The following is a 71,257-nucleotide window of genomic DNA, read 5'->3' as shown; positions in this document are numbered from 1 at the left end:
TGATACTGCTGAGTCACATGTAGGGGATGGAGCTGTCACTATAGCCTCTCTCTCCCCACATCCAGCATTGGCAGCTGAACAATGGAGAGGCTGGCCCATCGGATGCCTGATGCACTGAACTACAGAGCAGGACTCCAGCCAAGATGCCCTTTTAAGTGCCTGACCTGTGATCTACAGAGTAGGACTCCAGCCAGGGGGGCCCTTCTATGTGCAGAACAACAGAGAAGGACCCCAGGCAAGGGAACCTTCTAAGGGCCTGAACAGGCAGAGCTACAGAGAAAGACTGGCCAAGAGGCCTTCTGATAGCCAGCCTCAAGGGGGCTTGAAAAAAGACTCTGATCGGGCCGTAACTCCTGCAGTGGAGGCAGTCTGCATCCCTGCACGCTTGGCGTGGCCAAGCAGTTGCACCACCTTCACACTCAACTCTCACCAAGGCAGAGCTGCCACAGGCAGAAAAATCCTTGCATCTGTGCATGCAGGGTCACTTCGGTGGTCTCCAACTCTTTGTGACCCCGTGGACTGTGGCCTGCCAGGCTTCTCTGTCAGGGAGAGGGGTTCTCCAGGCAAGAATACTGGAGAATATTGGCCAATACTGGTTGCCATACCCTTCTGGAGCATTATATTTCCTGCTGCCCTAGCCTCCAACTCCTCTGAGTACCTGGTGCTGCCAGAGCCCCTGTGACCCAGGCAGCTGCACCACCTCCACACCTGGCCCTCACAGGGGCAAACCCAAGCCCTCCAGGGCAGCCGGAGCAAACCCCAGTGGACGACCCACAGTTGAAACCCAGAGGCAGTTAGGCTAGGGATGAAGACCTTAGCCACCCCTGGCTGGGGTTCTACTCTGTAGATCGCGGGTCAGGCACTTAAAGGGGCATCTTGGGTGGAGTCCTGCTCTGTAGTTCAGTCTGTACAAGCTGCAGATTAAATCCACATGGTCAACTAGGCAGACTCTGTGTCCATGCAATATATAAAAGGTCATTGAGAGCTCCCACAAAGAAAACACACTAGTTCTGATAGCTGTGGACATTGGAGGCAAGAACACACAGGAGTAGGACCAGATCAGAATCTGAGCTGCGTCCCCAGGTCCAGAGACCAGCAGAGTGTTGGAGGGCATCCTAGGGAGGTGAGGGGGACTGTGACTCCCAGCGAGGGAAAGGACTCTGACAGAAGTGACTCATGAAGAACATTTATTATTCTTGTGTTTTGACTTGTCCTGTAGATTCTTTTGGATTTCCCCCCCCCTTTTCCCCCTCTGTTGTAGTTGTCTATTTTATTGGCACTATGAAATCTAATTAAGCTTTTGAGCTTTTTTGTTTTTTCTTCAGTCACATTTTTTACTGTTGTTATAAACATCTGCCTCTATGTTGGGCTTTTGCAGTTCTGTGGAGTTATTTATGCTTTTCTTTTTCCTGTTTTCTTTCTTTCCCAAAAATTATTAGAAGGAAAGAAATCAGGAAGATCTCAGCAGAAACAAATGAAAAAGAAATGAAAGAAACAGTAGTAAAGATTAATAAAAGTAAAAGTTGGTTCTTTGAGAAGATAAACAAAATTGACAAGCCTTTAGCCAGACTCATCAAGAAAAAAAGAAGAATCAAAATCAAATCAACAAAATTAGAAATGAAAAAGGAGAGGTTACAACAGACAATGCATATATACAAAGGATTATAAGAGACTATTATGAACAACTATATGGCAATAAAATGGATAACCTGGAAGAAATGGACAGATTCTTAGAAAAGTTCAATCTTCCAAGACTGAACCAGGAAGAAATATAAATTATGAACAACTCAGTTACAAGCACTGAAATTGAAGCTGTGATAAAAAAAATCTCCCAAAAAACAAAAGCCCAGGACCAGATGGCCTCACAGGAGAATTCTATCAAACATTTAGAGAAGAGCTAATGCCTATCCTTTTTTCAAAAAATTGTAGAGGAAGGAACACTTCCAAACTCATTCTATGAGACCACCATCACCCTGATACCAAAACCAGACAGAGATAACACACAAAAAAGAAAACTACAGGCCAATATCACTGATGAACATAGATGCAAAAGTTCTCAACAAACTTTTAGCAAACAGGATTCAGCAACACATCAAAAAGCTCATACACCATGATCAAGTTGGGTTTATTATTTCAGGAATGCAAGGGTTCTCCAATATATGCAAATCAATAAATGTAATACAGTATATTAACAAATTGAAAGATAAAAATCATATGATAATTTCAATTATCAGATTGAAAAATGATGCAGAAAAAGCCTTTGACAAAATTCAGCACTCGTTTATGATTAAACTCTTCAAAAAATGGGCATAGAAGGAACCTACCTCAACATAGTAAAGACCATATATGGTAAGCCTACAGCAAACATTATTCTCAATGGTGAAAAACTGAAAGTATTCCCCCTAAGATCAGGAACAAAACAAGGGTGTCTACTTTCACCACTATAATTCAACATAGTTCTGGAAGTTCTAGCTACAATAATCAGAGAAGAAAAAGAAATAAAAGGAATCTGGATCAGAAAAGAAGAAGTAAAGCTCTCATTGTTTGCAGATGACATAATACTGTGCATAGAAAACCCCAAGGACAGTATCAGAAAATTACTAGAGCTAATCAGTGAATTTAGCAAAGTTGCAGGCTACAAAATCAATACACAGAAAGCACTTGCATTTCTATATACTAACAATGAAAAATCAGAAAAAGAAAGTAAGGAGTCAATCCCATTCACCATTGCAACAAAAAGAATTAAATATCCAGGAATAAACTTACATAAAGAGAGAAAAGAACTGTACACAGAAAATTATAAGACACTAATGAAAGAAATCAAAGGTGACCTAAACAGATGGAGAGATATTCCATATTTCTGGATAGGAAGAATCAATATTGTGAAAATGACTATACTACCAAAGGCAATCTACAGGTTCAATGTGATCCCTATCAAATTACCAATGGCATTTTATACAGAACTAGAACAAAAAAAATCACAATTCATATTGAAACACAAAAGACCCTGAATAGCCAAAGTAGTCTTGAGAAAGAAGAATGGAGCTGGAGGAATCAACCTTCCTGACTTCAGATTATACTACAAAGCTACAGTCATCAAGGCAGTATGGTACTGGCACAAAAACAAGAATATAGACCAATGGAACAATATAGAAAGCCCAGAAATAAACCCATGCACCTCTGGGTACCTTATTTTTGACAAAGGAGGCAAGAATATACAATGGGGCAAAGACAGCTTCTTCAATAAATGATGCTGGGAAAACTGGACAGCTACATGTAAAAGAATGAAATTAGAAGGCTTCTTAACACCATACACCAAGATAAACTCAAAATGGATTAAAGACCTAAAGGTAAGACCAGAAACCATAAAACTGTTTAAGTAAAACAGGCAGAACACTCGATGACATAAATCAAAGCAAGATCCTCTATGACCCACATCCTAGAGTCATGGAAATAAAAACCAAAGTAAACAAGTGGGACCTGATTAAATTTAAAAGCTTTTGAACAGCAAAGGAAACTATAAGCAAGATGAAAAGACAGCCCTCAGAATGGGAGAAAATGATAGCAAAGGAAACAACTGACAAAGGATTAATTTCCAAAATATACAAGCAGCTCATACAACCCAATGCCAGAAAAATAAGCAACCCAATCAAAAAGTAGGAAAAAGACCCGAACAGACATTTCTCCAAAGAAGACATACAGATGGCTAACAAACACATGAAAAGATGCTCAACATCACTCATTATTAGAGAAATGCAAATCAAAACTACGATGAGATCATCACCTCATACCAGTCAGGATGGCCATTATCAAAAAGTCTACAAACAATAAATGCTAAAGAGGGTGTGGAGAAAAGGGGATGCTCTTGCACTTTTGGTGGGAATGTAAATTGATACAGCCACTATGGAAGACAGTATGGAGATGCCTTAAAAAACTAGGAATAAAACCACCATATGACCCAGCAATCCCACTCCTAGGCATATACCCCTAGGAAACCAAAATTGAAAAAGACACATGTATCCCATTGTTCACTGCTACGTACAACAGCTAGGACATGGAAGCAACTAGATGTCCATCAACAGACAAGTGCATAAAGAAGATGTGGTATACATACACAATGGAGTATTTTTCAACCATAAAAAGAAATGAATTTGAATAGGTTCTGATGAGGTGGATGAACCTAGAGTCTATTATACGGAGTGACATGAGTCAGAAACTGAAAGATAAATATTGTATTCTAACACACATATATATACAGAATCTAGAAAAATGGTACTGAGGAATTTATTTACAGGGTAGTAATGGAGAAACAGACATAGAGAATAGACTTACAGACATGGGGAGAGTGGAGGAGAGGGTGAGACGTATGAAAAGAGTAGCATGGAAACTTACATTACCATGTGTAAGTAGATGATCAAAGGGAATTTACTCTATGGCTCAGGAGTCTCAAACAGGGGCTCTATGTCAACATGGAGAGTTGGGAAGGGGCGGGAGACGTGAGGGAGGTTCAGGGAGGAGGGGATATGTGTATACTCATGGCTGATTCTTATTGAGGTTTGACAGAAAACAAAAAAATTCTGTACAGCAATTATCCTTCAATAAAAAAATAAATTAAAAAAATTCAAAGCTATGACTAATATGTAAAAGGTTCTAGTGGAACAACATACAAAAACAGATGGGCAATATCAGAAAGGAGATAGACATTTTAAGAAAAAATTCAACAGAGATGCTAGAAATGCAAAATACAGGAAAAGATGAATGCCTTCAGTTTGAGTGTGATACCAGTGGATATAAGGTAGCTGAGGAATTAATCAGTGAATTTGAAGATAAGCTGGAAAAAGTCAGCTAAACTTAAATACAAAGAGAAAGAAGGAATAAAAAAAAGCCCAGACACAGAATATCAGAGTGCGGTGGGACAACATCAAATATTTTAAGACACACGTAGTTGCATTGCCAGGAGAAGAGAGGCAATGGAGTAGAAGAAATATTTGAGGAATTAGTATCAAGAGCAAGAATTTTCCCAAATTAATGACAGATACCAAACCACAGACCCAAGAAGCTCACAGACACCAAACAGGATAAACATCAAAACAACACACAAGAAACAAACAAAAAACACATGAACTTATACGCAGACACGAAAAACCAAAAACAGAGAGTAAATCTCAAAGGTCATCAGAATTAAAGTCATTGTACTTACAGAAGAGCAAGAATAAAAATTAAAACAAACTTCTCATCAGAAACTGTTACCATGAAGTGATATTTTTAAAACCCTTGTAGAAAATGAAAACTCTTCACTAAGGAGGAATATGACACTGGTTAGAAAACAGAATCTACACAGAAATAAAGGCATTAGAAACAGAATAAATGAAAGATAAAATTAATTAGCTTTAATTGTGCTAAAGGATAAAAGAATATTTTTAAAGTAATATGTACAGTTATTTATAGCTTATGAAAAAGTAAATTATATGAGAGTAATAACTGTACAAAAAGATCTTCATGACCTAGATAATCATGACGGTGTGATCACTCACCTAGAGCCAGACATCCTGGAATGTGAAGTCAAGTGGGCCTTAGAAAGCATTGCTATGAACAAAGCTAGTGGAGGTGATGGAATTCCAGTTGAACTATTTCAAATCCTGAAAGATGATGCTGTGAAAGTGCTGCACTCAATATGCCAGCAAATTTGGAAAACTCAGCAGTGGCCACAGGAGTGGAAAAGGTCACTTTTCATTCCAATTCCAAAGAAAGGCAATGCCAAAGAGTGCTCAAACTACTGCACAATTGCACTCATCTCACACTCTAGTAAAGTAATGCTCAAAATTCTCCAAGCCAGGCTTCAGCAATATGTGAACCGTCAACTTCCAGATGTTCAAGCTGGTTTTAGAAAAGGCAGAGGAACCAGAGATCAAATTGCCAACATCCTCTGGATCATGGAAAAAACAAGAGAGTTCCAGAAAAACATCTATTTCTGCTTTACTGACTATGCCAAAGCCTTTGACTGTGTGGATCACAATCAACTGTGGGAAATTCTGAAAGAGATGGGAATACCAGACCACATGACCTGCCTCTTGAGAAATTTGTACACAGGTCAGGAAGCAACAGTTAGAACTGGACATGGAACAACAGACTGGTTCCAAATAGGAAAAGGAGTACGTCAAGGCTGTATATTGTCACCCTGCTTATTTAACTTCTATGCAGAGTACATCATGAGAAACGCTAGACTGGAAGAAACACAAGCTGGAATCAAGATTGCCAGGAGAAAAATCAACAACCTCAGATATGCAGATGACACCACCCTTATGGCAGAAAGTGAAGAGGAACTCAAAAGCCTCTTGATGAAAGTGAAAGTGGAGAGTGAAAAAGTTGGCTTAAAGCTCAACATTCAGAAAACGAAGATCATGGCATTCGGTCCCATCACTTCATGGGAAATAGATGGGGAAACAGTGGAAACAGTGTCAGACTTTATTTTTGGGGGCTCCAAAATCACTGCAGATGGTGATGCAGCCATGAAATTAAAAGACACTTGCTCCTTGGAAGGAAAGTTATGACCAATCTAGATAGCATATTGAAAAGCAGAGACATTACTTTGCCAACAAAGGTCCATCTAGTCAAGGCTATGGTTTTTCCAGTAGTCATGTATGGATGTGAGAGTTGGACTGTGAAGAAAGCTGAGCGCCGAAGAATTGATGCTTTTGAACTGTGGTGTTGGAGAAGACTCTTGAGAGTCCCTTGGACTCTGCAAGGAGATCCAATCAGTCCTTTCTAAAGGAGATCAGTCTTGGTTGTTCGTTGGTAGGACTAATGTTGAAGCTGAAACTCCAATACTTTGGCCACCTCATGCAAAGAGCTGACTCATTGGAGAAGACTCTGATGCTGGGAGGGGTTGGCGGCGGGAGGAGAAGGGGACGACAGAGGATGAGATGGCTGGATGGCATCACTGACTCCATGGACGTGAGTCTCAGTGAACTCTGGGAGTTGGTGATGGACAGGGAGGCCTGGCGTTCTGCGATTCATGGGGTCGCAAAGATTCAGACACGACTGAGCGACTGAACTGAACTGAATAGCACTAAAGATGGGAGGAAAATTGGGAATAAAGATCCTTATACAATATGTGAGGTAATATATTATTGGACAGTGAACTCAGACTACTTTAAATGAACTCTAATGCAACTACTGGGATCCCGTGTGGCACTGGTGGTAAAGAACGTGCCTGCCAGTGCAGGAGACAAGTGAGACAAGGGTTTGATCTCTGCGTGGGAAAGACCCCCTGCAGAGGGAAATGGCAGCCCACTCCAGTGTTCTTGACTGGAGAATCCCGTGGACAGAGGAGCCTGCTATGGTCTATAGTCCAAAGGGTCACAAACAGTCGGACACAACTGGAGTGACTTAGCGTTGCAATGCAATGACTAATCCATTTTTAAAGGGTGTGGATATAGATGTGCTTAGATCAAGAACATGAACTAGAAACATATTAGGTGAGGATTGCTTTCAGCTGAGTTAGGCATGGAGGGAACCAGAGCTGGAAGGAGGTGGAGTCATGGGTAGAGGGATGATCACTTGGGTAAAAACAAGCGTAATGCTTGAAACCTCGTGTCCACAACTGCCGTCTCCCCCCGCTGCTGCTGCTGAGTCGTTCAGTCGTGTCCGACTCTGTGCGACCCCACAGACGGCAGCCCACCAGGCTCCCCCGTCCCTGGGGTTCTCCAGGAAAGAACACTGGAGTGGGGTGCCATTTCCTTCTCCAATGCAAGAAAGTGAAAAGTGAAAAGTGAAAGTGAAGTCGCTCAGTCCTGTCTGACTCTTCACGACCCCATGGTCTACAGCCTAACAGACGCCTCCATCCTTGGGATTTTCCAGGCAAGAGGACTGGAGTGGGGTGCCATTGCCTTCTCCCATTTCCCACTTAGTTTACGCAAAAATGAGCACTTCCTTTTGTTACTAGACAAGTTTTCCATTCATAGAATGATTTTACTGAATAATTTTCTTTATCTTTCAGTTTTGTATCTAGCCCTTTATGTTAAAAACGGCCAAGGGATTACAACAAAAATGAGACATGTTTGACAAAACTTTATTGATAAAAACAAAACCTATATAATGTAACATACTTATTAATAGCAAGATACACTGTTTCTAATACTCTATGTTAGATTGGTACTTTTTACATTTTTGTCTATCTTTCACTTCTAAACTATGAAAAATTACCAAATAGGAACATAGGCAGGCACTCAATTATCTTCTCACTTATACAACATCAAATCCTTTAAATTTACTAATCCTTGGATCACTCATGACCACAGAAACAGAGAGAAGAGAGGAAGGAGAGGGGAAGAGGGAAAAGAAGGACAGTGATTTCTATACCCGCATTTGTCAGTGCTATTGAAATAGTATCTGGAAATAGTTGATTTAATTTTACTATGTTAGAACAGCAATTTATTTTAGAAAAAATACACATCAATTTTCAGATTAAATTCCAACAAAAGTAGGGAACATCTACATATAGACAAGGCATTGACTCTCTTATAACAAAAATCTAAAACTATGGTCATCATGCAAGCCATATCGAAATTCAAGTAACATCACCAAAAGGAAATTTCTCAAGAGAAACCAAACTAAAAGCACTAAAATGTAATCAAGCAACTGTAAATTTTTACATGGAAACCACTTCTCCAGATGGTTAAGACTCTTGAGGACAGCATTTTTGCTCCAGAGGCTAATTTATTGCCTATATGAACTTGAAAATGGTTCTTCTCCAATGAAAGTTAAACTTTCCATTTGGAACTTTGGCCATTAATTATTTTTCCCAAGGAATTCTGGACTTTTTTTTTAATAACAAATGAAGATCATGAGAAAATGCACCCTAAATTTTTTTAAAACATTTGTTTAAACAGTGGGTCTTTCCTTTTCAAAAAAGAAAGCTTTCTTTTTTTCTGGTGAGGTATTTGGAATTTTCTAGTTATTTTAAAATTTAAAGAATGTATATATTTAAGGTCTAATATATGCTATTTTGATACACCTGTACATAGTGAAATGATAGAGTCAGGCAAATTAACATGTCCAACTTCCTCATCTAGTTATCGTTTTTTAATATGTGTGGTAAGAACACCTGAGATCTACGGTCTTAGCAAACTTCAAGTATCCATCACTGTATTATTAACCATAGTCACCGTGGTATGAATTGCATCTCTAGAATCTACGCATCCTACACAACGGAACCTTTGTACTCTTTGACCAGCATCTCCCCGTTCTCCCCACCTCCCCAGCTTATGGCAACTATGATTCTCCCTTCTACTTTCATGAATTTGACTTAAAAAAAAAATCCCATATATGGTATTTGTCCTTATGTCCAGCTTATTTCACTTAAAATAATGCACTTGGGTTCTTATCTCAAAACAGTACGATCAGCTACAATAAAGATAAGAGTGAGACAAAGGGTCACATTGTCCAAATTGGGTTTTTATAACAAAGGAGGACATATGGCCTGGCTGGTAGCAGCTGTGGTGGGAATCGACCTGACCATCAGCTGTCTGTGCAGCAGACTAGAAGCTTCTGTTGGCCAGTCCAACCTGCACACCATCAAGGTTAATATTTGTTAATATTTATAATGACTTTTATTAAATAGCATAGCAGGAATAAACACAGCAAAAGCCAGAGTAAACAGAAGTATAAATTCGGCAAAACACAAAATCTTTAGAAGATTTTAATATAGTTCTCTCATTCAAACCACTAAGTCAAGAAATTAAGGATGAGTAAAATACTAAGAATCTAAATAATATAACTAATTAGATTGATAATACACATAACACAGACATGTATTTATATAAACATATGTTTATTTCCCTGGAGAAGGGCATGGCCACCCAACCAGTATTCTTGCCTGGAAAATTACATGGACAGAGTGGGCTTGACAGGCGACAGTCCATGGAGTCCCAGAGTCAGACATGACTGAAGTGACTGAGCACACACGTGTGTTTATTTATATGAGTAGGTCTCCGTGCATTGCAGAAAGAAAGTTTACATTCTTTTCTATAGTCCATTTTTTATATTATTTCATGGAGATCTCAGATTAAAAAATAAAATGAAAAAATAGCAGAAATTATTTTGTATAACATCAATAGAATCAAACTAGAAATACATAACAAAGGTTAGTCATTGCCAATAATAACAAGGAACAATTTTGCAATTTCATAAACCCTTTCCCAAACAATACTTTGGTCAAGAAAACTTAAGATAGCTCACAGAAGTTTCTCAAAACAAAACTCCTTATAAAATTTTTGGGATTTTGTTTATAACTGTAATCTTGAGAAAATGGACAGCCATTAATAGTTTAGTAATAAATGTGACAAAAAAAAAAAACAAGTGAATTGAGAATTCTATTCAATAAATTAAAAAAAAATTAAATTTGCTAAAAAAGATATTAAAGTATAAGCAAATTAAGAAGTTAACACAGAAAGCAGCACACAATTAGCTAATCATGATACAAAAGGTGTTTCTTTGGTAGAGGAAGGAGAATAGAACAGACTAGAATGGAATATTTATTCAGTTCAGTTCAGTTCAGTTGCTCAGTTGTGTCCTACTCTTGGCGACCCCATGAATTGCAGCATGCCAGGCCTCCCTGTCCATCACCAACTCCCAGAGTTCACTCAGACTCATGTCCATCGAGTCAGTGATGCCATCCAGCCATCTCATCCTCTGTCGTCCCCTTCTCCTCCTGCCCCCAATCCCTCCCAGCATCAGAGTCTTTTCCAATCAGTCAACTCTTCGCATGAGTTGGCCAAAGGACTGGAGTTTCAGCTTTAGCATCATTCCTTCCAAAGAAATCCCAGGGCTGATCTCCTTCAGAATGGACTGGTTGGATCTCCTTGCAGTCCAAGGGACTCTCAAGAGTCTTCTCCAACACCACAGTTCAAAAGCATCAATTCTTCGGCGCTCAGCCTTCTTCACAGTCCAACTCTCACATCCATACATGACCACAGGAAAAACCATAGCCTTGACTAGATGAACCTTTGTTGGCAAAGTAATGTCTCTGCTTTTGAATATGCTATCTAGGTTGGTCATAACTTTCCTTCCAAGGAGCAAGTGTCTTTTAATTTCATGGCTGCATCACCATCTGCAGTGATTTTGGAGCCCCCAAAAATAAAGTCTGACACTGTTTCCACTGTTTCCCCATCTATTTCCCATGAAGTGATGGGACCGGATGCCATGATCTTTGTTTTCTGAATGTTGAGCTTTAAGCCAACTTTTTCACTCTCCACTTTCACTTTCATCAAGAGGCTTTTGAGTTCCTCTTCACTTTCTGCCATAAGGGTGGTATCATCTGCATATCTGAGGTTATTGATATTTCTCCTGGCAATCTTGATTTCAGCTTGTGTTTCTTCCAGTCCAGCATTTCTCATGATGTACTCTGCATAGAAGTTAAATAAGCAGGGTAACAATATACAGCCTTGAAGTACTCCTTTTCCTATTTGGAACCAGTCTGTTGTTCCATGTCCAGTTCTAACTGTTGCTTCCTGGCCTGCATACAGGTTTCTCAAGAGGCAGGTCATGTGGTCTGGTATTCCCATCTCTTTCAGAATTTCCCACAGTTGATTGTGATCCACACAGTCAAAGGCTTTGGCATAGTCAGTAAAGCAGAAATAGATGTTTTTCTGGAACTCTCTTGTTTTTTCCATGATCCAGAGGATGTTGGCAATTTGATCTCTGGTTCCTCTGCCTTGTCTAAAACCAGCTTGAACATCTGGAAGTTCACGGTTCACGTATTGGTGAAGCCTGGCTTGGAGAATTTTGAGCATTACTTTACTAGAGTGTGAGATGAGTGCAATTGTGCAGTAGTTTGAGCACTCTTTGGCATTGCCTTTCTTTGGAATTGGAATGAAAACTGGTCTTTTCCAGTCCTGTGGCCACTGCTGAGTTTTCCAAATTTGCTGGCATATTGAGTGCAGCACTTTCACAGCATCATCTTTCAGGATTTGAAACAGCTCAACTGGAATTCCATCACCTCCACTAGCTTTGTTAGTCTAGTCAAAAAAAGCAAAAATAAACTAATAAAAGAGAAAAAAAAGAAGAAAGGAAAATGTGGGGAAAATAGAGTAAGAGAAAATACAAATATCCAAACTTGAGTATTAAAAAGAAGAAAGAGAATTATGCAAACATATTAATGACTCTGAAAGCCTGACTAAAGTGTCCTCTTTTCTAGGAAAATACAAATGATCAAAATAGACTCAAGAAGAGATAGGAAAGCCTAAAGAGAAAACACAAACAGTTTTCAAAGAACTACACCCTGTAAAACATCTGATCTGAACGTTTTTCTAGATGAGCAGTTTTCAAACACCGAATTTAAGCTGATGCAGAGTTCAGAAATGGCAGATGGGGAAGTCTCTCAGTGCTTGTTTGGAAAGCTAACACCATCCTGACACATAAACTAAAAGACATAGCACAGAAAAAAGAAAAGGACAGAAAACTCTCCCAGATACTGATGCACAAATCCTGTTAAATATTAGCTTAAGGAAGGATGCATAAATGAGAAGTGGGGCCACGTGGCAAGGGCAGTCAATTTGTGAGTACTTTGCTTGGTCACTGGGATCCAAATATGTTTCTGAGGCTGAAAGCTGCATCTTATCTAAAGGGAATGGAAGGTCCCACTCAGAGTCATGCAGCAGGAATGAACATGGAACAGAGCGCTTGGACCCGGGTCCTTCGGTGTGTGGCCAAGCTAGGGATGTTTGTAGAGGACCAGGCTGGAGCAAGATGCAAGTGCCAGGCAGAGACTAGGTGGGTCTGAGTCTGAGAGGTTGCACCTTCTCTGTGAATTGTTCTAGGACTCTGCTGGAAAGTCGCAGTGAGTACTGACACCTGGTCTCAGAGGTTCGGTGAGGAATGAGTGCTGGGCTTCCACTCCAGGACAGAGGTGCAGGAGTGTGGCATGCCCAAGGGGGATTCTGGGAGACAGAACTCTCCTCCAGGTGGAAACAGGGTCTTCTGCAAGACCGGAACCTGGAGCCCAGAGCCAGGGGACGCATAGTTCCTAATCTCAGAGGGCAGGGAGGAACTTTGAGAAGAATTAAAGTGTAAACAGTGAAACCATCAAAGTAGCATCAAAAGACAAAAAGAACTGAGCTGTTTCACAACTTACGAAGCCTCTTTGCAGCTTTTAGCCTGTTGCTTATCAAGGTTTGGGCAATGATCATTCCCAGGCAGGCTGAGAAGTTAGGAAGAATATCTCTCCCCTACTGTGCCCTACCCCACCCCACCCCCCACTATGACGAGTCACAAAATAAGCCACAAGCCAGCCCCAGCCACTCATCCAGGCCAAGCCCTTCCCACTGTTGGGGCTTTCCAGTCTGAAGTCCAGCCCGGCTCAGAACGCTCCAGGGTCTTCTGAACCCCTGAAGCTTATCCCTCTGCCCTTTGCCACATTTAACTCCACGAATTCCACATCCTCCTCGAGGCCCCGGAGAAAGTGATGTGTGTGAATGATGAGGTAAAGCGAGAAGGTTACATGGCAGAGCATGATTGATTCCCTGGGGCTTTATTATAATAACTTTAATCTTCTGGAACTCATCTGGTACGAATTTAGGACCTGTGCGGCATTTCGCTGAAATTCGCCTTTTAATGCAGCCGTTGCTCTGCTGGCCTTGGTGGTTACGGAGTTTGCCATGTTTATGATCTGGCCCCAGGCTCCTTATTAATAGGCCTTGAAAGGAGGGTGTGGAATGCCTTGGCGCCTTTCATTGTGCTTTTCTTGGGGGAAGAAACAAATAGAAATATCTACCTTGAAGCACGCCCGGGCTCTGCCTTCCTTGGAGGAGAAGAGCTCCCAAGGCCGCATTGAGGAGGAGGAACTTCAGGCACCTACCACGTCTCTGAGCTCCTGGTGTTTGCAGATCAACGGGAAGAAGGAGTGGGCTTGCTGAGATCTTTGTAACAGGGAACTCAGGTCCTTCCATTGCTGGGCCCACCAAGATTAATTAAAAAAAAAAAAAGATAACTGTTTGGGGGCTCAATTCCCTCTATTTTGACAGCTCTCCTGGTCAAATCTGCCCACACGGGCCATCAGGAGACTTGGGGTCAGATCCCCAGGCTTACTGACTTAGGACACCTAGTCTCTCTTCCCATCAATCTCTCAGTTCATTTACCAAGCGCTTCCTGGAACAGCCTCGCAGAAGGGTCCTCGGTGCTTTGCATCCACTGGGCATCAGGGTCCCAAGGCTGGGGAAGCAGAGACTGATGACCCCAGTGATTCTGAGGTCTAGTGCACCTTCTGAGCTTCACATTCAGCTCCTGACTGCAGAAAACCACAGGCCAAGGGCTGTGTTAGCGGAATGAGGAATCAGTGTTCCTGTTACCCTCGGAGGCTTTTGTGACTCAACAGAAAGCAAATAAGCAGACGTGCCCTTGTACACTTGAGGGAGCGGTGTTGTGACCAGATGGGAGGGTAAGAACTGTGATATCTTGAGGTGCAACGTGCACACCACGTCACAATTTACAGAGCACTTTTACATAAACTCACTCTGCAGCCAAAGGCTTTGGTCAACCCCATTTGCACGCGTGGATGCTAGCGTGGAGACTCAGCACTGTGGAACTGCTGAAAGTGCCCAGCATTATGAAAGTGACTTTCCCTAGAACCCATGCGAGTGTTGCCTGGTACAGACAGGCAGTGTGGCCCTCCCAGGCTTCAATCAGACAGCCCAGATTTTAGTCCTGGCCACTCACCAGTTCTAGGGTTGGGCAAGCTGTTTATGTCTGCTATGTCTGTATTTTTCCTAGGTTAACAAATGGCAATAAGACTGCCTGTTTGTAGAATTGCTGTGTCAACTAAAAATCTGACATAGGTCTATTTCCCAGGAGCAGGACAACATTTAGTAGATGCTCACTAGACCTAAGTTCACCTCCTCGCTTCTCTCACTACTGTGGTTCCTGAACTGGAGGTATTGCACAGATATTAATAGTAACCAGAAGAGAATGGTCAGTTCATGCATTTGGGGCCACATCTGTTTGAATACTGGTGATGCCCAGGCCCAGCTCTTGGGTCACCTGGTGGCTGGTGTCCTCCACACTCTCCTTGTCTGGCACTATATCTACAGTGAGCTCAGGATGAAGAGTCTGTGTGGACCAAACCCCTCAAAGCACCGCTGTGAACCCCTGCAAGGTCGCTCCTCACCCACTTGGGTCTTGCCAGGCCATAAGAGTCAGAGGAAGGGTTATTATTGCCTCAGACCTCACGTCCTGAGTATCCTAATAGACTTTGAAAAAAAAAAATCCAGCAGTAAGAAATATGGAAGGAAAAAGCCAGCTGTAGGAGTCCAGTGGAATTCCAGGCCCTGCCAAGCCCTGCTTCTAGCTCCTGCTGGCTCTCCATTCTGGGCCTGGCCTCATCTGTACCCCAGCAGCTGGGGAGGAAAGGGAGTGGAGGGGAGTTAGGATGTAAGGACCCTCCACCAGGGTCCAACAGCAGGCACAAGCCCCAGATCTACAGCACCCCTGGCTGAACCTCTGGGGCTGGGCTGCCCAGGCTCTCTGGGGAGTACTCTCAGGCCTCCTCCGCCCTGCTCCTGCCTCTCCCTGCTCAGGGGCCCACAACGCCCCCATCCCCACCCCCGCCCCAAGCCTCAGGACCAAGCTCAGGCGTGAAAGCCTGGAGGGGGCCTGCATCCACTTCTCTGGAGCAAATGCTCATTCTTCACTTTAAATGTGCAAAGAGGGAGAGAACCTGAGATCTAATCTTCCCAGAGGCAGGTCCACCCTTCCTTTCCTCTGCCTATTTATGAGAAATAGTAAATTTCCCCTCCCCAGCCTGAATTTACTCAGTTGGGTTTTAGTCACTTGTGACTGTAAAAATTGGCTGATACAAGAACCCTTGCAGAAGGTTTGTAGACATTCTGTTCTTACAAGCTGGTGGAATTTTTATGTCCCTGCTGTTTCCATTATAAAAGTTTCTTAAAATTACACTTCATCTGAAACCAAGCCAAACCGCTACTCTGAAAGGTGACCCATGAAACTCCAATCAAGCACCCCGAGACTTCAGAGGACTTGTCCACCTGGCTTGTCCAAACAGACCACCCACACCCAAGAGCCTCCTGCATGTGTGGGTTCTTCCCATTGTCTAAGCCCAGCACCTTACCCGGCCAGGTCCCCTTCCAACAGAAAACTCCCCCGAAAGACAGGGCTTGGCAAGGCAAGGGGTGGACTGTAGTCGGCGCTGTGGTGTGTGATGGGCCCCCGCGCCCCCGTTCTGGCCTGAAGCACTTGCTTCTTCCAAATGCCACTGGCTAAAGGCCACCCTGCAGCCACCCCATCAGAAACTGTCCTCTACGGAGGGAAGCAGCTTCACCCACAGGCATGCCTTCCAGAGTGGGAGCGCGAGGGACACTTTTTTTCAGAGTCAGGGCTCTTTACTGGAACCTTTGTAAGGCTATGTTGGTGGATGCATGCTCGGACGTGTCTGACTTTTTGTGACACCACAGACTGTCACCCACCGGGCTCCTCTGTCCATGGGATTCTCCAGGCAAGGATACTGGAGTGGGTGGTCATTTCCCCTTCCAGGGGATCTTCCTGACCCAGGGATTGAGCCCATGTCTCCTGTGTCTTCTGCATTGGCAGGTGGATTCTTTACCATCAAGCCACCTGGGAATCCTTTTAAAGCTACACCACAACTTATGTCTTCCTCTACTCAGTCCTGCTTCCTTCCCTCCCCTTCCACAGGTGTCAACTCTGGGAGCACTCCAGAATAAATCCACTGTGTATTAACATAGCACACAGAGAAAGACATTGACTCTGATCCCAATAGTTCTAGGCTTAAATGTGTTTGGGGACTCCTTTTATCCTCCAGAGCTGTGCAGTAATCCCAGCCATGGTTCCATGAGGCCACTCATGAGGTTCAGGTCATCCTGGGTGTGTCCTGCCAGGGATGGATGGGCTGGACTCCAATGGCCCAGAAGGTTTCTGGAGAGAAAAAGCAATATGAAACCATAGGCGGCAGGGCAGGAGGGCATTCTGGCTCCTGTCAAGCCCCCTGAGGAGGTCTGAGACGGTTGAGGATGGACTGTGGGCAGATGGGAGCTCTGTGGGGTGGAGTGCGGTGCAGTGGATAAACAGGGGCTGCTTCGGCCGGCACAGAAGGAGCACTGCCTTCACCTCGGCAGCTGGAGCTGGCGGGCTCACTCAGTGGACCCCCATGGCTTTAGGTCAGTCCCAGCAGTAGGCCAGTGTCAGCATGTTCTCAAACAGCTGTGTGGGCTGGACGTGAGATAACTGGCTGCAGTCATATGCCCTGGGAGCAGGAGCTTTGTGAGGGCAGGGGCCCCAGTGAAAGGGGAGAGCGTGGCTTTTCCTGCAGATGAAGCCCGTTTGTGCCCAAGGGCTGGAAAGGGTGGGAGAACACTCGAGGTTTTTGTGACCTGGTCACAACCTGCCCTCCCTGTTTAGCCCTGTGATATCCTCTCACATACCTGATACCGCTCTCCCCCCATCACACTCCCTGGTGCCCTCTGCATGCCCCCAGCATCCTCACCCTCTTTTTTGCTTCCCTAACCCTCTCCTTCCACCTGCCTCATCTTTAGTTTTTAGATCTTTTCAATCTTCAGCACTTAGCTCAAAAACCCCCTCCCTCATCCAACTTTTCAAATTTTCCCCACAATGTGCTTCTGCTCTGCTCTCTCCCCTCCTTGTTGTAGCTCAAGACCCCAGGCCCATCTTGATGAGCTACCCTCTTCCTCCTACCCCGAGAGGGTGTGTGCAGCAAACAGGAAGGGATAATCTGGGGTTTGTGGCTGAGTGTGAGTTCAGATCCCTTCTTTCCCATTTACTTGAGACCAACTCCCTGAACCTCAGTTTCCTCATCTGCAATGAGGGAAGAGCAACGACATGTAGGCACCTGGTGAGCCCCAAGGACTCCTCCTCCAGGCAGCAGAGGGCTTACGGCTAGTTTGGGTTGCTCACTCAGCTTCTGCCTGAAAGCCATACCCGTGGGAATCAGCCTCCACCAGGCCCTCCAGTCTCCCCCTACGAAAGGGAGGGAGGAAAAGGAGTCCAGGGGACCCCAGGGGAGGAGTCGCCCTCACCACTGCAGGGCAGGCTGGAAGCCAGGATATCCGCGGGCAGTGCTGGGTACCCAGGAGGGTGAGTCTCGCGACCAGGTGTGACTGTGGGGCTTGGAGGTGTGGCATCGCTGAGACTACTCAGTTTGTTGGTCACTTGGGGAAAGCAACGCAGGGTCATGCAGAGAGTGGGGAGACAGGCCAGGAGGCTGTTGAGTGCCCAGGGACAGGAGTAGAGAGAGGTGCCTTTCCAGATTCTTTCCCCAAATGGATCCCAGGAGGCAGGGGGCTTATTGGGCAGGAACACAGATCTTCGTGGCTGCTGGCTAGCGTTCTCACCATGAACTCACCCTCCCTGAGCCGACCTGCCAGAGGTAGAAAGTGTGGGGCTCACACCCATGCTAAGCTGCAAAGCACCCCAATCTGCAGCTACCTGAGCCAAATGGGTTCTGTCCAAGGTGCCTGGGTGTTGGGTGGAGACTCCGGCTGCCTGCAGCATTGAGTGCATCTCTTCCCTCCTCCGTTGTGATCTGAGTTGAACTTAGCCTTGGCTGAGCAGTTCACAGTGTCCTACAGTGGACACTGCAGGTGGGGCTGGGAAGGTGGACGAGGCCAGGTGAGGGAGACTAAGGATCTTTCCCGGGACACACTGGGTCATGCCACCTACTGGTGCCCCTCCTCACTGGGCACAGACTAAGGGGAGCATGAAGTGGGCAACGGGCCACAGAGAAGCCTGACAGGTAATTCTCCATCCAGTCCAGTTTCTGCCTTTATCTTACCTGCAAACTAAACACATCTACCATCTGGCAACCTGGAGAGGGGAGATGGAGGTCAAATTTTGCACACACAAAGCATTTCCACCTAAATAGACAAGTTTCCCACCCCCATCCCCTTAGTCCAGGGTAATTTTCAGAATCGATCCAGCTGTTCTCAGCCCGGGCCACCTCCTGGCCCCAGAAGTACTCTGGGGTAAGGACACATCTGGGCTGGACACACCTGAATGAGAGGAGGGAAAACGCGGGTCTTAACTCTGTGGGCTGGGTGGAAAACGCCTGCTCTTGTTCAGGGTGGAGGGTGGACAGGTGGGTGGCAGCCCACCCCAGCCTGGCCCTGCACTCACTGCACTTCCCAGGCTCCTGGAACTGGAGGCTTGCTCCAGAGAGGATGACTGGAAAGTCCACATGGACACCCTCTTCCTCCCACCAGGATGCCACTCCCGGGAAGTGCCCTCTCTCCTGGGACCTCAGTACAGCTCTCTTTTCCCACCTTCCTTCTGTCTCCTTCCACCTCCGCCTTCCCTTCCCCAGTGCTGATGGGGAGCTGGTCCTGGGTAAAGAGATCCATTTATCCTCACTCCCATCTGCTATCAGTTCCTAGGCTGCAGCTGGCTGGTTCTCCCAGAAACCATGATTGCCCAAATTCCAGGGGCTGGACCTGGCAGAAAATAAGCTCCCACTTAAGAGCATGTTTAGGGACCAGGATGAAAGCAGCAAGGGGGCAAAGATGAGGGGTGGGAGCTTAAAACCTGTTTTTCCTGCTTTCAGGTCTGACCCAGGCAACAGTCTTGTGCAGACGCCTCCTGAGGAGCCTCCTGTTAGGACTGCGGGGGCGGTGGGGACTATGGACAATGAACTGTTTTCCCAGCATCTGGCTAAGGTCAAATCTGCCAGCAGGCGCACCTTCACCCCTGCATGAGTTACCTGCCTGACAGCACTTCCCAATCATCCTTAAAGGTGTGTAGCTGAGGGCCTGGCACCCGCCGGGACCCTGCATCTCTACGCATCACCTGAGCATCCTCCCCCAAGTCTTTAAATCCTGGATCCATTCTTTGTTAGCAAAATGGGGATGAGAACCCCTGGTTTGGTGGGAGGGGTAAATGCATGTGAGAACTGCCTCATAAAACAAGAGATGGAAACTGGGAAGATGTAAATAAGATTACGTGCTGGCACTCCCTGCATACACAGAATGGAAGCGTGGCACTCTCCCAGCTTCCAGCTCCACCAGAAGGGCAGAGCAGATCCCACCCCCTCTTCCAGCCCCGGTAACTACTGCTCTGTCCTAAGAAGCTGGCTCCTGGGCATGACCTCAGCCATGAGGATTTCAGATCTGCTAGGGCAGGGCTGAGGGGGCGCCTCTTCAGGACCCATTGAGTCCCCCAGGAAGGAGTCAGTTGGGTGTGAAACAGGGGAGCCCATGGCCCACACTGGAGTTCCCAGCCAGCCTGGGCCTCTGAGGCTCTGGAGACCCCACGGCAGGCGCCAGACACAGACCAAAGACTTCATTCCGGTCTTCGAGGTCAGCTATTGTTAGATTTATTCAGCTACATCCTCTTGGCTGTAGGGTGGAGCCTGACTGTGAGGCTCAGACCCTACTGCACACGAGTCAGTGCTCCCTGAAAGGGGCTTTAGTCCGGGTGAAGCAGATCTTCCAAGTCCAAAGCGACCAAAGGCTGAGCACCTCCACACCCAGATGGGAGTGTGATGGGAACACGGGGGCCATCACAGCAGCTCTGGCAGAGTCTGGTCGGCACCGCCAGCTCGGCAGGTGGTGGGAAGTCCCTTTACTCTCTGGGCGTTCGTGGTTACACCTGAAGTCGGAGCCAAGCATGCTTACCCTGCCATGATGCTGTCGATGGCGGTGTGGACCGTCTCTGCGATTGTCAGCATCTGTCCGACTCTGGGTTACACTGCAGTTGTCACCACACAGGACCTGCGGGCTAAGTGCAGCCTCACAAGGCAGCTAGGCACTTGGACCCCACAGTAGGACTCCTGTTCTCATAAGTTTAAGTTTTGCTTTGACTTCAGACTTGAAGATCTGTGTGAAGTCTAGTGGGCTCTTTGTACCAAACCATGAAGTTGGTATACAGCTAAGACTGCCATCCTTGCATGATGGAACGTCAGAAAATCACGGGCCTTCTGAGCACACTGGGACAAAGTACAGCTTTCGGTGCAGTGGACACGCAGAGCTATGGGACCAGGTACAAACCAACGCCATCCAGCTCCGCATTCCCATCCAGGGTGTGCAGAGACGCCCACACCTGGCCAGGACAGTACAGTGGCTTTCCTTGGCGTGTTCTGGGTGGGTGTGACTGAATCCTACTGAGCTACGAAGGCTCACAGTTAGAGCTTCCTGCTCAAAACCTCAACTGCAGTCAACTGGTAGACAGAATTATACCCACACTGACCTGCGGAAGAAGCCGGGGAAGTAAATATTGCCTCGGGTCAGAGCCCCTCCTGGAATCTCAGAACTTTGTTGAAAGCTGCCGAAGCAGGGGTAATACATCACCACCACCCGCCTCTGTTTACAACCGGGTAATGCCTTTTATGACTGCCTCTCTCTATCCTGAATATTTGTTTTATTGCCCCTGTAGGGAGATTTTTCCATTTGGCAAAAATCATCAGATGGTTTCAGTCACGTTAACAACTGCTCATTAAATGCAAAGGAGTAAACAGAGAAATAAAGGTTTGTTTCTTTGCTTTTTTTTTTTTTGTAATTTATGGAAGAAAATCATGATACGGGCAGTAAGGGTGAAGAATACTCAGATGTTGTCCCTCCTTAGCTCCTGCCTGGGTGGGAAGCCAGGAAGCCCTCCCTGCCTTTCAGAGGTTGCTCTTTTGGCGAGGAGAGAGCAAAGGTTTTGATCTCTATCAAGGTGAGGACTTACTGGGTGACCTCTGGGTTTCCGGCCTTTGATGCTTCATTCATCTTCCCCCATGGTCCAGAAAGCAGGAGGTGCATCTTTCTTTTCTTGGTGCAAAAGGCATCTCAGGGCTAGAGTACTACCTGGAGAGAACTAGTGGGGAGTGGTTGAAGGGAAGAGCCAGAAGGAAGGGTGGATGGCTGCTTGAGTAGATGAATGGATGGATGGATGGATAGATGGATGAGGGGAGAAATGGGTGGATGCATTGGCGGGTGGATGATGAACAGATGAGTGGATGAGTGGGTGTATGGAGGAATGGATGGATGGATGGAAGGCTGGATTGCAGATTTATGAAGAAGTGTAACACCTCTTGGTGGCAAGCCGAGGGCTATGAGGCAAAACTTGGGTACTCCACAGAGACAAAGTGCACACCAGGGATCAATCAACTTGGCTGCAAATATAGGAACTTCATTTCTGGAACCTAAGAAGAGAAAGGCTGCTAGAAGCTGGAAGCCAGTGAGGTGTCATGGATGAGACCCAAATTCCCAGTCAAGATCTTGGATCTGGCTTGTCTAAAAACAACACCGCCATCCCTAGTTTACAAAGTTTAATTGGTAAATTATTCCCAAACAACAACAAAAATCTCTTAACGATCCATTTGCTTAATCTCCTCAGTCTGTTTCTGAGCAGTGGCGTGGGTGTTACATACCTTAGAGGTGCTGGCAAGTCTCCCCACCCAAGTCCATCTCCCACTTATCCCATGGACCTGCTGCCCATGCAGCCTGCCTTTGCACTCAGTCTTGAAAGGCTCTCTGGGCAGCCTGCATGTGAGGTCTTGTCCAGCACATCTGTGAAGAAAGACTTCAGACTCTGGCCACGGGGATGTAAGGTGGAGAAAGACGTTCAAGTCCCTCCTCTGAACAGGGAGGGCCGGTGGGTCTGGGATCCTGGCTTCTCTGACTAGGGGCCCAGCTGTGTGGGCAGTAGGCCCGGCTCCTCCTCCATGAACCGCAGCAGCTCTTGACCTCTTTCTTCATCTGCAAATCCCTCTAAATAGGATACTGGCCATGTGATGCTCATTTCTGGGATGACGGCTCCTCCTCCTCCCCCGTACACAGCTCAGGCCACCGAAACACAGAAAGGGTGTCAGTAACTGTGCTTCATGTACATCTTCCCAGACCAGAGGGAGAGGAGGACCGGGGGTGCTGGAGAGAAGAAGCCTGAGGCACGACCAGGACAATTTCTGGAAGGTCCGGGTTGGGGTTAGCATGTCATTAAACTATTCACAGCAAAAAGGAAAACAGAAAAGATCATTCCCATATTGCTTTAATGCACCACTTTCCAGCATAATAAAACTCTGTTGTAATAAAATTCAAGAAATCCCTTCACTGAGAAAGTGGATGATTTCAGAACTTGCCTTCCCAACACTCTTCCCACCCTCTGCCCACACGTCCTCAATTCCCAGGCAGGGAGCCCACCAAGAGGGGCTTCATGGTACTGAGAGGAGTGTAGACTCTGGAGCCAGGTTACCAGACTCAACAAATAAAAATCCTGCACACCTAGTTAAACTTGAATTTCAGATGAACAAGGAATAATTCTTTTTAGTGTAAGTATGTCCCATGCAATATTTGGAACGTATTTATACTAAAAAAGAGAGACATTTATCTGAGATGCAAATTTAATGGGGTGTCCTATATTTTATGTGACAAACCCACCCTTCTATCCTTCACCAAGAACAGCCCCTCCAGAGCCAGGCAGAGTTGATTTGAATCCTGGCTTTGCCAAAGAGTAGCTATGTGATCTTAGTTCCCAAATCTTGGGAATGGAGGTTAACATTGAGCCCGCCTCATAGGGAGATGTGAGGTTGAGGAACTCCTGTGTAAGCATTGTTTATCCCCCGGGGCTCACTCTTCCCATCATCCAGGGATTTATGTAAAGGTTGGGGTATACTCCAGTCCCAGAAACTTCATGGAGCTCCAGATGCTGAGCCCTGTCTGCCCAGAGGCTACTCCTGGACACAGGAAGACGAGGGGAAGCATTAGGATCAGCAGAGCAAATCTGGACTCGACTCCACTGATTTGGGCAATGAGTGCAGGCAGAGTTGTGTTGGCGTGTGTGGGCTGCAGGCATGAAGATGTCCCAGAAAATACCACCCCTGCTTTAGGAGTGTTCATCGAGGCAGTCTTTGGGTCCAGGGCCTTCCACAGGAGATCTGACCTACAGGAGGTGTGCCTTCACGTAGGGTGAGCCCTGCTTCCATGTGGATCCCAAAGCCTGCCAGGACCCAGCACTGAACGAGCCCCCCATACAGGAGCCCTGCTCAGCCTCCCTGGGTCCTTCCCTCTGGGATGGACTGGGGCTCCTGCAACTGGCTCCTGAGGCCAATTTAGGATCCCATCAAGGAAGATAGAGTCAGCCTGACAGATTCTGAGTGTGGGCTTTGGGTATAGGGCTACAAGAGGTTTCCCTAGACACCTGTCATGAAAGTGACCTCCATCCCCACATACGCTGAGGTTTCAGAACCCAGAGATTATGGGTCCAGAGAGCTGTGCCTTTGTCTTTGTTTGGCTCTGCCGGGTTGGCCAAGGCCTTGAACCGCTCTGAACTTTAGCCTCCTGTCTACAGAACTGAGGTATTAGGGTTTCTTCTGCAGGTGTCGTCTTTGTAAGAACCAAATGTGACAGATTCAGAGAAAGCAAACTGAAGTCCTGTGTAAATATCTTCCGAGGGCCTTCTCTGTGCCAAGTGCTTTCTTTCACACCCAGCAAATCCCAAAGCCAACGGGAGGGCTAATATACCCATTCCACAGATGACAGCAGGCTCTGAAGCTTTGTCGTTCTTCCTTGGCTGCTGGTTCGCAGAGTGGGACACACCCTGGTGAACCCCAATGCTAGATGTCAACGATGGGAGAGCGGGGGGCAGGGAGGGTGTAGCACATGCTGTCGTCCTTGGCTGAGCCCCTCAGGCCCACACTCAGAGATGTGTGAAAGGAGACTCATGGCTGAAGAGGGAGGCCTGTGGGTCTCCAGGGCCAGAGTTTGGAATCTCATAGATTGCCAACCCGAGTGAGCACTCCTGGGTGAGCACCTTCTGGGCTCGTCTGGATGGCAAGAGTGAAGACAGCATATCTCCCTTGTATGATTTGGTTTTACCACTTTAAGACCAAACAGTTTGTTTTTAAAAAGGGTGGGAGTATCAAGTAATTTTAAAATGGTCTTTATTTATTTTCAAACTTCAGACCTTTTGTATCACTGATGTTTTGCTCTTTCCCCAACCACCTATACCATTGACTGCTTTGTTAGTTTAAATCTATTTTTTAAAACTTAAGTCATATATTTTAAAATGAAATGTCTTGAGCAATATCTGAAATGCCTGCTTTAAGGCGCTAGTTATACTTTTTTTCTTATCACTTTAAAAAATAAATATATAAATCCATGGTTTCTAAAACAATGTTTTCCGAGTACTACCTAAAGTCACCTTGATGGTTTCACCCTGGGAAACACTGATTGGGTGCCAACCTTCAACCCTGTGCTAAGCCCTCCTCCAAAAACCCCGCCACTGAATTCTGAAGGTATGAACAGCCCAGGCTGGGCAGAGAGCCACAGGGAGGCTCTACACCCACCAGGGGTCCAGAGCCCATGCCTTGGAAATATATCTGTCTGTTAACAGCCAGACCCCTGCCTCCTTCTGACCCTGAACTCCTCTTGACTGAGGTGTCCTTGAGGAGCTGCAGCTCTGAGTGCTGAGTGTGCATGAAGTCTCACAGGGAAGGTGGCATTGCTTTGGGCCTTGATAGGAAACCGAGTTTCCCGGCAGAGAAAGAAGGTGGAGCCTTTTATGCAGAGATAGTGTCACAAGCAAAGGACAGAGAAAGGGTGGTGTGCCCTGCTGCCTTGAATTTGGGAGGCTTCCCTGGGACAGAGCACAGAGCCCAGGTTAAAAGGGTAGACAGTCTGATGTCCCTGGTCCCCAGAGTGTTGACTTGCACAGAGTTTTAAATTTAAATAGCTTGCCAACTTATAGACTGTGGACATGTTACAGATCCTTGGCTTCCCTATCTAAAAGTCTAACTCACTCCCCTTCCTTCTGGTTCACTTTTTCACTCAATGATTTTTCTATCACTTGACAATCCGCTTAGTTACTTACCTGTACTGCCCATTTTCTTTCCCCCACCTCCCAGGGTGTACACTCCAGGAGGACAGGGGTTTGGGTTGTTTGTTTGTGCCTCCTTTACTAATATATTTCAAACACTTATTCGTGTCTGGAACATAACAGGTGCTCAGGAAGAACTGTAATGAATTAATAGAGGCAGTGAAGGGTCAATGATGTCTGTCCACACTGATGTCTGTTCTGGGATAGCGGGAAGCGGCCAAGCAGAAGGCCCTGGTTTCCCACCAGTCCACGTGGATCCCTCCCAGTGACTCCCTTAAACTCTGGGAGCAGCTATCGATTTTGTGACAAAAAGGAAACAAGCAAGAGATTTTCACATTGGCTTTGGCCGGTCTTGCAGGTAAAACGCCACCCGCGCATCTCTCGCTGGGCTGTAGGTTTCACGATGTGCCCCTAAGTCCCCGCCGCCCGAGTAAGACTGAACCTTGTAGCTTTACCAGTTTGCTCAGGGATCTGGGGCTGGCCCCAGACTTAGTCCACCCGGACCCCAGGGGCATGGGGGAGGGGTAGAAGGGGAAATGAGAGACGTCGTCACCAGAGGGCGCCCGAGCTCGGCCGCTGCGCTCTAGCTGGTTCGCAGTCGGCTAGGGCTCGGCAACTTGGAGATTATCCGCTCCAGCTTTCCCGAGAGGAGGCGATGGCCGGCCGGGGAGGACTGTATTATCCATTGGATTGGTAATTCTTTAAGGGCAGAGACCAAGTCGGTGAGAGTCCCGGCTCAACGCCCAGTACCCAGAAGTGAGCTCGGCCGGGAGTGAATGAATGAAAGAATGAACACGGATTCACAAGGCATCAAACTGGGTGCGACAGTAGTTTGGAAAAACAAAAGACAACCATCCCCACGACTGGAATCCTGGAGCTCTCGCTGTTTCTTGCTGATTTCCCCTTTCCTTGGCCCCCAGTTTGAGCAATTGAGCCCAGGGCCGGCAGGCCCCGCCCACTCCCCCAAGGCCAGAGATTCGGGACTCCAGAGACTTGTCCCCACCGAGCAAGCGCCCCTTGGATGGACGCCGGGACAGAATCCACTCCACTGTCAGATTACGAGGGAAAGAACAGACGGAGGTGGCCGGGGAGGCTTGTGATCACTAGAGAGGATCAAAAAGGCACTTTTCTCACCCCCGCGCCTTCCAGACCGCCTGCTTGCACCCCTGTCCACTTCGGGACCTTCTCATGTGTCCAGGTTGGGGCGCAGCAGCCTGCTGGGAGGGCTGGACACCGCCGAGGGACGACCCTATTGGTATAGTCTCTAAACCAAAAAGACCAACTCCAGGAGCACCGTCCTGGGTGTGGGGAGGAGAGGAGAGTTCTCTCATTGTTTCGGGTGGTAAGAACATCCGATGGGAAGAAGGAGAAAATACTGAAGTGTGAACAGTTATTTCTAGTTTACATTTCTTGAGTACTGACTATGTGTCAGACTGAATGCTGAACACTTCGCCATGGTCTCAAGTCAATTCCCATTGTTCCCCTTCGCAGGGTGGGAACTAACCCATTTCTCAGTTGAAGAGCAGGTGCAAAGGGCTGAATAAATGCATGGTTACTAAAAGCCTCCGGGGCGAACTGGCATTATTTCCTTTTGACGGCACATTATTCTATTTTAAAGCTTCAACTTCATACTTGAGTAAACTGAGACTCGGCTAATACATAAGTGATAGCTTTGGCTTGGAATAAGAGAAGCTCTGATGCAAAGACCAGTTTGCTTCCCTTGGTTCCAGTTTACCCGGCCGCAGTGCAGCAAGCCGAGGCCCGTGGTCACTTCCAGGTCCTACACTCCCCAAATAGGACGCTATTAGCCTACTCAGTACGCCACTGGCCTAGCTGGCCCTCACCTCTAGGACCGACCTGTTTGTTTTCCCTTGGTTCTCATTCAGTTCTAGCCTCTGGGACTCAGTCTCTCCATCTGCATAATGGGAACAGTTACCAGCCCTGTCTCCAACCCTCCCTGGGCACTGGCTTCCGACCTGGTGCAGGTCGGATTTCCAAACAGGACCCAGTGCAACTGAGAGGTCAAAAACTGGAGCTCATCGCAGCCCCGGGAGCATCCAGCGCTGGGGCAGGGGTGAGAAGGGAGGGGACAGGGGGAGCGGCCGGCTGGGAGGGACTCCGGTCCAAGCCCCCGGCCACAGCCCGGATTCAGCTCCAGGCCCGCCCCTCGCCGCGCGCCCGCCCCGCCCCGCTCTCGCCTCTAAAGTGCCGGGCGCGCGCCTCCTGCCGCCGCACTTTCACTCTCCGCCGCCGCATCCCCTCCGCGCCCGGCCTCGGTCAGCCCGCCGCCGGCTAGTGCCATGGATGCCAAGGTCTTCGTCGTGCTGGCCCTCGTGCTGACTGCGCTGTGCCTCAGCGACGGTGAGTGCGCCCAGCGACCGGGGCGTGGGCAGGCGCCGGGCGCCGGGCTCGGCAAGGGCCCCGGCTCCTCTGCCCCTGCCCCAGCTGTCCCGAGCGAGCGCACCCCGCGCCGCCTTGCACCCCGGAGGTTGAGGCAGCCCGCTTCGCGGGGCGCACTCCCTCGGCGTACGGTGTTCGAAGTCCCCCGCCCCCCAGGGACCCCGCTCCGAGGCTTCGCACTCCGCGACAGGGCTTGGGTTCCGGGACGCGGGAGCAGCCGCCGACCTCGGGCGGGCTGCAGAGCTTGGTCGCGCAGGATAGTTGGGTGCGAGCGCGCCCCGGGCGCTTTCGGAGTCGGCTAGCGAGGGCGCCGAGGTGTGGAGCTGAACCGGGAGCCGCGGGTCCCCGGCCCTTGACCACCCACCTCCCGGATTAGTGCCTTCCGAGCGCAGCTAAGTTTCCAGAGGCGAGTGGGCTCCGAGGCCCCGCAGCGCAGCGCACCGGCCATGCGATCTGCGGTTCGTGTTTGGAGAGAGCGCTTTGCAAAGCCTGTCTGGCACCGCGACTTGTTTGTCGTGGCGATGCGATCCTGTCAGCCGCGAGGCGTCCCATTTACGCGAGGCCTACACTCTTTCTGCACCCACCTAAGTGGGGCTCCGCGGGCGTCTCGTTCCGAGCAGCTGTCGGGTTTGAGCCAAACGCCTGGCAGCGCTTCCGTACCCGTGGTGCGGTCTGCAGCCACGCGGCGAAGCTGGACGCGCACCCAGCCAGTGCCTTCCCTGCCTCTTTCTGGGGTCACCCAAGAGAGACCCAGGCGCCATCCGGGTCATGCATGCTCCTACCCAGTCCCCCAAGCACACCTGCAGACAGGCGCCTTTGTCACCAGCCGACTGAGCTCTCCACCTCGAAGCGAGCTGAGCGCTGCTGCAAAATTCAATCGCCAACGCCTTAGGCCACGGGGAAAGGTGGTGTCCCGTTTCACTGTGAGAGGGAGAGAGCGTTTTTTCCTTTTGAGGCTTAAGAGAAAACTCACTGTCCTGTTACAGGACACCGCTGCTGCAAAGCAAAATAAACCATTGCCTCTGAACACACAAAACAAAACCAAGTCAGCCTGGTCAGGCCCTGCTGAGAGTTCTTGGCTGCGAAGTTTCTAACCAGTCCTGCAGAGAGGGTTGAAGAACACTGAGATCTCCCTGTAGCTGAGGTCAGTTTGGGGGCTCAGACCCTGGAGCAGTCATCTGGGTTTGCACAGAAGACTGCAGGCTGCATTCTCCATTGCTGGTGACTGACCACCTGGGAAGGGTTCCCTACAAGTGTAGCAAGTTGCTGGTCAAAGCTACAGTGGGACTGCCCCCAAAGGAAATTTAGATTGTTGTTGTTTTTCTGTAAGGTGAAAAAGTAACCTAGCCTTTTCTTTACACAGTCCTGGCCCCAGGTCATGGGGAACGCTCTGGTTTGAGGCTGTTAACAATTGAGTGGTTTGGCTAAAGTGGAGGTGTTACCATCCAGCTGTTGGAGGAGGAAATGGTGCTTCCTCTGGCTGCCACCTCCCCTGGGGAACTGCAGAAATGACTGGAATGCAGGGACCCAGGTCTTGGAGTCCTGGGCTCAGCTGACCCTGGGGAACGCAGAAGGAGTGGGGGCCTCGTTCACAGGCTCCTCCTAGCTCTGAGAAGTGCTGGTTGCTTGCCCATCTGAGTTGCCTCTTGGCAGTTGAGTGGCCAGGTCAGGATGGTCATGCTCTCCTTGCATGCGTAGGTCAGGAGGCACTTTGTGACCACCGAGAGGGGGTGCTCACGCTGAGTCCCCATGTTCAGGCTCTGGCTCTGGCTTCTACCCTCCTTCCGTTGCTTGACCTCAACCACAAAGCTGGGTCCCTGGATGCTCTGGGCTTCTGGGTCCCTGGATGCCCTGGGTCCCATTCCCAGGCTTGGTTGGAGGGGCTGACTCAGGAGCTCCTGTCTCTGCATTAGTGTGAAAGGACTGCTGTGGAGCAGAGCCCAGTTCACCAGATGCCAACTTCACCAGAAGCCAAGTTCACCCCACTCCTGGGTAACATCTGGGGCAGTCAGGCCTCTTGCCTGTACATATGCAAAACAGTTGGAAAAGTTAGTAATATTGGTGAAAAGCTGGCAGGACGGTCAGTAACCAGGTGGACACAGCACCCAGCTCTCTTGGTAAGAACACTTGGGGCTCTGTCACTTTAAAAAACCTGTTGAAAGTCTCCACTTGATAGGCAGGCAACTGGGTCCTGGGAGCAAGAATGAAAAATTGCCTTTGAAGGAAATGGATAATCCCAGGGGGGTGGAGAGGGGAGAGGAGAAAAAGAGAAAGCTTGTGTTTTGAGCTCAGAATGGGCTCTGATTTCTGGCCTGATCTCACTGCTTGGTTAATGGAGTCCAAGCCGCATCTGGGGGACGGGGGCAAGGAGCAGCCCCCACCACCCACAGCATCGCCCCAGCAGCTGTCACGCTGTGCACCTTCCAGCTTGATGCTCTGGGATTGGGACCAACGCTGCCTCACCCCTGGGACCCACAGTCTGGTTCTGCTCAGCTGGGACCTGGTCCCAGGACACTGATGAGGGGGACTTTGACGCTTCCTTTACTCAGGCAGCCCAGCCCCCAGCTCTAGGCCACTTTCCCAGGTGCTCTGGTTACAGAGCCCTGCAGACTTCTGCAGGGACCTGGTGCAGTTGCTAAAAGCCTGGCCCCGGCAGTGCCTTTCTGGAGTCAGCCCAGGCGTAAACCTGACGGCTGCTCCGGGCTCCCTAGCGCCACAGTCACTGAGCACCTGGAAACCAGGCTTCTTCTTCCTGGTTTTCAGGGAGTCGAGTTTGATCTTGGGAGGGGCCAGGTGGTCCGCTTACCCCTTGACTCGGTGGCCATGGCCTCTCAACTAAATTCAGCCTTTAGAAGAAAAAAAAAAGTCCCTTGCTCATAAGCTTCCCCAGCTCTCTTGCCCCAAAGCATGGAAATTCAGAACCACCAAGAGGCTTCTGGGAGCTCTGTAAACAGGCAAACTTAAAAAAAAAAAATCTCTGGACTAAATATTCTCAGACATACATTTAATCCCTGATGAAAGGATCCACAAATTCAAATAATTTGGGGTATTAAGTAGGGCTTGGATAAAATCTGCAGAAAATGCGCACACAGACACACACACACAAATCCTAGGATCCACTCCCCCCAACCCTACCCGCACCCACTCCACCCCCCACCCCTGCCCCTGGGCTGGCAATTCTAGACTTACAGGGTGAGCCGTGGGTTCTGCAGGAGCCTTTTGCTAATTTACACTAATGAGTGTCAATTATGGCATTTTGCAAATTGGTGGATTGGCAAACAAAGATGGAATACAACCCAGGAGGCTGGGGCATCCTTGTGCTGCAGCCCTGCAAGTGCGGGGAGAAGGTGGGCCCTCGCCTGCCCTCTGGGGATTCCCAGGGAGGAAGCCAGTTGGGAATTCTTTTGTGGTTTGCCTGAGCTTAAGGTAAATGTGAGGGGGGAGAAGACTGCAGGTGGGGGAGGGCAGCGTTCCCAGGGAAGCTGCAGTGGCTTCTCTGGGGGAGGAGGAGGAGGGAGCAAGCCTGGAGCCTCCTTCTTCCTTCTTGCTTTTCCCTGAATGGGGAAGTCTTACTCAGTAGGCCCTGGAAGAGTTGATTTTGCAAAGAATAACTGGGAACCTCAGTGCCTTGGGCTGAAACAGTCCTCTCCTGTAATTCACGCCCTTTATCTTGAGACACAGGAGCAGGAGGCTTCTTATGTTAGCTTCCCTACCCTCGTAGGGTCTAGCCTCCTCAGGTCCTTCTGGCTTCTTGCCTTGTCGAAGCTGAGCCCAAGCCCACTCAGAGCTCCCTGTGTGGCCCAAGGTGAAGGTCTCTGCCACGGGGCACCCGTGACTCCCTAGCAAACCACCACCCGATCCCTCGGCTGCAGACTCAGTCACCCTTGTATCCCCAAGGCCCAGCAAGAAAATAACAAGCTGCCTTGTTCTCATTTCCCTTTCCAGCGAAACCGGTCAGCCTGAGCTACAGATGCCCTTGCCGATTCTTTGAGAGCCATGTCGCCAAAGCCAACGTCAAGCACCTCAAAATCCTCAACACTCCAAACTGCTCCCTTCAGATTGTGTAAGTCTCAACATCGTCCTCCAGAAACGGGCATGGTGAGCCTAACCTGCAGACGCGTTAAAGCTAGAGAAGTGACACGTGCCGAGTGTCCAGCCTCGAACCCGGCCTGATTAGCGGCAGCTGATATTACCACCAGGAAGGAGTTTCAAAAGCTGCTCTTAGCCCTGGTGCCCTAAGCCTGGGTGCTGTGCTCCCACAGGTCCTTGCCTCCTCTTTCCATGCTTCCTCCCTTTAGTTTAAGAGATGGGAGCACATTCAGATGCGCCCCTTAGACTGGAGGAACATGAACTTCACCAAAGTTTCTTTCTACTGAAGTACAGTAAATTAACCAGCCCCTTGCTTGTAATAGTTCTACCAGTTTCAGGGTTTTGGTGCCCTCATTTAATCCTTTATCACAGCACAAAATCACAAGACCCAAATGCAGCTGAAGCCATCATTCAACTGTTTGGTGAAACTCAAAATCACCAGCTCACTTAACTGCATTTTCTGAAACCCAGCACACAAGGTTTTTGTTTTGCTGCTGTTGATGGCAGCTGCTAACATTTGATTTCATTCATGTGGGAAACGAGACGCACCAAAATCACGTATGCAGAAGACGAAGATCTCTCCTGGAGTGCGGGAGGCTGGGCCGGGTGCGGAAGGAAAGCCACACGTGGGTGTCCATCGCCCAGACCTCCAGTGCCCCCATGTCCGTGTGCTCACTTGCCCTGAGCTGGGCGGGGGATGCAACAGGTGGAAGACAAGCTACCTGACGGTGTTCCACCCAACAGCACCTGGTTTTAGGTTTGATTTGTCTTTGTCTTTTTTTCCTAGCCTTTCTGCCTTGAATGTGTTTGTCATTTACACTATGTTTTAGGGCACTAGGAGATGAATTTTTTTCTTTGCTTGTAATACAATACTCTGTCATTTGAGAAGTATTTAATCAGATATTCACTTCAGTGAGGATGGGCCACTCTGCAGTGGAGACTCTGCAGGTTTTCCTGCCTGGGACTGCATCTCGAGCTGGAAGAAGCCAGAGTCCTCAGGTCTGTGTGCACAAGCACAACATTAAAAAACAGCAGACCCCGGAACTGGACCTCAGTCCGCCTTGCTCTGAGACAGGCTTCTGCTCAGCTCGTTGGCTCAACAGGCAGGCTGTGTGAAGACTCCTGTGAGTGTTGGCGAGCCACTGTGCTGGCCCCAGGCGTCCTCACGGATGCTGAGTGGCTGGGGTGTGGTAGTGTCCTCAGGCTGCTTGACATTACCTGGTACCAGGGTTTTATGGAGATCCAGAGAGAAGTCCAGGCTCTCCTCCAGGAGTCTTTAGGGAGGGAGGCTATGAATGGAGGTGACAGGGTGCACACCAAACTTTCAGAGAACAAATGAGACCATGAACACTCAGTGAACTTGTAAAATCTCTCTGGAAACCATTTTCTGGCAAACTGCTGACACTTCCTCTCCCTCACCCCCTTCCCCATCCTCACCCCCTTCCCCATCCCTCACCCCCTTCCCCATCCCTCACCCCCTTGCCCATCCCTCCCACCCTGCACCTGTCGCTCCCCCTACTGCACTCTCACCTCTCCCATCCCCCAGACTATTGCTCATACTTCTCTGTAGGGCTCCAGGCCCCAGGCTTACTCCTAAGTCTGTCTTCCATGTACTGTCAAGATGATCCATCAAAATACAAATCTGCTTCTGCCACCCTCCGGTTCAAAGTCCCCACGAGTTCCCATCACAAACAAAATTGCAGATAAAGCCCCTCTTCTTTGCTCCTTACACCTGGCTGCAGGCTTCTTCAGGGTCCCGTCTCTCCAATCCCTCCACATTCTCTCTGCACTGTCACCCCCCTGGAGTATTTGCGCTTACTTTTCTCTCCCCCTTTACTTGCCCACTCCTACTTATCCTTCAAAAGCCAGCTCAAGTGTTCCATGTGTGAGTTCTCTCTGGACTCCTTAAAGACCTTCCTTCTCTTCCCAGTGTCTCTGGGGTAAGACCTGCAGCGTGGCTAGCATTGTCTCCCTGGCACATCGTGAGTTCCTTCTGTGCCTGAGCCGGCTGGGAGGCTCCAGTGGGGTCCACACCTGGGTATCAGGTGAGCAGTGGCCCGGGTCACAGCCGTGCCCCCTTCTGCTCAGCTGCATACTGTCGCCTCTTCTGTTTTGACAGGGCAAGGCTGAAGAACAACAATAGGCAAGTGTGCATTGACCCGAAATTGAAGTGGATTCAGGAATACCTGGACAAAGCTTTAAACAAGTAAGCACAACAACCAAAACGGACTTTCCACTAGACCCACCCGAGGAAAGCTAAACCTGAATGAGATAAAAGGGCAAAGGTGCGGGGGAGGAAGGGTATGCCTGGGGCAGGGCATTGGCCTGGGGATGGGCGTGAGCTTCGCCCGGTACGCAGACAGCTGCATTTACAGCACGTGGCACAGTGCTGCAGCGTGTACTCCTCCACACTCTTCACGTTGGCTGTTGTATAACTGGGGTTTTTCTAAGAAATTATATCACCCATCAGCACTTCCCAGCAGCCTGTTACCTCGTGATCATCATAGTCATCATCACTCATTACCCTTTTTTCAATTGATAATTACTTCAAGCTCTGTATTTGGTTTGTTTTGGAGATTCTCCTTTTCTCCCCTGGGGAGTCTGAGCACAGTCAGGTGATGGCCAAGCAGGGAGCTGAGAAAAGCATTCTTCCTCCAGACGCTGAGGCTGGGAGGAAGGCTGTGGGCAGCTCCGGCAGGGGAAGCACTACTAGAATGACAACCCAGATGCTGGCTGGTGCTCGGCAGTGGCCGCTGCCTTACACCTCCTCGTTCAAGCTCAGTGATTAGAGGAGAGCTCCACGTAGAACTGCCATCACTGGGGACTGTGCTCAGAGACCCTCTCTGGATCATTCCCAGCCTCTCCCTGCTTCCCAGAGCATGCTTTCATCTTGCTTCTGCTTCTCATTTCTGTACGCTCCCAGCTGGAGGAGGGTGACCGCACGGGCTCCAGCTCTGTGGCCCCCCTCCTCCCTTTGCCCACCCCTCGTCCGCAGGCCCTCTGTGAGATCCTTCTCTGGCCGTCTCCAGAATGGGGCTGGCCCTCTGCTGGGGGTATGAGATCATGTCTCCGCCTTCCCATGAAAGACAGTCTTTGCAGAATCAAATGCAATTTTCAATCTGAGGGTTTCCTTTGAGGAATTTGGTTTCTGTGATTGCCTCTGAAGCCTATTTAGACCATGGAGGCTCTACAAATTCTGAGGTTTCTGAAATCAGAAGTGAAAAAATAGATGAATAAACGAGACTCTGACCACTAACCCCTCCTCCTGAAGCCACAGCACAGTTTCAGGTTCCAATCAGAAATGTTGGCAAGATGAAATTCCCATGCATAAATGGGATCCACAGATGGGCCTGGTGGTATTTGTAACTTTTTGCAAGGCATATATATATATTTTCGTGCACAATTTTTTTAAACGTTCCTTTAGTAGACAAATGTATTTCAAAATATATTTATAGTCAAACAGTTCCTATATTTGAAGTGGAGCCATATGAATGTCAGTAGGTTACATTTCTCTATTATCGTAAACTACTGGCCATTTGTAAAGAAGTATATATGACATATAAGTGTGATCGCAGCTTTTTAATGTTACCCACAGTGTATTTTTTCACTTGTACTAAAATTGTATCAAATGTGACATTATATGTACTAGCAATAAAATGCTCGTTGTTTCATGGTATAAACCTCCTACTGTATGTGGGAATTTATTTACCTGAGCTAAAATCCACTGACTGTCAGACACGGGGCTCACACACGTTTCTGGTAATTTATAAACATAAGCTGGCCTGCTGGTCAGGTGCCTTGCATCCCTTCTGCTGAGTTCACATGGCCAGTGACAGTACAGGGGCCTTGCTCAGGAGCAGGTCAGGTCTGCAGCTCACGCTTTCGTGTTGTTGTTTAAACAGTGGAATCAGTGGCGCTAGTTTTCTGAAGAATAATATTTGACTCACTAATTCCTCTTCCCCTTCCTCCTCCAACCTGGTTCTCCTAACATCCCCATGTAATCTCCAGAGACGCAACCCTCATAATACCCAGCTTTCACATTTTCCCATGTAAAAATCCCATAATTCCAGCCCATGGTTAATATCAAGCTTTCTCAGGATCAGGTGGCCTTACCCCATAAATCATTAAATACCATTCAGCTTGAATCATGTTAATGTGACAGTCAAGAGCCAATTGCTCTAATAAAGTTGCTCTAATAAAATCCTGCTAACCAGCTCTCTCCCTTGCTCTCCAGAACAATCCCAGTCATTACCAGGGGTGTCCACGGGCATCCAGAAAGAAGGTGGGATCGGGCTGCCTTCTTTTTTCTCCTGGATGGTCATTGAAACCTTGGTCCTCCAGCCTCCTTTATCTGATTTGAAATGCAGAGATGTTTAAGATAAAGCAGGGAGTTCAGCTCTGCATTGAGATGTGAAGAAGCCCTAGGAGAGCAGGCTGGGGTGACACAGTCTGGCCCTGGGCCTGCCTTCCCACCCTTACAGATATCAAGCCCTGGTCCCTGTTAGAAGCCTCAGGCAATAGCGGGAACCAGGGTCAAGCTGGGCAATGGACCGTGGCTACAACCAGTTCACAAATATCGGTGTTCTGGAAGCTCGTGTAATGCTTTTTTTGGAATTGGGGAAAATATCTGACTTATTTTAATGACATACTGACAGACAGTACTTTGCCCAGGGGCCTCCAGGCCTGAGAGTAAAGACAGGGTTAAATACACGGGCCAGTTGTAAATATTGCACAGACTGACATGTACTCTTGTTTATTTCAACATTATTAATGGTTCTACTAATTTTATCTAAGGGGGAGCAGAGAAGAAAAAGTGGGGAAAAAAGAAAAGATAGGAAAAAAGAAGCGACAGAAGAAGAGAAAGGCTGCTCAGAAAAGGAAAAACTAGTTATCTGCCACTTCGAGATGGACCGCAGTGCACTCTGCTCCCGGCGCTTTGTAAATTTGCTCTCAGCCTCCTCCAGGGCAGACCCCCCTGCCTCCCGGGGCAGGCTTTCAGACTTCCATGGGGGAGCAGTGCTTTGCCGCCTCTGTGGCCACACTGGCTCCTGTATTTGTGTGCTTTTCAGGGCCCTTCCTGGTCTGCTAAGTTAAGAAGAAAGTAGTTGTGCAGAGATGGGGGTTGGGGTCTGTGATGCAGAGCCTGTGTGCTCAGGACTCTATCTAGAACAGCCTGGACTCTAGAATGGCTCAGGGCTCCATCTAGAGTGACCCGGCTTCTCTCTCCAGCATCACCCTGGGCTGATGAGCCTCCCACCTAGCCCTCCACTCCCTCTCTTGGAAGGCCCATGGTCAGGATCGCTCAGAGCTGACACAGCTCCACACTCTTACAATCTGCATTCCTGTCTGAGGGCAGCATGTGGCCACCTGAACTCTGCACAGAGCAGTCTGCTAGCCCAGCAGGGGCATCTGAAGACAGCCAGCGAGAGGCAAGTGCCTTATGCCTTCTTGTTTGGCCCCTGCCTGGGGCGTCCCTGCCTTTGTGGAGGAGAGAGCTGGCTGCGGTCATGACATTTGCAGGTGATAACTGAAACCTTGCCCCGAGTGCCTTGCCTGGTCCTCCACCACTCTGCCATGTGAGGCGGGACTTTTCTCCTGGGCCTGGGACTGTGTGAGTGGCTTTACCTTCAAGCTCAGGTGGGTTTCCTCCGACTATGTGGGGAAAATGGCTGGCAGCTCTGAATTTCCAGAGAGCAGCTGTGGAAATGCTTCTCAGGGAGCCTCTTTGCAGGGCAGTTCATTCGTTTTGTAGATTTTTCTTGCAACGGTCCCGAGTCCCTGAGGCAGAGGAGTTGTGTGAAGGGCCTGTAGCTCTGGGACTCCTAGTGTGTCCCCTCCCCCGCTTCTGCCTGACCTTGAGCGATTAGGTTCCGGGACACAGCTGTCTCAGTCCTCATTCACCAGCCCCCAATCCAACACATATACATACACAGATTTATAGCTGAGATTTCTTCCCAAGTCTCTAATTTGGACTGGGAGGAGGAGGGATCCCAGATGAGAGAAAGACTGATTTCAGTGATGCTTTGGAAAGGGAACCCTTGAATACACACACTATTTTCCCCACCCCCCGTCACACATGGACACACACGCACCCTGCATCCCAGACCCCTGATCATGATTTCAGCACACAGAACCAGAAAGATGACATGGGTGACGGATGGAGCACATGGATTTCAAGCGAAGAAGCTCAGGGTCCCTGCCTGTCCCTGGGTCACGGAGCATTGTGAGCTCCTCTTGTTTTATGGCATAAGAATTAGTCGTGGCTCAGACGGTAAAGCATCTGCCTACAATGCAGGAGACCTGGGTTCGATCCTTGGGTCGGGAAGATCCTCTGGAGAAGGAAATGGCAACCCACTCCAGTACTCTTGCCTGGAAAATCCCATGGACGGAGGAGCCTGGTAGGCTACAGTCTATGGGGTCGCGAGGAGTCCGACACAACTGAGCGACTTCACTTTCACTTTCACTTTCCCCACTGGAGGATTGTACCCCTTAGGGCGCTGTGGCCAAGGACTTTTTACCTCCCACTGCATCCCTTGTATCTGGCGAATCCCCCCGGCCTGTACCCCTCTTGCAGGGGGCGGGGGAATTGGCAGGCCTGCTTCCGGGTGTGTGGGTTGCCCATCTACCTCGTCCTGCCCTCGGTGCCGCTGAAGGCCTCTGGACTGCCTAGGGTTGCGGTCCTTTCTGTGGAAACCAGCAGCAGTGGTTTGCGAGACCTCGGCCAGGGTAGCACCACTGTTACTAAAGTGTCTGAAAAAGTGGGCCAGACACGTGTCTCCGTGCTCCCTTCTTCACACCTCAGGAACAGGTATCTTTGTGCCAAAGAGGGTGACAGGTCTGTTCTGGGAGAGCTGTTTGTCCTGTAGCAACTGTGGGTCAAGCTGTTGCTTCCCTGAGGTGGCAGACTGCTTTCTGCAGTGCTCGGGAAGACAGCACCTGCCACCCATCCCGGGGGCAGCCCAAGCTGAGAGAGTTGCCCCCTGCCCCATTAAGAAACAGGCAAGCCTCCATCTGCCCTTAGATTACCCCACTGGCCCTGGGGCCACACTGTATCTGACCAGCGGGCACAGCCCCAGCCCCGCTGAAGACAGGGTCGCCGTGGAAGAGCTGAAGGGCCGGACCTCCATTCCACTGTGGGCTGAACCGTAACTAGACGGTGCTCAGGCCTCTGCAACCAGGTGCGCATGCGCAGTCCCAGCGCGGCCCGGCTGCAGGGGCTCCGAGCTCCAGGACGAACGCGCCGCGCGCGCCCAGAGGTCCTGGGGCTGGGCGCTGTGCGACCCGGGCTGATGCCTGTGCTGGGTTAAGGCAGCGCGCCTCGTCCTGTCGTGTGACCGCTGTGCCATGCCCTCGTTCGTCCTTTCGCCCTGTGCTTGCTGTGCCCACCTGCCCTCTCCTCTTCCCGCCTTCCATCCATCCCTCGCCTCTGCCATCTGTCCCTCTCACTTCAGTCTCCTCGCTCAGGGTCTCGGAAGGGAGAAGTACCGCAGCGATTTGGAAATCAACAGGGGGGTCCTCGGCTGGAGCGGGTCTCGGCGTCTCAAGTGTGCTGCCCCGCCACTGCGGGAACCCGCCTTAATGGTGTCTCCCTCTGTTCTTGTCAACAGGAGGTTCAAGATGTGAAAGGCGCAGGTTGGGTCAGACGCCTGAGGAAGCCTTACAGTAGGAGCCCAGGTCTGAAACCAGTGTTAGGAAGGGCTTGTAGCCACCCCCTGCACCCAGGCAGGGCTGAGTGCATTTCCAAGGGCCTTGTCTCGCACAGTTTGCCTTTACTTCACCATTTGATTATGTAGCAGAATATATGGTGTTTATTTCTCATTTAGTTTGATTATCCAATGTCACTGGTAACAGATAGGAACTTAGATTAAGACCATTCTATTACCTGCTTTGTTGTGTCTTTCCCACGGAACCCCTTATCTGGCCAGAGGTTCCTGAGCCGTGCAGGCTGGAACCCCAGAACCCCAGAGGGAGGGAGACTTGCCCACATCACCATGTCCAGGGTGGAGAGCCACCAGGAGGGGTTCGCACCAACCAGCCTGGGCAGATTCTAGTGAAGGCTGCCCTGTGCGAGTGGTGGAGGAGATAGGTTCTAGGGGGCCAGGCAGGAGGCTCACGCTTCTCTGGGGCAAGAGCAGGGGTGGGCCTTTTTGGTGAGCACCGCAGGGCTTCCCTGAGCTGAGCAGGCAGGAGTGTGAGGCCAGGGCAGGGTGAGATGCACCCTTCATCCCGCGCTCTCCTCTGCATCCCATCACGTCCTTCTCATCATTCTCTCTCTCATCCATCATCATGTGTATCCAAGAGTGTCTCCGTGACCCCGGAAAAGGACTCTCTCAAGACAAAAGCTTTACTTTAAACTGGGCACCAAGAAGCAACCCAAAAATGTCTCGTGTTACCTGGTCCTGAAATCACTGTGCACATCTGTGTCTTGTTTGGAATACTGTCCAGCGTCCAATCCTGTGTTTTTGTTCAAAGTCAATGTCCTTGGTGCATGCGCTGTCAGTTCCTCGAATGCAAAGGCTGTGTGAGGAGGTGCCCCTTGGGGCCTTTGACCAGGTTCCTGATTAGGGCTGTGATCCATTTGGACCTTGATTTCCCCATAATCACAAACCCCTGGTTGTATCAACAGAGCCCAAGGGAACTCAGTTTGCAGCAGTATGGACCTCCAAGGATGCAGACCCTCAAGGCTTCTATAATTGTTGATATCTCAGAACTACAGAGGATTTTCTCACTGTGGTGTCAGCATTGTTTGGGGAATAACAAAAAACTTTTTTCAACTTTTTTTGGTTTTGAAAGCCTGACCCATAAAATAATCAAAGCTGAACATGAGGATTCCTTCCCAATTAAAATCTAACCTCAGCTTTTCCCCCATTTGGTGACTCCATCCTCGGTTACCTTGCACAGTGGCCCCTGGACCTTCTCTGCTGCCACTGTCTTTTTGCGCTTACAGGATGTCCAGCAGGGCATTCCTCTGCTGGTTAGGAAAGTAGCTCACAAATCCTGACATTTAGCATGTTTCCCTTTGCTGAGAGCAGTTTGTAGGGTTGCATTAAACAGTTAAAACTTTCACTTTCTGGAAAGGTAGGCACTTGAACGGTTTTTGCTGGTTTTGCTTTTCATTTGGTCTCACTAATACTTTTCCTCTCTGGTTAAATTTCCCAGTAAGGTTTTTTAAGTTAAGAAAGTAGAAAAAAAAGAAGGGCAAAACCAGGAAATGTATCAATTCACAGGAACTGTAAATAACATGCAGAAAGTATATAGCTGTAAAATAATCTTGAATTGTAGGTGTTCTCAGATTTAATAATCTTTGAGTTATCAGTAACATGTGTTAGGCATTTCCATAAGTATTCCTTTAAATTAGATCTTCACGGTATATGGCAAATCCATCAACCAAACAAAAATTCACATTGTCAAACCAGCTTTGTTATACTGATTAAATAGAATATGGAGGAGCCTTTAATAGTTACAAGGGATACAGAACTGGTTTCAAAACCCCCTTCTGAAATTAACCTGTCATTACAGGGCTCCTGAATTATACATGAAATGACCGAATTATCAGTGGGAGAGTCATTTTCTAAGTAATTCAAGATATTTTAAAATCTCATGGAAAATTTAGAAGCATCTTCCCCTGGAACCCATGAACCAGAACCATTAAGTCTCTTTCTCTCAGAAAATTAACATGGCCCTAAATAAATCTTGACTGCAGTTAAATAAAGAATAATTTTTGTTTCTCCCCTATTGGGGGGGAAATAGATAAGAGGAGAAACTGCCTGGAAAATTATTTGTGTGACAATTCCTCTCCTTGCAGTTGCTCCTAAGTGGAGACTGCCCAGCTAAAGCAAATATGCATTTAAATAGTCTATTTGCACAGGAAAAGGCTCTCTTGATCCCCTTTTGCTTTCAAAACACAAATCCTGTGCATCACTTTGATTAGGGAGTACCCAGCTGTCCCTCCTGATCCAGTGCTGCCCCTCCCTGACCTTCCCTTGTGCTCTGCGCAGCCTCCAGGGTGGTCCTCCACCACCAGCCTTTGCATCAGGACCCAGGCAGGGAAGACTGGGGCGGCTGAGCTCACAGATGTGCTGCGTGTTGGAATTTGAATCTGTGCCTTGTGTTGTTTGCACTGTTCTTTGCCCCACTCCGGCCAGGTGCTAAGACCCCAGCGAGGCTCAGGAGGGGCCCTCTGCTTATCTGCCAGTCCTCCAGAAATAGGAGGGCCAGCTTTGAGGAGAGGGCCTGAGTAACAGAAGGTTGTAGCTGCCCGTGTGAAGTCCAGAGAGCGTAAGCCCTGTCACTGGACCCAGTCTGACCTCCTTTTCTGACAGCTGCCTGGTGTAATCACTAGATCTCTCACTGGGAGTTACCACCTTCCCCCGGTGGTACCCCCTTTTGTAGCTGGATGAGAACTGTGGGGTCCTGATCCCTCTATGCATCTTCGCTGGGAAATTTCCCATCCCTTGGAAATATCCCTTAGAAAAACCTTCATGTCCCCTAAGGAGACCACTGACATTGCCAAGTTGAAAAATCCCATAGATTGTAATCCTGCAACCTCGCTGGACTCTCAGCCTCTGAGCAGTGATGGGTTCAGTGTTAAATGTGATAAATACTGTATTTTGTATTGTTTAAATGGCATCTCCCACAAAATGTGAAAATGGTCCCGGAGAAGGCAGCTTCCTGTATGCAGTGTGCTTTAAAAAAAAAAAAAAAAAAAAAACAAGTAACAACTCCTTTTGAGAAACAATTTCTACTTTGAAATCATATCAATGAAAAGATGTATATGCACTTATAATTTTCCTAATAAAGACATGTACTCAAATGTAGCAGCCAACGGTTTGAAATTAGTGTTACCATGTGGAACTCTCCAGACTTGGTTTTTCTTCTTCAAACCCAACACATGGAGGGGTTATATAATCCTTGCTGCAACAGTTGGTGGAAAACAAGCCATAGTAATAACACTCATCGTAGGCAAGAATTGGGGGGCAGACTTTCATCCTTTAGTCTGCATCCTTAGCAGGGGGGAAGGCACTCCCTCTTCCCTGAATGCACTTGGTTTTGCTAGAAGCCCTTCTTTAAGGCCAGTCAGCCCTCTACTCTCAAAGGATAGTTTTGTGTAAGGGCTTGAGTGTTTGCGTATCAGCGACGGGGAGGGAAACCTCCACTCTGTGTATCTCAGGCTGAGTAGAAGGCAGCAGAGCCTCTGTCCCAGATGGCAGGGCCAAACATCCAGCACTTTCTTACTTTCTGTCCTGCTCCAGGGCCCCTGATGGATGCCAGATGCTGATTCAGCCGGCACTGGCCTGGACACTGAGAACAGGGAGAGAGCCCGACAGATAAACCGGGTCCTGTCCACACAGAGGGCTGTCAGCCTTCCACACTTTCCACCACGTTCTCTCAAGCATGCTGGAAAGGAGATGTCAGCACAAAGGCCCCCGAAATCCTGAGTCCAGAGTGTTCTGTGCTCCAGACTCTCCTGCCCGTAGGCCCACATGTGACTGTCAACCCTGTGCTCGGTACATCCCGGTCATTTATAGAGTGACTGTGATATAGTTACCAAGTTGCAGATGGGCTGGAGGAAGAAGGAAGGATTTGAGGCCATGTCAAGTGGCACCGTGGGGTCCTGGGACAGGCCAGTTCTTGAATCCTGGTCTTCTCTGCTCACTCTGTGACTTGAGACCCTTGCCTGAGTCTCAGCCTCCCCACATAACTCTGGAGCTTAGCATCACCCGCACTTGCGTGGATCAGACTGGGCTGGTGTGCATAGAAGCCATCCTGCTCCCCCTCTAGCCCTGATGCTCCCTGGGGTCTACAGAGTTGGGATGAGATCCTGCCTGCCTCTGCTTAGACTCTGAGCAAAGCTTGGATACCAGCTGGAGTTGAAAGCGATCTTAAAAGTTGAGTTTCTCCCTCTTAGCCAACTGATGGGGAAAAGCCTTTTGGGCGGTGTTGTTGGTGCCTTGGGGCCTGTGCAGTGCTGGTCGGAAGGCTCCACCACCAGGGAGGGGCCCACAAGCTAACCCCTGGGTTCATTCCGCAGAATGATATTGACTCTTCAGAATGATGTTGCATTAAAAAAAGAGGTCCACGGCCCACCATGTTTACACAACTGGTGGCCCTCATTTAGCCAGCAACAACTGCCAGGTCAGGCTCATTATCAGGTGGTATGAATACTGTGGGGGGCAAGCCGGCTTGTCCCCTGACTTCACGGAACCTACAGTCAGGGGTGGGGGGGAATGACTTGCAATGACGTGGGCATTTTCATAAAGCGTGGTAAGTGTAGGTCAGGATTCATCCAGGGGTCAGGGAAGCTTAGAGCACCATCAAGGATTCCCCAAAAGCAGTGCTGGTGAAGCCGAGACTTGAGAGAGGTAGATTATTTCTCTACCTCTCTCAGGGAGGGGATGATCTACTGACCCCTGAGGACTGCCATTGTGAGCCCATGTGGTGTCCTGCTGTGAGTTAGAAATGGGAGCTTATTCTGCCCAGGGCTAAGGAATCCAGGGATCTCTCTCCCAGACTCCCACCTCCTCCTCTGAAATGCACCATATGCAAAACAAAATTCCCAATTCCCACTTTCCCCCTACCTGCCATCCTCGTTTAAGCAAATAACAACCCCTGGTCTTCCCATGGCTCGGGCCAAAACCTTTTAGTTATCTTTGATTTATTGTATTATTTCACAGCCCTCAGCTAAACTTTAACAAATCCAATTAGTTACCTTCAAAATACATCCAAAGCCCAGACACCCCTCATGCTCCCATTTTGATCCAAGCCACAGCCATCTCCTGTCTGAACCCCCTACACCAGGCCACTAGCTGGCTCATTGTCTGTCCTGTGGCTTCCTCTCACAGCAGCAAAAGTGGCTGACCATCATGCCCTGCCATGTCACCCCTACCCAGATCCTCCAGTGGCCAACAGAGGTTTACACCTGCGACCCCTGTCCCCTCTGAACTCGCCGTCTGTACTGCAGCCGCACTGGCCTCTTTGACTTGGAATAGGCCAGGGCTGCCCCTGTAGGGGACTTCTGCGCTTGGTGCTCTCTGCCTAGAAATCACATGGTTTACCCTCCTTTCCTTCCATCTCTGATTGCCATCACCTTGTCAGAAATGGCTTTGCAGACCCCCGACCCTGCATAGCAGCCCGCCACCTGCATGTGCCCTGGCCACCTTATCCCGCGTGTTCCCATCCGCTGTGCCACCTTCCCTGTCCACTTGCTTGCTGACCGCCCCCGAAGGAGAGGAGTAATACCGCCACACAGGAGGAGAGGGGCCTGGCCTCTTTCACTCACTGTTCATTGTGGCTGGCCCATAGAAGGTACTCAAGAAATATCTTTAGACTGCCTGATAAATCAGCAGGATGCTAACACTTTGGACCCTGTCTTTGTTCATCTCTAAAACAAAGACAGCAATGCTCACAAGACTGCATTCATTTGAGCGCCTGAGGCCACACTGGTAAGTCATGATTTGGACCCAAATTTGTCTCACTCTAATGTCTGTATAGGCTCACACACACTGTCTCTTCTCTGGAGTCCTCCTTCCCCCGGAATCTCCACCACAGGACCCACTACAGTGGCTCATTCCCTGTGAGTCCAGACTGAGGGGTCACCCCTCTCCTCAGAGGTCCCTCCTCCTCCCCATTGTAGGGGCCCACACACGCTCCCTGTGGCACAGTCAGTGCGGGCCCCCGGGGATGAGATCTCTGCTGCTGGTGCTTCATCACAGACCGGGGGTGGCTGGCCACACCTTAGGACACAGCCAGGCCCTTAGAAGAGTGTGATTCCCAAAATCCTGAGCAGAAAAGGACAATCATCAGGGATCCGCTCCGGAGAAATGAGGCTGTGTCCTGCAGATGGACACCAGGGAGTAACAGGCTGGAGGAGGTCTGAGCTCCATGACCACTGGGATTCCCTGACCCACCTATAGGGGTCCCAATGCCTCTCCTGGCAGCAGCTGGGAGCCAGATCTAGGCGGGATGGCCGACCCTCTGTGGAGGAGGTGAGGCCAGTGGCCGAGGGCTTGGGAAGGTTGGCATCTAGTGTTCAGCCCCCCTGAGCCCAGCCAAGCCCTGCACTGCAGCTGTGGAAGTCCCCGGAAGGAGGGACCGGTCTTGGTCAGTCTAATAGGCCCCAGATGCAGCCATGGGGTTCTCACCTTGTCCTGGCCTCTTCTTAGGTATTTTCCTGAAGGTGGGAACATCAGCCTGGGTCATGGGGGCTTGTAGGGCCGTGAGGAAACAACCATTCTGGGCATTCCTGAGCTTTTGGGGGAGGTGACCGTCCTTTTGGCTGCTGTGGGAACCCCCAGAGCCATGCCGGGGCCTTGGCACCTGGGAACAAGGCCTGCGAGAGACCAGCTCTTTCCAGTTCTCCCACTGAGAGATCGCTTGCCCAGGAGGCCGAGGGGGACCTGAAGGTTAATGCATTCACCACATGTTTGCTCATGTGGGCAGGACAGAGCTCCCAGTGGGAACAAAGCAGCACCTCGCTCAGGCGCTGTCCATCCTGCTGTTTCCAGGGCAGCCTGCGCCAGCAAGGCCCTGGCACAATTGGTTCTAGACACAGTCTTCTTATCCTCTCAACCATCCTGCGGGAGACCAGCCCTCTCACGCTTGATGCACAAGGCACTAGGGCCCAGCACGGGCCTCTGTGTTGCAGAGTGGGGCTCGGGGAGGCCTGATCCAATTCTGGGTTGTTTGGCTTCAGACAAGTCATCCTTGCCATCTGCAGAGAGGAGCCCCGGGCAGGACGCGGTGGGCGGAGGCTACTGGGCTTCAGATCCAGTTCTGCCCTCTGTGATTCCGGGGTATTTTCAGATCTCAAATGAGAAACCATTTGGAAGAAATGGTGGGCAAACTCTGGCTGTAATGTCAGTACAGCCTGTCAGAAATAGCAATTTTAAAAATGAAATGGCATCAAATGGAAAAAAAAAAAGATAAATTGGAAAACACAAGCAGGCGAACACCACACTTACTAAAGGGAAGAACCATTTGCACGTATGTGTGTTTGTGTGTGTTTCACAATGTCAAATGCAATTTTTCTTGTAGATGGTGGTCACAAGTATACTTACTGGTCCTGTGTACATAAAACCCAGTGGTTAATGGGTCTCACCCTTCCTGAGTACAAGGAAAGAAGTTAGAGGATAGCGGTAGAGTTTCTTGATTTAATAAGAGTTAAAAACAAAAAAAAACAAAAAAAAACCTTATGTTTCTAAAATCAGGATACATTGACAGTAACGGTATACATCAAATGGCTACTCTTTTTTTTTTCCTTTCTTAAAGAAGGCAATGGCACCCCACTCCAGTACTCTTGCCTGGAAAATCCCATGGATGGAGGAACCTGGTAGACTGCAGTCCATGGGATTGCTAAGAGTCGGGCACGACTGAGCGACTTCACTTTCACTTTTCACTTTCATGCATTGGAGAAGGAAACGGCAACCCACTCCAGTGTTCTTGCCTGGAGAATCCCAGGGACGGGGGAGCCTTGTGGGCTGCCGTCTGTGGGGTCACACAGAGTCAGACACGACTGAAGTGACTTAGCAGCAGCAGCAAAGAGCTGTAGGCTTTTATAAGCAAATCAGTCCTAACCCACAAGGTATTTTTGTGGCCCATGTTCTCAGGTGGCGGGAGGACAGGAGCCAGATCCTGTCATTAAACCTTTCCGGGGAGTCCAGTTCCAAAAGAGTGAGGCTCATGTAGCCCCCAACTCGCCTCCGAAAGCCTGGTCTGCGCTCGGGAAGACACAAGGAGGGAACCTGGAGTCTGGGTCCCAGAAAGGAGAGGGTCTGAATTTAAAGATTCCCAAAGAGGGAAGTCAAAGGGGACATCCCCTGGGCAATCATGGACATGAGTGATGCTATGAAGATGCTCTTTCAGAGTTCTTTTCATATGCCCAAACAGCGCCAGCGCCGGCCTGTCGTCCCAACAGAATGGCCAGCAGGGTCCTTTCTCTCTCACAATGTCCCAGCTTGAATGATACATTATCAAAGAGTGAATGAGCTTGTGAACTCTGCTAAGCTCACTCCTGCTTCTCCCAGCCCTTTTCTCCTCTGTCTCCTCCTCGCCCTTCAGAAAAGCTGAACAAGACTCAGGTCCCTGTCCCATGTCCTCCCCTGGCCTTCATCTCTGTTCACCCAAACCAGAGCTGCTTTCTGGGGCAGTGGCTCCCTGGCCCAGTGTTGGGCTCCCCTTTCTCCCCAGAGGCCAGGTTCAAGACAGGGCAGGGGGCCTAGGAAGGGGAGAGATCAGAAGCCACAGAAGTTTGAAGAATCACTGGACCCGTAGTGAATGCCCGCCTGCCACAGACCGCACTGGGGACCCAGGGAAGCCTGTGTACCTCCCCGAGCCCTGATCTCCTTGTCTGTGGTTCCTTGTCTGGAGCTCACAGAGTAGGGTAAAGGGACTGCCCTGGATTGCCCCGGAGGTGGGCAGGGCTGGTGCCTTAGTGCAGGGAAGGGTACAGACCTACCATTCACAGCATCCTTCCTCGTGCCCAACACACAATACACGCTAACAGGTGGTCACTGCAAGGGATGTGATGTTCCTCTTTTGCAAATGAGAAAAGTCAAGTTCAGCACTTTCCTAAGCCATGCGTGTAGCAGAACCTTGAGTCTCTACATGTTTTACTGCATATGCGCGTCACCAGTTAGTCCTTTGCCCTGCGTGTCTCAGAAGTAACCATCAGCCGTGGAGGGAAGGAAGGGAGGTGTTGCGATGGGGAGGGGCTATGGTGACAGGAGGGAGTCACTCTGAGCCTCAAAGGCACTGGACACTCCTCCACCACCCACTGGGCTGGGTGCTGTGACCCTCACGGGGGCTGCACACGTGAGGCATGCAGAAGTGTCTGCTGCACGGCAGCCTGTGACTGACTTGCCCCCACCCAGCCACGTGTGGCCATGGGCTCAGGAGCGTGGATGAAAGACATGCATTCTTGCGTTAAATGAAGAGATAGACCTTGCCCTGAGCAGTCGGCAAGGAGGGAGCCAGGGCTACTGTTGTTTAGTCGCTCAGTTGTGTCCGACTCTTGGTGACCCCATGGACTATAACCCGCCAGGCTCCTCTGTCCATGTGATTCTCCAGGCAAGAATACTGGAGTGCATTGCCATTTCCTCCTCCAAGAGCCAGGACAGAGGCTGATAAAGAATAACAAGAATATCAATATAAGGACAGAATGGATGCCAGCTAATGTTATCCATGTGCTGATTAGGTGCCACACTCAGGGCTGGATGCTCTGGATCAGGGACCTCATTTGACCTGACATACCCAGGAGGAAGGGACTCTCAGGATCAGTAGCAGAGAAGGACCAGATCCGTCCCATCTCTGCATGGTAGGGGTGTGCAGGCTCGAGTTGTGGTTTTGCAGCTCGATATGTTGGGTTCCACAGAGTGCAGTGCTGAGTGGGGGTTCACTTGCCTAGCTTTGCCCCTCAAACCCGCCATCATGAGGCTCTTTCATTTTTCAGAGATGTCTCCTCTGTCCTCCATTTGTAACAAACCTGTGTTTTAGTGACGTGCCAGGCGCTCTTGGTGGTATTTGTCTCCCAGCTGTCTGTGCTGAGGTTGTTCCTTTGCAGAAGACCAGGCTGGGATAACGGGCTGAAGCCCCCCCACTTCAGCTTTTTCCTTGGGCCTGCCTCCAGTGTGCTCCTGCTGGGCTCTTTAAAGTACCCAGGGCAGGGTGTTCTCATGCAGCCCTGGTTCAGGAATTGCTCCAGATTCATATGTTCAGGCTCTGTCCTTGGCCTTAGGGTCCACAGGCCCACAGTCCACCCACCGTGGGCTCAGCCCGTTGCTTTCTTTCTCCCTTCCTCATCTCCATGCTGCTCTCTGTCTGCAGTCTCAGACCCATACTCAGGGACCCCAGCTCCTAGCTCAGTTCTCCTCCAAGATTTCCTATGCACAGGGACTTTGGCCCCTGTTCCCCTGGGTTCATCACCAAGAGTCACCAGCAACTGCCAGTTTCATGGAAATTTCCAACTCCTCAGTCTCCATCTTGGGGCCAACACTCACTCATTGCACAAAATTTTAACTATTTGTTGAACAGAATATTTAAACAAAAGCACCTGAGGTTATGTAATCGCCACTGGCTGCAGCTCCCTGACTTGCACCTCTGGAAGGGTTGGGACAGTCGTGGTCTGGGCTGGACCTAGAAGGTGCCTGTGACATCTCAGCACACGTGGGGCACATCTGATTATAAGGCTGCTGATGAGGGTGTGGTTTGAAAATCATTTTTGCTCCTTTATCTGGGAACTGAAATTTTTTTCATCTGGATTTCACCATTTCTTAATTTTGCTGAGAGGTCACAAACCACAGATCTCCACAGTTTGAAATACGTGTTCTTGGGGGTTCAAATTTCCAGTTTTCATCCTTTATCCCCATTGTTCCAGCCTCAGCAATTTTATTTTACCAGCTGTCCTGCCAGGGGTCCCTGGCACCACCTCATGCCAGTGTAACAAAGACAGATCCCTTTCAGTGCAGCCAGATGACCTCCTGAGCAAAAGATTTTTTAAAAAATTTAAATAAGTTTCCCAAGTAAAATAAGACAGATAGAGCCCTCTGTCTGGTTCCCTCAACCTAAACCCCCCACCATACAACCTGGTCTCCACTCAGGGGTTGCTTAGCAGGATGTCCAAGGCAACTTGAAAATGACTTGAATCTCTTTTTCTCCCAACACACACTGTGGTCTTTTCTATAAGAATCAGATCGAAGTGGAACAAAGTGTAAAGTTTCCAGCAGCGACATGCGCCTGTCCCATTGTTTTTCTCTCACATGCTCACACAATTTAGCACCAAACTGAAACAAAACAAGACAGAAAAAGGCATCTTTGGCAGGTTTGGGCTTGGAATTGTGGCAGGAACTAAAATACTTATGAGAAATCACATCTCAGGGACCCAGTCAAACCCAACCCGGATGAGTCAGGACCAGACTAGGAGCAGCTCTGGCCTAATCTGTGACTCTTTGGGTATGTCCCTAATGCTTAGGACAAGGGAAGGCAGGTTCTCAGAACTTTGTATTTCCCATCCAGAAAGAGAAACAAAGAGCCTCGCTGATTCCCTGGACGTGGGCTGAGGAGGTCATCCATAGTAAGAAAAGATATGCAGCGATTTAATATGAGCCTGAAGAGAAAAACCAAACAAAAATTGAAGTGGATAGAAGAAAAACATGATTTATAAAGTAATATTATTAAACATTTAGTTTTAAACAATGTGAGGATAACCTTTGCAATGGTCTTGAACATTTTTGGGTTTTGGATTCAACGGTCTTTCCTCACAGAAGAATGAGGAGTAGCTCAAAGGTAGGAACGTGTTAACTGCTGGAGCAGAAAAATCAGCTTCACCTTGCTCTGGGGTTCCCTATGTGCTCAGTAAAATTGCCAACCTCCCTTGGATCATAGAAAAAGTAAAAGAATTCTAGAAAAACATCTACTTCTGCTTCATTGACTATGCTAAAGCCTTTGACTGTGTGGATCACAATGAACTGTGGTGAATTCTTAAAGAGATAGGAATACCAGACCACCTGACCTGCCTCCTGAGAAATCTGTATGCAGGTCAAGAAGCAACAGTTAGAACTGGACATGGAACAACAGACTGGTTCCAAATAGGAAAAGGAGTACGTCAAGGCAGTATATTGTCACCCTGCTTATTTAACTTAAATGCAGAGTACATCATGCAAATGCCAGGTTGGATGAAGCACAAGCTGGAATCAAGATTGCCGGGAAAAATATCAATAACCTCAGATAGGCAGATGACATCACCCTCAAGGCAGAACGTGAAGAGAAACTAAAGAGCCTCTTGATAAAGGTGAGAGAAAAAGCTGACTTAAAACTCCACATTCATGCTGGGAAAACTAGTCAACTACCTGTAAAAGAATGAAACTAGAACACTTTCTAACACTATGAAAATAAACTCAAAATGGATTAAAGATCTAAATGTAAGACCATAAACTATAGAACTCCTAGAGGAAAACATAGGCAGAACACTCTCTGACATAAATCATAGCAAGATCCTCTAATGACCCACCTTCCAGAGTAATGGGAAAAAAGCAGAAATAAACAAATGAGACCTAATTAAACTTAAAAGCTTTTGCAAAGTAAACTATAAGCAAGGTGAAAAGACAGCCTTCAGAATGGGAGAAAATAATAACAAACAAAACAACTGACAAAGAATTGATCTTCAAAATATACAAGCAGCTCATGCAGCTCAAACCAGAAACGTAAAAGGCCCAATCAGAAAATGGGCCAAAGGACTAAACAGACGTTTCTCCAAAGAAGACACACAGAGGGCTAACACACACACGAAAAGATGCTCAGCACCACTCATTATCAGAGACATGCAAATCAAAACCACTATGAGGTACTATCTCACACAGGTCCCGAAAAGTCTACAAGCAATAAATGCTGGAGAGGGTGTGGAGAAAAGGGAACCTTCTTACACTGTTGGTGGGAATGCAAACTAGTACAGCCACTATGGAGAACAGTGTGGAGATTCCTTAAAAAACTGGAAATAGAACTGCCATACGACCCAGCAATCCCACTGCTGGGCATACACACTGAGGAAACTAGAATTGAAAGAGACACCTGTACCCCAGTGTTCATCACAGCACTGTTTATAATAGCCAGGACATGGAAGCAACCTAGATGCCCATCAGCAGATGAATGGATAAGAAAGCAGTGGTACATATACACAATGGAGTATTACTCAGCCATTAAAAATAATACATTTGAATCAGTTCTAATGAGGTGGATGAAACTGGAGCCTATTATACAGAGTGAAGAAAGCCAGAAAGAAAAACACCAATACAGTATACTAACGCATATATATGGAATTTAGAAAGATGGTAACGATGACCCTGTATGCGAGACAACAAAAGAGACACAGATGTAAAAAATGGACTTTTGGACTCTGTGGAGAAGGCAAGGGTGGGATGATTTGAGAGAATAGTATTGAAACTTGTATATTACCATACGTGAAATAGATGGCCAGTTCAAGTTCAAACCATGAAACAGGGCACTCAAAGCTGGTGCATTGGGACAACCTAGAGGGATGAGATGGGAAGGGAGGAGGGAGAGGGGTTCAGGATGGAGGGACACATGTACACCCATGACGGATTCATGTCAGTGTATGGCAAAAACCAGTACAGTATTGTAAAGTAATCAGCCCCCAATTAAAATAAATTAATTCATTTAAAAAAACTCCACACTAAGATCATGGCATTTGGTCCCATAACTTCATGGCAAATAGATGAGGAAACAATGGAAACAGTGAGAGACTTTATTTTCTTGGGTTCCAAAATCACTGCAGACAGGGCTTGCAGCCATGACACTAAAAGACGCTTGCTCCTTGGAAGAAAAGCTATGACCAACCTAGGCAGCATATTAAAAAGCAGAGACAATACTTTGCCAACAAAGGTCCGTCTAGCCAAAGCTATGGTTTTTCCAGTAGTCATGTATGGATGTGAGAGTTGGACTATGAAGAAAGCTGAGTGCAGAAGAATTGATGCTTTTGAACTGTGGTGCTGGAGAAGACTCTTGAGAGTCCCTTGTACTGCACGGAGATCCAACTAGTCAGTCCTAAAGGAGATCAGTCCTGAATATCATTGGAAGGACTGATGCTGAAGCTGAAGCTCCAATACTCAGCCATCTGATGCAAAGAAGTGACTCATTGGAAAAGCCCCAATGCTGGGAAAGACAGAAGGCAGGAGAGGGGGACGACAGAGGATGAGATGGTTGGATGGCATCATCAATTCGACGGACGTGAGTTTGAGCAAGCTCTAGGAGTTGGTGATGTATAGGGAGGTCTGGCATACTGCAGTTCGTGGGTCAAAAATAGTCGGGCACGACTGAGCGTCCGAACTGAACTGCACTGACCCCTCCACCTGAGGCCTCCCTGAGCTCCATTTCTGCTCCACCCAGCTTCCCGCACCATCTTCACCCCAGGCTCACCTGTCTGTGTGTCTGTCTGGGGTCTGTCCCGCCTCCGCTTGCCAGCTCCACCAGACTCTCTCCTCACACCACCCCCAGCTGACCCTGCTAGGACGCCCTCTGAGGGCAGCTGCTCGTCTTCATTCTTGTCTCTCTGGAAGTTTCCTCCCATCATGCAGCCAAGTCCAAGTTTGTTTACTCCTTGGCCAAAGCCTGATCTACTATCCCAGGAAGGAAGGCAGCAAAACTGTCTGTCACCTGTTAACTATTTACAAAGCAGTACTTTTTTTTTTTTTTTTTTGCTGTTGCTCACATGGCCTGAGGGCTTTGCTTTGGTCAATTTGACATAATTTGAATAATGTGCCAAGTTAATATTTCTCTAAACACTTTCATGTGGTTACATTTGCAATGCATGTTACTATATTAACATAAGCCATAGTATTCATTTTATTTAAAAAAAATCATTTGGCAGGTTTCATATGGAACACAGTAAGTCCCCCAGGCTATAGGCTGAAGCATTAGGAAAAATGGAACATACTATTTTTAACATACTTGTGCAAAATCCCCAGACAGAGGCTTTGCTCACAATAATCTATCTTGTTGAGGCACTTATTTTATTTTATTGTCTCAGTAAATGTTTGGAAAGAAGATTATCACCCTAACTCATTTTCAGTGATTAGATGAAAAAAAAAAAAATAGAGACAGAGAGAAGGGACATCCAAGAGGAAGATTTAGTAAAAGTAATACAGAAGTGCAGAGAGGTAGGCAGTCTAGAGACAGCAGAGGCCTCGCGGGGGAAGGCCCAGGCGAGGGGCTCCGTCAGGGCTCCCAGACTGACCAACAAAATCACAGACTGGGGCTGGGGTCCTTGTGGCAGTATGTTTTGCTCTGTGGGGACCCTCACAGTGGGGAAATCGCTGCCCTAGACCAGAGGTGCTCAAGTTTGAGAGGTGGGCAGAGGGCCTCTTGGGACACGTTTCTTGGCTGCAGCGCAGGGCTTCTGACTCAGCAGGCCTGGGTGGCACCTAAACAGGTGCATCTCTAACATCAGAGGCTGTGATGCTGCAGGCCCAGGACACAGGACGACAGTGGACCTGGACTCTGGACTTGGGATACTCAGCCTTGGAGAAAAGACAAAGCTGCAGGGATTGTCTGAAAGCTAAATCAGATTCTCTAATAGTTTTCAGCGGCCCCTGGGACCCCCAGGCTCATTACACCTGCTCCGAGGCTGCACAGGAAGCTTTCAGCACACGTGGAGTTGGGAGGGGAGTCAGGATGCAGAGGCAGGGCCGGTTCAGGAGCGTCACTGAAGCAGGTGCCCTGCCCATTTGCTGCTTTAAGCCCTGGACATCCTCCTCCTCCACACGTCAGCCTGTCACCAGGGACCCAGCCTCCATGTGGCTGCTTCTCTTCAGTTGGTTCAGTCACTCAGTCGTGTCGGACTCTTGGTGACCCCGTGAACCACAGCACGCCAGGCCTCCCTGTCCATCACCAACTCCTGGAGTTCACTCAGACTCACGTCCATCGAGTCAGTGATGCCATCCAGCCATCTCATCCTCTGTCATCCCCTTCTCCTCCTGCCCCCAATCCCTCCCAGCATCAGGGTCTTTTCCAATGAGTCAACTCTTTGCATGAGGTGGCCAGAGTACTGGAGTTTCAGCTTTAGCATCAGGTCTTCCAATGAACACCCAGGATTGATCTCCTTTAGAATGGACTGGTTGGATCTCCTTGCAGTCCAAGGGACTCTCAAGAGTCTTCTCCAACACCACAGTTCAAAAGCATCAATTCTTCGGCGCTCAGCTTTCTTCACAGTCCAACTCTCACATCGATACATGACCACTGGAAAAGCCATAGCCTTGACTAGACAGACCTTTGTTGGCAGAGTAATGTCTCTGCTTTTGAATATGCTATCTAGGTTGGTCATAACTTTCCATCCAAGGAATAAGCGTCTTTTAATTTCATGGTTGCAATCACCATCTGCAGTGATTTTGGAGCCCCCCAAAATAAAGTCTGACACTGTTTCCACTGTTTCCCCTGTTTCCCCATCTATTTGCCATGAAGTGATGGGACCAGATGCCATGATCTTAGTTTTCTGAATGTTGAGCTTTAAGCCAACTTTTTCACTCTCCTCTTTCATTTTCATCAAGAGGCTTTTTAGTTCCTCCTCACTTTCTGCCATAAGGGTGGTGTCTCTTACTTCTCTTCTCATTAATTTGTGTGTCTCTCACTCTGTTAGTAGGATTCTTGGCGTGTATACGGCAGACCGCTCCTCACTCACCCAGGGCCCCGCAGAGCTTAAGGGCTAAGCGAGATGCGGGAGGAATAATCCAGGTTTAGTGAATGTCTTGAGGACTCAGTTTCTAAAATGGTCTTCAGAGACTCCACTGCCAACAGAGTTTACTTTATAGGATGGGGTTCTGGGGGACTGTTTGGAATATCTCCTGTCACCTTGCAGACCCAGCCCCACTCTCTCGGGCCTGACCTCTGCCCTGGGAACCGACCCGGCCAGGACTACTGTCGGCGTCACCAGCAGCGGGAGCTGAGGACGACGGGAGGTTTATTCCCTGGAGCCTTGAGCCAAGTCATTCCACACCCCCCTGCCTCTGCCCCGCTCCTGCTTCTGCTGATGAAGTTTGGAACTCTGACCCTCTGTCCAGGGTTCCTCCCTGACTTTGTATCTGGTGACTGCTCCCCCCGTCCCCCTCTCCGGGGAGGTGACTCCGCGTCCTGTCCGCACCTTTGTAACTAGCTCCTTTAATAAACTCTTCTGGGCTGACGCTAACTGGAGTGTGCCGTCTCTTCTCTGCCTAGGACCCTAACTGCTACACTCACTTTCATATTTTCAGGTTATATTTTCCCATGATGTTTGCATTTCTTATAACAAGCCCATGCTACTTCTACAGTAAAAGTGAACAGCAAAGAGAAGAATCAGGAAAGCAGCACTCAGCGTGCTGCAGGGGCAGGGAACTGCTCCCTGACCTGGCTCAATCTGGGCCCAGGTTCCATCCCCAAGGGGACACAGAGCTGACCCAGGTCCCTGCATCTGTGCAAAGGATACCCAGGGGAAGATTTTAATTCAGCAAATTATGAAGGTGCAAAAGGATTTGCCAGGAACAACTTAATTCACACTCTGGAAACAGAATGTTATAACTTTACTCTACACTAATTTCATGGTCTGCATCAAGTTCAGAGGCTACAGATCTCTTTGGGGTTAGGCAGACCTGGGCTCCAGTGCAGGTCTGTGTGACCTCAGAGAATCACTTAACCTCTCTGAAAAACAACCTTGTCATTGGCCTAACCCTTGCAGTTCTCTGTGGGGATAACTGAGATAATATATTTTCAACATTTAGCAAATAAGCACCCAGCAAGTCCTCAAAACACAGAGCTAATTCTCATATAATTATTATAAATGCATTTATAACTTAACAATGGTGAGCACAGTAAGGGGGCAATGATAGAAAAGTACTTGCTTCTAGTTTTCTATAAGATGTGACGGGAACAAGGTCATTTTGGTCCCAGTCCGGCCTGAGCCCCTTCAGGGTCTTCAACCCCTAGTCTGTCCTTTCTAAGTTGTGGGTCCCAAACCACCTGGGGCCCAGCTGGCTCTGCTTTGGGGTAGCAAGCCCTCCTCCTAGTTGGCAGAAGGTCTGCAACCATCAGAAGGTCACTTCATGCACAAACGTGTTACCACCTGATGTCTGAGGAAGAAACACCCCCCTCCCCCCTCCCGGCCAGTTTCCTCGCACTCCGGCCGCCGGCCTGCGTGGTGGGTTGGGACAAGCATCTTGCTGTCAGTCACGGAGGGCTTTGCAATGGACTCACTGCAGTGTTGGGGCCGCCATCTTAAATGTTTGCTTTTCAGTAAGAATCTTTTCCTAAATGGGATTCACACTCAGTGCCTGCAAGAGGAAACGGGACAATTCCCCTATAAAGGCACCCCGTCCTTCCTGACCATCCAACCACTCTGCCACAGTCAGAGGGCCCATCCACACCTTTGCATAAAAAGCACAAAGCATTTGATGCTGTTCGCCAGGGGGCCATCTTATGTGAAGGTGGGAGAGTCACTCAAGCTATATGTCTCCAGGTGTGAAAGAGCAAAGCCAGTTCCTTGTGCAGCTTCATGGACTGGGGGCGAAGGCTAGCAAAGGAGGCTCTCAGGGCGGCGTGGGAAGGACCGCTGGTCTCCATGGGCTGTGCCACACTCTTTCTTCAGGCCCTCCCTGGCCACTCTCCCTCTGCTCCTCTATAGCCCGGGTCTGCCAGAGAATCATGGAGATCACAGGTGTAGCATCCATGTGCTCAGGGCCTAGTTCCTGGTGTCCAGTATGCAGTTACCAGCTCCAATCATAGGACATGTGTCTGCCAGTGGGTTCTCTATGGTACCAGACCCTCCACTGGGTACCCAAAGGCTCCCAGCTGCCAGATTGATCTTTAAAATGTAAATTATTCACATCCTTCTCCAAGAGTAAAATATTTGAATTTTTTCTTCTGTGCTGTTATAATAAAATTCAAGCATTTCTCCAGAAACCACAGGCCCAAGAAGCTCAGCCTCTGGTTACCTTCCCGTGCTCATCAAAAAACACCTTGTCACCTGTTTCCTGTGATCCATTCTCCCCACCACTTCCTGTGCCTTGACCAAGCCCCCCTTGCTCCATTTTCAGGACCAGAATGTTTGCACAGAGGGTCCCCTTGCCTGGTCCCTATATCTTCCCATACTGTCCCCGCTTCAGCCTCAAAGAAATTTCTCCATCTCTGGGCCTCTTCTGATCCCCCAAGCAGACCACCCTCTCCTCCTCAGTCTTGCCTCTGCATCCCACCCCATTTATCATTTGACATTTTCTCACTCATTGTCTTTCTGAATGTAAAAGTGTGTAAAGGCAGAGCCGGGCTTGTGCTCAATCACTACGTCATGTCTGATTCTTCTGTGACTCCATGAACTATAGCCTGCCAGGCTTCTCTGTCCATGGGATCTCCCAGGCAAGAATAGAGAAGCAGGTTGCCATTTGCAGGGGATCTTCCTGATCCAGGGATCAAATCCACATCACCTGCATTAGCAAGGGGATTCTGTACCACTGAGCCACCTGGGAAGCCCCATAAAAGCAGAGAGCCTTGTCTGTTTCCATCCATCACCAGGGCCCTGGAACACTCCAGAAAACATAGTAGGGACTTAATAAATATGTGAAGACAGATAATGATTTCCCAGGTGCCTTCCGGTTTAGAGCCTGGTCCTGGCTCCAGGCCAGAGGGCCCAGGGGAAGCCCAGGCAGCCTTGCCAGCTGTGGATGGGCTGTACTACAGGGAAATGGAGGCAGGAGATGCCCCAGCCTGGTTCGCGAAGAGCGCACCCTCCCCGCCGAGCACCTGATGGAGAGAGGCTGCGGAGACGGGAGGGGACGCGGCTGTTGAGAGACCGAGCGCGTTCAGGGGTGTGGCGCTAGGCCGCAGCTGTGGACACCGTGGCTTCCCAGGCTCCTGGGCCCTACACCGACTGGTGGGCTGCTGGGCTTCTGCGCTAGGCGGCTTGCCCGGGCCACAGCTGGCCAGGCTCAGCTGAGCCTCCCTGGAGGAGAGGAGCTGTATAAACAGGAAGCCGCTGCCGCTGCCCAGATGCTGATGTGCTTTGATAAGTGTCGAGTCCTCAAGTCCTCGGAGGTCTCTTTCTCCCAAACAGTTTCTCTATCGGTTTGAAGCCGCAGCCCCGCTGCAGGAAAACAAACTGCAAAGTGTAGATGCTTTCCTGCTTCCTGACTCAGTCACTACGGGAGGGACGGGGGTGGGCAGGGAGCTCGGAGCCAGGTCGCCTGAAAGGAGGAGAGGGGAGGGCGGACACGGAATGCACGAGAAAGAGGGTGGAAGGGGGAAGAACGTAGAGGAGAAAGGTGGGGGGGGGGGGGTGAGACACCGCGGAAGAAGCAAAGGAGGAGCTGAGTGATCTTCTCACCTCTCTAAAGCAGAACCAGCTAAACGAAGTGGGACCTTCAGAAAGCTAGAGGCATTTTGAAGGGTCAGTGTATGCAGTTTCACAGGTAGAACTTCTGTGGCTGCCTGCTTGCAAACACCGAGTCAGAACACTCTTCTTCGAGAAACAGTTCTCTTCAGAAATTCGGGTTTAGTGCGGGCTCTCTGGGGGGAAGAGATCCAGCAGTTTAGCGCCATCCTTGATGGGCCTCTCCAGCCCTCTTCCTGCTTCCTACGCTGTCTCCATCACAGAGCTCGTCTGTTCCAGGTAAATCGCTCCCAAATCTCCATTCTGTCTGCATTTCCCTTCCAAAAGTCACTCTCACATTATCTATTATCATTTCCAGCCTGGTGCTCTGTGGATACCTCAAACTCACCAAAATCTGGCCTCTGAGCATCAGGTAATGTACAGAGACAGAATACATCTAAAATAAGAAATAAGAGAATTGCTTGGAGGAACAAGTTTGTAATTCTGAAGTATTCCTCCACCTCCCCACACATTGCTAGGTTCTTCAATGCAGTAGATCAATGGCTGTTCACTGAGTGAATGAACTGGTAAAAGACATCACAACCCACCTAAATGGAGATGACTCCATGGTGAAGCCCAGTGAGCCCCACCCCCGCCATCCTCCCTGTTCCTCCTCTGCTACCCTCGTTCAAGTATTCTTCTTTGAACTGTGCCATGTAGCATCTTCATTTGTGCCCGTCTTTAGCTTCTCCACTCCAATACATTTTGCTGGCTAATCTTTCTCAAGCGAAGCTTTAATATTTGACATGTACACATATGTGTGCCGGGCTCTGTGCTGAACATCTCACACGCCTGGCCGAACATTCTTACCAAAGTCAGCATGTTAGGCAGGTGCCACTCTCTCTCCATCCCTATGGACAAGAGGAAGACTGAAACCTCGTGCAACATCAGTGGGATTGTCATCGGTACAGCTATGGAAAACAGCACAGAGATTCCTCAAAAGACTAAAAATAGCACTGCCATATGATCCAACAGTCTTGCTTCCATGTATTTACCCGAAGAAAACAAAGACACTGATTTGAAAAGATACATGAACTCCAGGGTGCTTTGCTGCTTACAATAGCCAAGACATGGAAGCAACCTAACTGTCCATTAACAGACAAATGGATAGAGAAGATGCAGTGTATACACACACACTGGGATTATTACTCATTCATGAGAAACGAAATATTGCCATTTGTGGCCACACGGATGGACCTAGGAGATACTAAGCTAAGTGACACATATCAACAGAGACAGACAAAGAAATCCGCAGGATTTCACTTATATGTGGAATCTGAAAGACGAAACTAACAAATGGGAAAAAACAAGAACACATTCATAGATACAGAGGCCAAGGCGTGGTTGTCAGAGGGGAGGGGGAGATAAATAGGTGAAGGGGATTAAGAGGTACAAACCTTCAATCACATAACAAATACATCACTGGGATGTAATACACAGCAGAAGAAATAAGGTCCATGATATTACAACTTCTTATGGGGACAGATGGTAGCTAAACTTATGCTGAGGATCATTTCATAATGTATGCAAATGTCAAATTGTTGTACAGCACATCTGAAACTAATAAAATATTGTACATCTACTTTATCTCAATTTAAAAAATTTAATAGCAAGTAAGTCAGAGGAAAATCGAGCTTAGAGGTGGTGCAGCTCACCAGGGTGAGGCAGGAAGCGTGTGGTGACTTCACAGCTGATCACTGCATTGCTCTCTTGGGCTCTTACTTAAACATTGCTCCTCAAAACTGGAGAACATAATAGTAAGTCCTTCCTTTGGACATTCCAGGAATTTTCCAGTCTGTGCCTTGCCCCTTTCCAGGCTGCCGTCCCCTGGAGATCTTCCAGTTTGGCTCCTGTGAGCTCCTCCCCACATGCCTACCTTTGCTCTTTCTCCTTCCGGTTTGGCTCCTGTGAGCTCCTGCCACATGCCTGCCTTTGCTCTTTCTCTTGCCTGAAGGGTCATTTCTCAACATATTCAAAGCCTATCCCTTGTTGAGGGCCAAGATCATATAAATATAAGACATCTCCTTTTGGAGGTATTTCCATGTCGTTTTCCTGTGTACCCAGTATCTAGCCCTCCTACGCCACCCCAACATCCCGAACAGGTTGTCCTGGCAGCACCACGGTGCCTCTCCCAGGCCCCAGGGGCCGAAGGAATGCCCACCCTCTAGTGGTCAAACTGCAGGATATCTCCCAACTATCCCTGCTGTCTTCTCCCCAGAATCCAGACTAAGAGGGAAGTTATTCCTCAGAGCTCACTATGAGCATTCCTTAAAGAGATATTGTCTCTGGGGAACTCTATCTCCCCAGCCTGCACGCAGGGAGGTCAGTATGTCCAAAGCCTTCATAAATTCAAGAGCAGAAATACAGATTTGCTCTTCAAATACCCACTCTGACTTTATTGCCAGTTAAGTAATTTGTGGATTTTTAAACTTTGGATTCATTACTCCAGGTCATTAAAAATAACTGTGAGTTTCAACATGCAACACACTAATTAAGAGTTCACCAGCTGATTCCTGTCATGTCCTTTAACTCCTGAAATCCAGGTTCTCCCTTTCGCCAGTTTATTGAAATTCAAACATACATCCTACGTTTAGTCAAGTTCCGGGTGACTCTGTTTTTAGATGAGATAAGTAGTTGGTATGAATCTATAAGAACAAATTGATAAAACCTTAAAAGTATCGGACATGTACATTTTTAACCTGTGAGAGTACCCCCACCCCCTCAGGAAAAAGAGCCCTAGGGACAACTTAATAATGTGCGGGAAATTCAGAGGAATCTGTGTTCGTCTGATGCTCCTAAGCCCCACCTTGGAGGAAAGTACAGAAAGTTAAATGCAAGAAAATTTAGGACCTGAAGCTATGCTAGTTTAACTAAGAAACGAGAGGTGGCAGATTGGGTTGGGAAGCTAGATCTGGGAGGCTTCAACTTTGTGTGGTTGGTCCCCCTACATGGAAACACTCTTAGCTGCCCATGCACCCAGGGCTGCCCTGTCCTCTGCTCCTGGGTCTCTGCCCTTTCAGCAAAATATGGGCTGAAAGGGCTGGTCCCTGAACTGTGTAGAGGAGAAGCCTGCATGCATTCTGAGGGCTGCGGCTGAACTACACACCCCAAGGTCTCAGTGACCTTCAAGGCAGCCCTAAGAGGCATGGTGGCTGGATGTTCACAGCTTTCGAGTTCTCACCGGTCTTCTTCTCTGCAGTAGGGGTGGGAGGCATGCTCAAAACCAAAAATTCTCCTTTTGAACGTTCATTCTGCTAGGTTGTATACATATCTCTGAGTTGGTCAGTTAACTTTGGATCTTGGTTCTCTCACCCAAGGCATCTGAAATTCCTTCAAGCTGTATACAAAGTCTTGATCAGAGTTTCTACAGTGGACCAATGTCTTAAATGCCCTTCTGGCAGCTTGCCCTTCTTCCCCCAGTCTGCAGGTGATAAGACAGGCCTGGGAAACAGGTCTTGTTGAGGACTAACTGCATTTTGAACCCTCTTTTCTTTTATTGTTGCGGTTCAGTCAATAAGTTGTGTCCAAATCAAACTCATGTCTATTGAGTCATGAACAGCGTGTCATGGTTGGAGATCATCACTGACTTTAGGACCTGTCTTTTAATTCCTCCGCTATTACCATGGATTTCTTCCATGCTGTACACGTTTTTAGGCGCCTTTTAAAAATGGCACCAGAATTGAGTTTGGACTGGAAAGCAGGACTATGATGCTTCCCTCTCCCAGGGGAAAAGGTACACTCAGGGGTTCTCCTTTCTAACCCATTTGACACTCATCCTTGGCTCTTTCAGCTGGCTTGTGGCTCATTTATGCTCAATGTGGAAAGGATGCCCTGTGTTGCCCACTGCAACCCCATTTTCATATGTTAGAAATACACCGAAGTGACAGACTTTATTCTCCTGGGCTCCAAAATCACTGAGGACAGTGACTACAGTCGTGAGATTAAAAGATGCTTGCTCCTTGGAAGGAAAGTGATGACAAATCCAGACAGCGTATTAAGAAGCAGAGATATCACTTTGCTGATAAAGGTCCATGTAGTCAAAGCTATGGTTTTTCCAGTGGTCATGTACAGATGTGAGAGTTGGACCATAATGAAGGCTGAGTATCGAAGAATTGATGCTTTTGAACTGTGGTGTTGGAGAAGACTCTTGAGAGTCCCTTGGACTGCAAGGAGATCCAACCAGTCCATTCTAAAGGAGATCAGTCCTGAATATTCATTGGAAGGACTGAGGCTGAAGCTGAAGCTCCAATACTTTGGCCACCTAATGCAAAGAGTCAACACATTGGAAAAGACCCTGATGCTGGAAAAGACTGAGGGCAAGAGGAGAAGGGGGCAACAGAGAATGAGATAGCTGGATGGCATCATCAATTCAATGGACATGAGTTTAAGCAAACTCAGGGAGATGGTGAAGGACAGGGAAGCCTGGCGTGCTGCAGTTCATGGGTTGCAAAGAGTCTGACATGACTGAGCTACTAAACAGCAACAAAAGATTATAATGGCACTTTTCCAAACATTCTTTCTCAGAAAAAATTGAAAGAGAAGGGATGGGCCTAGAGTCCTCCTGAAGTCGAGATATGGAGAGTCAGATTTTCCATCCCCTTGCTCCCTCCCCTCCACACACGTGGTGATGGCTCTTCACACCAGTCTGGGCGGTGGAGACCAGGAAACAAATAGCCTGTTCCTTTCTTTTCCCTTCCTAAAAAACGCATTTCCCTCCAAAGCAATCTTATAATTTGTGTATGTTCCTGGTGTCCTTCATTACAGGTGGCTGGCAGCCAGCTCAAGGCAAACTGTGAAATTCACAAGAGAGCCCTTGTAGATGGAAAGAATCACTCACTAACTCCAGTAATTATGTTTTTTCTTTTTATTAATAGATTAACCCTCCAATGTATCGTCAGCTAAGTAATTTATCAAATATAAATTCCAGAGCCTATACATAATTGGATTCCTTCTTAAGCTTTAAATGGATCCATCCTATAAGACCTGATTTGTTGAGGGTTCAGGGGAACATGAGAAGATGAAATGAGGGAGACTGGGGAGTTAACGCTTTAAAATTGAGACTTCTTGGGTTGGTTCAGGGAAGGCTGTACTTCTGGAGAAGGAAAATAAAGAAAGATGAGACAGGAAGAGGTGAGAAATCTTAGGATTTGGTACAATGAGCACTGTTTGGGGAGTTACAGGTTTTCAGCCAAGCCAGCAAAAATCCCCCTCAGCAACATGAGAGGGCTATGTAGGAATACTTCTCCTCAAGATGTCAGTAGTTCAGTTATGCATTCAGTTGGCAAAAAAGTTAGATTGGGTTTTTCTGTAAAATGTTATGGAAAAACATGAACGAATGTTTTGGCCAACCCAGTACTGCTGTCTATCAAACCAAGCCGGACACAGCGACGTGAAGCCACTTCACCGCCGTGTGGCTGTGCCCAGAGTCTGTGGGTCATGGGTGTGAACAGGAAAGAAAGGGGTGATTTATCTCTGCTTCATGCACTTGGGGACCTCAGCTAGAAAAAAAACGGAATGGCCAGGAGTGCTGCTTGTAGCTGAGGGCTGAACCGGGGTCCTCTGGAGGTAGCTTCTCTGAACACCAGGCAGCCAGGCTAGATGACCTGCTGCTTAGGCTCCACTCTGACTGCTGACCGCGGCACAAAGGCCTTGCCTTTGCGTGTTGCCTTTCTTGGCTGTAGATTCCAAGTGGAAGGGCCTGTGATGGCTACTTTTATGTGTTAGCTTGACAAGACCATAGAGTCACATAGCATACTTCTGCTGCATTCCCTCTGTTATGAGCATTACCGAGGTCAGACCATATTCAGGATGAGGAGCATCAAAGCACTTTCACACATGGCTAAAAACCATCACAGGCAGCCTTTCCTCCCCTTCTTTTACAGATGAGGAAACTGCGATCTGAAGAGGCTAAGTTGAGCTAGGAGGTTCACACAGCTAGTAAGTAGCAGAGAGGAGACCTAAAACCAGCTCAGCCAGACTCCAAAGCCTGTGCTGTACTCTACCTCTGTGTTCCAGCAGGGCATACACAAGACAGAGGTACAGGACAGACGCTGAGAAGCACTAGAGGAAAGGAACTGATAAATTATTCTAAGAGCGAAGAAGGAATGAAGTATTCTGCTCAGAGAGGTAAGGAAAGGCTTCCTGAAGCAGGTGGCTTGGAGCAGAGGGGAATGATCTGTGTAAGACACCAATGTGCAGAGAAGCTGGGGGAGAGGCGGGAGGTGGAGGGGCACACACTTTCCTGGCTGAGACACAGACTGAGCAGATATGCACAGGCAGGAACACATATGGCCGCTCTAACTATTAACAGCTGAATGTGCATAAGGCATTTCATGGAGGAAGATGCAGGACGTGAGAAGTGCCACCTGATGAGGCAAACTGGGTTTGAAACTTTCAAACTGGGTTGAAAGCTTCTCAACCCGAGATCCCTGAATCAGAAGCACGGATGGCACCAGCACCAGCTGGGAACCAGAAATGCAAGTTCTCAGTCCCACCCCAGACCCAATAAATGAGGAACCCTGGGGAGGGGGACCAACAGCCTCAAAAGCAGGTTCTGACAGGAGACCCGCGGCTCCCAGGTGTTGGGGAATCCCTCAGAGAGTGCTGTGAGCTGAGATCGTCTTAAAGCAGAGGACCCTGGTTGTGATGTGTTGGGCAGACGGAAACGAGAGAGCAGACACATGTCTCCGTGAGACACGTGTCTCTGTGAAAGAGATCATGCGCGATCGGACAAGTGCGGGAAGAGGGGAGGATGGGGCAGAAGTGATGGGAGAGGCATTGGGGCGGGCAAAACTGCTTGGAAATCGGTGAGACTGTGAGCTCTTCTTCACAGCATCCCCTCTAAGGACAAATAGGCTTGTTGGGCTATCAAGAATTTCTCTACATATTTGAATCACATGGCCCAGGAATTTGGATATAAACTGAGGACCCAGGGGTTGGGTTACAGACGCAGTTTCCTGTTACACAGCCAAGCTACTCTCTGCAGGTTGCCTGGGGGAAAGCACGGCCTGGTCCAGCGTTTTCTTCTTCGTGCTTCATTACAATTCTATTGGCTCCACCAAGCTGTTGCAGAATGGGCTTGAAATATGACCTACCGCACACAGTTGAAAATTAAGTAATTCCAGCAAACTCAATATATATTAGATATTTTAATTATCATTTTTCTTGTCATCATCATTATTCATTTATCAAAGACATATTTGCTGTGCAGCCATAGTGTGCAAAGCACTGAGAATGAGACAGACCCATTCTCTGGGTCTGTCTCTCCTTTGCTGAGAGCTCATTGGTAAGATGGACAAGAATGTGGATCTTAAATGCTAAAGAATTGGATTTGAGCTCTAAGTTTTATAAAGTCTTAACTTTAATCTTGGAAGACCACAGCTCTAGGCCTCTTTATTCATCTCTGCAAATGAAATTAAAAGACTTGTCTTGTTTCACAAGTCTGTGTAAGGATAAAATGAGAAAAAAGATGGGAAGATGGTTCTTTACTGTTTGATCATGGTCAAGGCCATGAACCCTCAGAGAGGTGCTGCAGAACCAATGCTTCTCACTCCTTCCTTGCCCATTCCCGCCAGCCCCCTCCACTCCCTGAGAGCATCCCTTCTGGGTGCCTCCCTCTCTCTTGTGTGCCCCACTGGAGTGGTACAGATTTCATTGTCTCTTTCTCTGGGCTGCCCCCAGCCATCCTTCCAATTCAATGAAAGTCAATTAAGTCACAAATTGTTTGGTCAAATGACTAATTCAGTGACTATGTCAAATAGATTTGCCAACAACTTGTTCCTTTTGACTCTTTATTGAGAATTTGGCACTCTTACTGGATGTGATGATTTTATCAGCTTATTAATGTTTTAAGGAGCGTTTCGTTTGTGCTGCTCTGAGTTCTGGAGGGCACCAGGACCAAGAGGAATTCTCTGATGGAGAACAGGCAAAGGTAGTCAGCACACAGACTACCACCGCCCGCCCCAGCCCCAACTGCCTGACTCAGAGAGAAAGGAGATGGGGGTACTCGGAGAATATGGAATATGGAGGCCCTGGAGCCCTAACTCCTCTAACAGCTCTCTTAGGCCTGACAATCTGTCAAATATGTTATTGGAGACATTAATAAATATTTTGGTAAATCTGCCAAGTTTGCAGATTTGAAACATTAAATGTTTTAAATTTAATCCACTGAATTAGCCCTCCAGGGCTGAATGGTCCAGGCACCCATCAGTGAGTGGTTGGCTAGTTTTAGAGAACTTGTTGAGGCCCAGAAAGATCCTGCCACGTGGAGTTTCAGCCACTCATGAGCACATGGAGCCAAGCCTGGTCTTCAACACACTGTGATCAGCCTTGTCTCCGACAGGCACTGGCTTCTGACTTGAGCCCACAGCTGTGAGCACTGACCGGTGTCTCAGCAGAGGCCACAGAAGCAAAGGCAGGGGAACTGGTCTCCAGCCCCCAGCACCAGGGTGGGATTTAGCACCACCTGGAAAATTCTGGCCTGGAAATATCTTAGGTAACATCTCTGCTCTTCCTCTGTCTGAACCTTCCTAAAGCTATCGTTTTCCCCACCTGTTTCAACAAGATTTCTATTTCAAGTCAAGAATGAAGGTCAGAGAACTTTCTCCATTAGCAAGTGTCCTCTGAGTACACTCAGCTTCCAGGCGGGGCCCAGAGCGGCTGGAGAGCTGACCTCCACCTCCCTTTCTGTCTGCATCTGTGATGGTGTCTGCCCTGCCAGGGGCCTGTGTCTGCCTATGTGACCCATCAGCTGTGGCTCCACCCAGCGTGTGTGTGTGTGTGTGTGTGTGTGTGTGCTGGCTGTGGCCTCTTTCATCTGCAATAAGGCGAGGAGTGGAGACAGGACTGGAACCACTCACCCTCCCCAGCATCTCTTTAGGAGGAGGAGGAGGAGGAGGAGTGTCTGATAGAAAGGATGACCCCTGAGGTCCTGTCTTCAAATTCTGTACAGTGAACTCCCTGGAAGGATCCTGCCAGGGTGGTGGGTGGTGGGGGCGACACCCTGTGGATTCCACTGTTGTTTACTTTTGGGGAAACTGAAGGCTGTGGCCAGGAGGAACACGGTGAAGACAAGTGTCAGTGAGAGATGAAGGTGAAACTGAACAGCAGGGTTCTGAGCAGCTCCGTCAGCGGCACTGGGTCTCCCTGCTGGAGCTCTGAGCCTGCTTACCTCCCATTCCACCCGGCAGAGAAAACTCTGAGAAAACACACTGCTCGGGTGTCTCAGGCCCCACCTCGCCTCCCAGCATCCCCTTGTTCTTGAGGGAAATTTCTGAACCAGAACCCCCTGATGCTGGCCTACTGCGATGAGCAGACCGAGGCACTGGGAGGCAGGTGGCCTCCTCGAGGACACAGGACAGGCATGACCCACTGAAACTCACACGCTCCAGCCCCCTCACAGCCAAAGTTTCACTCTTAAAGTTTGTGGTCCACTCTCAACTGAAATTTAAACAGAAACACTCAAACTGGCAGTTTACACACACACACACCCCTGCAGGACGGAGCACCGTGGGCCTGTGCAGCATCAGCGGGCGCTTCGTGTGCCAGGCTGGGAGCTGCCGCACAGGCACGGGCCACCTTCATCCTTCCCCTTGGCCTTCGCTCCCCGTCCACCCTCCTCTCGTCCCCGCATTGTCCCTCTACTCCACGGTCACAGGCACGGGCCACCTTCATCCTTCCCCTTGGCCTTCGCTCCCCGTCCACCCTCCTCTCATCCCCGCATTGTCCCTCTACTCCACGGTCACAGGCACGGGCCACCTTCATCCTTCCCCTTGGCCTTCGCTCCCCGTCCACCCTCCTCTCGTCCCCGCATTGTCCCTCTACTCCACGGTCACAGTGGCCTCACCGTAGCCTGTCTTATTTTTTAACCACAGCAGCGGTCAGGGCCACGGATTCATGGGCAGTCAGTCCTTAATTGTATCCTGTGAGTCACAATCATTTAGTGGCTAATAATACCTTTGGCTACCCCTGCACAAGAGCTCTTTCACCCTGGGACAAGTCCAGTGGATCCTTCTCAAGGCTTCATCAGGAAAGCAGGTGGCGGTGCTGACTCTGCTCTTCTAGGTCATCCGGGGGCCCAGGAAAGGACGGAGTGGGTTTCTTCTTCACCCTGTGCTTGAAACCTGATGCCGGCTTTAGGGTGGGGCGGAGCCTGTGGAATCTGAGATTGCGGCTGACTGCGCATTTTTAGAGACCACACAGATGCGACAGACACTTGGCTCCCAATATGCGTCATTGCACAAGGCGCAGAACGTGGTCTACGCAAAAGAATCCATAAAGAGGCTGAGAGGAAGAAGAAAAAAAGGAAAAAAGTGCAGAAAGGAGGCGGCCTTGCTCAGTGGGCACGTGGAAGTGATTGGAGCTGTTGGGGGATCACCTTACACCCCTGGGAAATCAAGCAGGTGGTGATGCTGGGGATCTAAGGGAGTTTGAAAGTAATTATCCCTGGTTTGTTATTCAGAACAGCATCGTTTATAGCTGAGCAAGAAGAAGAAAGCAAACCCACCTTTCCTGAACTTTGGCCTCCTTGCTTCCACGACGTCCGGACCTGGACTGTAAACCAGGCTGTGGGACATCTGGACTTGACAGCTGGATCTGGGAGAAAGGCATCCTGCGTCAAGGAAGGAGGCAAGCCTCTGTTATCCAGGAGAATCTCACAGCTGGAGACAGCGAGAGAGCCTCTCAGTGTCTCCTTCAGTGGGGACTGGAAGGGAGAGAGGGGTCTTGGAGGATTAGGAAAAGGCTCCCTGACACCCAGATGCAGGAGCAGGGCTGAGCCTGGGACCAGAGGCCAGCCTCCCGGCTGGTGAGTGCCTGCCAGGACCCTGCAGACCAGAAGGGCCCCTCACTTTGAAATGCTTCCTGGCTTCGAGCATCTGAGCTCAGCTTCTGCCACAGGAGGCGCGTCTCTCTCCGGCCCGTTCTGTGACCCTCCTGCACAGTGGAGGGCATGAGAGAACGTCTTTTTTCCCGTTTCTGAAGAGCATCAGGCTTTGTTTTCCTTTTCTTCCCCTTTCTCTTTCTCTATTTCTTCACTGAGAACAGACCAAGCCA

At 48.8% G+C, this 71,257-nt stretch overlaps 1 protein-coding gene across 4 annotated transcripts; it reads left to right on the top strand.

Annotated features, from left to right (window-relative positions):
* Positions 1-28,055: 28,055 nt before the first annotated feature.
* On the top strand, positions 28,056-57,001 carry CXCL12 (C-X-C motif chemokine ligand 12). 4 transcript variants are annotated; one of them, XM_086381345.1, is made up of 4 exons: positions 28,056-28,188; positions 32,173-32,290; positions 34,436-34,522; positions 56,675-57,001. In XM_086381345.1, the coding sequence occupies exons 1-4, from the start codon at positions 28,128-28,130 to the stop codon at positions 56,760-56,762; spliced, it is 354 nt and encodes a 117-aa protein (XP_086237471.1). In that variant the 5' UTR covers positions 28,056-28,127; the 3' UTR covers positions 56,763-57,001. The 4 variants fall into 4 exon arrangements, with proteins under 4 accessions (XP_086237471.1, XP_086237472.1, XP_086237470.1 ...); XM_086381346.1 differs by lacking the exon at positions 56,675-57,001 and adding an exon at positions 39,924-43,133; XM_086381344.1 differs by lacking the exon at positions 56,675-57,001 and adding an exon at positions 37,111-43,133.
* The last annotated feature ends 14,256 nt before the right edge of the window (positions 57,002-71,257 follow it).

The sequence above is a fragment of the Bos grunniens genome, chromosome 28 (genome assembly GCF_055505025.1).
Source record: "Bos grunniens cultivar Pamir isolate PY7600 chromosome 28, Bosgru_T2T1.0, whole genome shotgun sequence".
Taxonomy (NCBI): Eukaryota; Metazoa; Chordata; class Mammalia; order Artiodactyla; family Bovidae; genus Bos; species Bos grunniens.
The sequence above is the reverse complement of the archived record's forward strand: the minus strand, read 5'-3'. Positions and strand labels throughout refer to the sequence as shown.

Coding starts and splice junctions, on each gene's coding strand:
- CXCL12 (XM_086381344.1), top strand. CDS start 28,128: ATGGATGCCAAGGTCTTCGTCGTGCTGGCCCTCGTGCTGACTGCGCTG. Junction 28,189..32,172: donor TGCGCTGTGCCTCAGCGACG/GTGAGTGCGCCC, acceptor TTCCCTTTCCAG/CGAAACCGGTCAGCCTGAGC. Junction 32,291..34,435: donor AACTGCTCCCTTCAGATTGT/GTAAGTCTCAAC, acceptor CTGTTTTGACAG/GGCAAGGCTGAAGAACAACA.